Source organism: Periophthalmus magnuspinnatus, chromosome 19 (assembly GCF_009829125.3).
Source record: "Periophthalmus magnuspinnatus isolate fPerMag1 chromosome 19, fPerMag1.2.pri, whole genome shotgun sequence".
Classification (NCBI taxonomy): Eukaryota; Metazoa; Chordata; class Actinopteri; order Gobiiformes; family Gobiidae; genus Periophthalmus; species Periophthalmus magnuspinnatus.
This window is the reverse complement of record NC_047144.1, coordinates 23155382-23227167: the sequence shown is the minus strand read 5'-3', so window position 1 is coordinate 23227167 and position 71786 is coordinate 23155382. Positions and strand designations below refer to the sequence as shown.

At 43.6% G+C, this 71786-nt stretch overlaps 1 protein-coding gene across 7 annotated transcripts; it reads right to left on the bottom strand.

The window, feature by feature from the left end:
* Window positions 1-31788: 31788 nt before the first annotated feature.
* LOC117386929 (serine-rich coiled-coil domain-containing protein 2-like) lies at window positions 31789-70180 on the bottom strand. Of its 7 annotated transcripts, XM_055229573.1 has the most exons (16): window positions 69699-70170; window positions 52888-53918; window positions 51934-52101; window positions 50373-50555; window positions 49771-49838; window positions 47762-48022; window positions 46203-46293; window positions 43990-44050; window positions 43708-43791; window positions 41922-42027; window positions 41415-41495; window positions 40907-40993; window positions 40599-40718; window positions 40039-40144; window positions 39671-39710; window positions 33120-33248 (listed from the first exon to the last, which is right to left on the bottom strand). In XM_055229573.1, the coding sequence occupies exons 2-16, from the start codon at window positions 53873-53875 to the stop codon at window positions 33206-33208; spliced, it is 2487 nt and encodes an 828-aa protein (XP_055085548.1). In that variant the 5' UTR covers window positions 53876-53918; window positions 69699-70170; the 3' UTR covers window positions 33120-33205. The 7 variants fall into 7 exon arrangements, with proteins under 7 accessions (XP_055085550.1, XP_033840194.1, XP_055085546.1 ...); XM_055229575.1 differs by lacking the exon at window positions 39671-39710 and having other exon boundaries at window positions 31789-33248; window positions 41415-41498; window positions 41928-42027; window positions 69699-70180; XM_055229574.1 differs by lacking the exon at window positions 39671-39710 and having other exon boundaries at window positions 33098-33248.
* Window positions 70181-71786: the final 1606 nt, after the last annotated feature.

Genomic DNA, 71786 nt, shown 5'->3' with positions numbered 1-71786 from the left:
TCTAGAACGCCTCACGCAGTCGTCTGTGCGACAATAACAAAGATGTGAAATTATATATTTTAATAATTTTACATATAAGTTGTATTTGAGTATAAGTCGCACCCTCGGACAAACTATGAAAACATTGTGACGTATTGTCCAGAAAATACAGTAATTTTCTGCCTATATGAGATACATATAAAATATAAGATATAAGGATGCACTCTGAAGGGGACGTGACTTAGCATGGAGAGCAAAGGGAGAGATGGTGCAAATTTAGCATTTCCAAAACAATAAAAGGTAACACGGGGATCTAAATATGTTATGTGTTAGCAGGTAATACCCCATAGAAGTAAAATACCTCCTCTTTAAACACACGGGCTCGTTCAGGGCTGACGTCTCCTCTTCACACAAGGCCAGTCTGTAATGAGTTTTTTTGTCATGAAATGTACTTTTTAATTTTATTTATTTTCAATAGACAACGACAAAAATAGAAAGAGGATTTAACAACAGTGAAAATACAACTGTTCAACCTTACATTTGTCATATGGTACAACACACGGCCTCATAAGAGTGGAATAATAGAGGGAATTGTGTCCTCCGTCCTTCTGCCCATCCTTCAGTGTCTCCGGGTTAAAGCTGCATTTGACCCGTCCTTCAGTGTCTCTGCGTTAAACCTGTCAGGAGCAGTGGGACCTATCTTTTGCTCAGCTGGAGGATTTGAGCTCTTGTGCATGTTTTGGGTTGATAGGGAGACTGGAGTACCCGAAAGAAAACCACCCATACACAGGGAGAACATGCAAACTCCACAAAGAAAAGCCTGGGATTCAAACTAAAGACCTTCTTGCTGTGAGGCGAGAGTGCTGACCAACCTTGATTATTTAACCCAGACTATCATTTCACGATCCACCTAAAATATGCGTCCTCCAGCGAGATACTAGATACATCAAAAGTATTGAAAATCAGATAGTAATCGATACTAAAACTAGTGTTGAAACTAGATACTCATTTGAGCAGGTATCGATACTAAAAAGTCACATTTACAGGACAGAAATGAACCTTTCCTGAAGCTTTAGAATGATCTAGAGCTGAATCAGAACAAGTATAAGAGACATAGACGAGTATAGACCCATGAACGTGCATTGTGTTCTGCGTCCTGATTGGCTGTTGGACTGTAGACCATTGTGTTGTGTGTCCTGATTGGCTGTTGGACTGTAGACCATTGTGTTGTGCGTCCTGATTGGCTGTTGTAGACCACTGTCCATCAGTCTCCTCCGTGCCGTGTCTCCTGTACAGTACAGAATGTGTTCAGACAAATTTACCTAAACGTTTGATCGCAGTGTGACTCTGAAGTGCTGTACGTTTGCAATTTGTTTTCTCCCCGACAAAACCCACAATATCGATGAAACGTTCTGCACCAATAAAGGCGCCTACGAATGTTTGAACTTTGAGAGAGTTTAAACGAGAGAGAAATGTGAGAAAATGTTAATGCCTGTGTGAGAAAAGTGTATAAAGTGTGTATTTCGGGTTATTTTTAGAACGTAACCGCAGCGATAAACGAGGGACCATTGAACGACCATTTAAGGTTGAAAATCACACTCTTTTGTCTAAAGAAAGAGGGGTTTTAATATCAGCTTTGTATCAGAATCAGTATCGAGTCTATTCGTTAGCACTATTTGGTTTTCCTGGTCCTGGCTCAGACGTGGCCCACTGCTCGGTTTAACTGGGTCAAATGCAGAGGGTAATATGTTTATGTTGACATATTTATTTCATGTTGAGTGGAGATTGTCGACCTGCAGAACTGCTGTAAATTTCTTTTGTATCTGAAATGTTCAAATGTGGCTCTGAGCTGTAATTTTCTTCTGTAAAATCTGTAAAAACAACAAGTGTATTTTGAATATTTGCAATTTTGGAAGTTATCAAAAAAATACACCAAAATCCAATCTAAAAAATATATAATTATAATATTAATAATACGTCTCTATATAAGACTGTTTGTAAATTTTGTTCGATAAATATAAAATAATGGTGTTTTTGTTTTTTGTTTTTTTTGTTTGTTTGTTTGTTTGTTTTTTTTTATAAAGTGCCGAATTAAAACGATGTCTCACCAAATCAAGACATGCCACAAATTCTTCTGTCACCGCACATTTCAGTTTAATCTAAAATTATTTTGACGATTTATTTATTTATTTATGTTTGTATTTTATTTTTCTTAAAGAGGGGGTATTGCGCAAAGTCGTTTTTTGGACCTTTTTACCGCGTTATAAAGTTGTTCTCATCAAAAACATGCCAGAAGAGGTTTCAGACGTCATCCATGCATGTTTGAGTAATCTAGCGAGCTTCTTATTTCAACCCTCCTTATAGTTAGCAGCTTTAATTCTCCATAAATATACAAACATGACACAAAACTGCACGCTACAACTTCACAAACCTGATGCGACATGCAGTAGTTTCATTAGCACTCTGAAGGGGGAGTGACTTAGCGTGAAGAGCAAAGGCAGGGGAGAATGTGAAAGTGAAGCTCATAAACAGGGGACAAATGCGTGCGTTTTCCCGGGCCGCAGTGTCGCACGGGCCCATTTTGTGTCCTCTTTCTATTAATTTACATTAGAGGAGGCCCCTTGTGAGGCTTTTTGCCCCGGGCCCCCAAATTTATGGCGACGGGCCTGCGCAGAAAACATGTTAATACGTGTTTTTGGGTAAATGCAGCATAAAAGCTAACACGGTGATCTTATGTTATGTGTTAGCCGTTAATACCCCACAAAAGTGAAATACCCCCTCTTTAAACACGCTTTTCTTTATTACTTTGTGTTTCTCTCGACGACGTGAGCCGTGGGTTTTACAGGCTGTTAATATTCTATGATAAAAAAAAAGAAAGTAGTTTTATACGAGATTTAATGTGACATATTCAAATGATTATTACTGTTAATACAAGATAATATATATATATATAAAGAGAAGAGGTGATTTAGGAATCTTCAAAACCAGACCAGAGATAAACTATTTTTGCCAAATTTTCTGTTTTTAGATTTGTTTTTACATAAGGATGTTTAGTTGATTGGGGGAAGTCATTGCTTATGGTGGCAGAGTGGTTAGCCTGTCTCCTCCTGTCAGTATAACGAGGTCATGGGTTAGATCTTTAGAACCAAAGCAATGATTTCTTCACTATGTTTTTATTTCATTTCTTTCAGGATTTAAAGTCTCTGTTGCTGATTTTGACTCAAACCAGTCCAAAACCAGAACCAAACCAGTCCAAAACCAGAGCCAAACCAGTCCAAAACCAGGCTCAGACCAGTCCAACACTAGAGCCAAACCAATCCAACACTAGAGCCGAACCAATCCAACACTAGAGCCAAACCAGTCCAAAACCAGAGCCAAACCAGTCCAAAACCAGTCCAACACTAGACCCAAACCAGTCCAAAACCAGAGCCAAACTAGTCCAAAACCAGTCCAACACTGGACCCAAACCAGTCCAAAACCAGACTCAGACCAGTCCAACACTAGGGCCAAACCAGTCCAATATTAGGGCCAAGCCGCTCCAACACTAGAGTCAAACCAGACCCAAACCTGTCCAAAACCAGACCCAAAACAGTCAATTACTAGAGCGAAACCAGTCTAAAACCAGAGCTAATCCAGTCTAAAACCAGAGCTAATCCAGTCTAAAACCAGAGCTAAACCAGTCCAACACTAGATCTAAACCAGTCCAAACATTTTACTCAAATACATGGGGAAAATCAGGTACAGAGACTTATAAATATGAAGTTGTAACATTTCTTTCCTGTGATTCTTTTAAAATGTTTTGGACCAGATTCATTTCCATCGGTGACTTCGTGAAACGCTTTCCACACTGTGCTCAGTCAAGACACAAACCAGGCCAGAAACCAGGACTAAACCAGGTCTAAACCCGGACTATAGCAGGTCTGGACTGAACCAGGCCTGAACTCGGTCTGGACCAGGACTAAACCAGGACTAAACTGGATCTAAACCAGGTCTGGGACAGGTCTGGGCCGAGGAGTTCAAATGTTATTTATAAATCTGCTGCTTGGACTTTCGTATCTTTATTAAAAAGACGGTTTACACAAAACATCTACGGAGTTGTGATTTTTTATTTTTTATATTTAAAGTTGTTTTTTTTATAATGAAAAGGTGAAAGGTGAACAAGGCCACCTCCTGGAGAAGACACAGCACCTCCCAGTGGTCATATGAGTCACTGCATCACAGATTTGACCAAACAGGAGCAGGTAACGAGACGTATTCAGGTTCTGATTCGCTCTGTTCCACCTTGTGATGTCATGAAGTGATAGTTTTCAAGTTAACAGCTCCTTTTACCTTTTGTTTAGTAGAGATTGACAATTCCAGTCTTCAAATGATCCAAATGATTCGAGCGGAGTGTGTGGAGTTTAAAAACACAGTGGAGCACTTCCTGTATCACCACATGATGACATCACAAGGTGGAACGGAGTGTTTTCTGCAGGGGTTGTGTGTTAAATATGTGTGAATGAAACAAAACACAACTCTACGTGTATTTTTGGTGAGGAAACAACATTATAACATAAGAAAATAGTGTAATATGGGCCATTTAAAGCTTAAACACACTACAGGATTTTTAAACTTGAGACAAAAAGAGCAGACAGAGGGAAATCAGTCCAATCAGATTTGTTTATTTCAGTGACACATGTGAAACGAAGGAGCTCACTGGTCACTCATCATTCACAAACAAAACGACATTTCTCTCACCTCAGATTAACAGTTTAGTGATTCTCTCAATGATTCTGCAGAAATCCTCCATGTTTTTCAGTCTCCTGTGACATTTTTGTCCTTTTTTTCCCCTCGTGAGCAGCCATGTTTGTTTTGATACCGAAAGACCATGCATGTCCCTGATTGGCTGATCCACCTGTCAATCACAGGCCATCTGAATTTAAGGAGATTCACCGGTGACGAGACCATAGACTGTGTAAAGAAGTGGACTGAGTGAGTGTGGATTCCGACCACCAGTATCATAGCAACTGAAGAGCCAATCAGGAGCGAGGCTGTTGAAGGTAACGCCCCTTCCCGCCATAGCAACGCTGTCAATCAAACCTGTTGCTTCTCGGGGAAAGAAAGCAGCTGATTTGTGTTTTATAAATGTTCATGTATTGATTTACAGCAGCAGTTACAGAGAGAGGGGTCGGAGTGGCGCCCATGACCACTTCCTGTTTGGAACACGGCGGCGGCAGGTCAGCCATGTCCATTTATGTCCATTTTTTTAAACAGTCTATGGACCAGACTCACATCTCACAATTATTGGCTAAATGTGTGTTCTGGATCACAGGTAAAGGGGATTTTTTTCAGGTGAAACAAAAAAAAGAAAGATTTAATTTTAATTTGGTGTTTAACAGAACTGAGGCAAAAGTTCACTGACCCCCCGCCCCCTCTTTCTTATCTCTCTCATTTTCTCGTTTCTTGTTGTTTCCCTCTGCCTTCTCTCTTTCACCTCTCTCACCTCTCTCTCATCTGTCACTTGTTGTTCTCCTTCACCCCGTTCTCCTCCTCTTCTCTCTCCTCTTTCTCTCTCCCCCTCTGTGCTCTCTCTTTGTTCCCCGTCGCTCCTTCTCTTTCTCTCTTATTATTTCATCTCGCTCTCTCTTCCTCCCTCACCTCTCTCTGTCCTCTCTCTCTCCCCTCGCTCTCCCTCTGTCCTCTTTCTCTCATTTTGTTCTCCTTCACCCCGTTCTCCTCCTCTTCTCTCTCCTCTTTCTCTCTCCCCCTCTGTCCTCTCTCTTTGTTCCCCGTCGCTCCCTCTCTTTCTCTCTTATTATTTCCACTCTCTCCCTTGCTCTCTCTTTGTCCCTCGCCTCTCTCTGTCCTCTCTCTCCCCTCGCTCTCCCTTTGTCCTCTTTCTCTCATTTTGTTCTCCTTCGCTTCCTTTTCTTACTCTCCCTGTCTCCTCTTCTTTCCCCATGCTGTCTCTCCTTCTCTCTTATTTCCACTCTCTCCCTCACCCTCCCTCTCTCCCCCCCTCTCTCTCTCTTTGTTATCTTTCTCACTTGTTGTTTCCCCCCCTCTAACCCTCTCTTTCCACTCTTTCTCTCTCTACCTCCCTCTCTCTCTTGTTGTTCCCCTTCGCTCCCTCTCTCTCTCTCTTCTTCCTTCTCTCTCACTCTCTTCCTTGCTCCCTCTCTCTCTTCTTGTTCCCCTTTGCTCCCTCTCTTTCTCTCTTGTTGGTTCCTCTCTGTCCTTCTCTCTCTTTTTCTCTCTGTCACTCCTTTCTCCCTCTCTCTCTTCTTTGTCTCTTCTAATTCATAAACTCTAATCAATCTATTGTTAAAAGTCAAAAGTCTCTCTCTTTCTCTCTCCTCTCCCTGTCTCCTTGTTCTCCTCCGCTCCTATTTTCTCCCTCTGTCCTCTTTCTCTTCTCCTCTCTCTCCTTCTCTTCTTGTCCCCTCTTTTACCTCTTTTGCTCTCTCCTCTACTCACCCTCTCCCTCCGCTTTCCCTCTTTCCTTCTCTCTCATCTGTCACTTCCTGTTCTCCTCCATCCCTCCTCCTGTCTCTCTTTTCTCCTCTTTCTTTCTCTCCCCTCTCTCTTCTTGTTCTCCTTTGCTCCCACTCTTTTGCTCTTGTTGTTTCCCCTCTCTCTCTTTCACTCCTCTCCCTCTCCATCTTCCTCCCTCTCTCTTTTCCCTGATCTTTATCTCGTGGATGGGACACAGATTTGCGGAGACAGTTTGGTATTTGAGTCGACAGGGGCGAGTGGGCGGGTGTCACCTGTCGTATTCAGAGACACGGCTCCCTGCGATAAAACATCCGAAAGAGAGAGGGAGGTGGAGGGAAAGAGAGAGGGAGGGAGGAAGAGAAAGGTCCTGAAAAGGAGACAAGAGAAAGAGAGGAAAAGAGAAGAGAAGGGAGAGGGGAAGGGGACAAGTAGGAGAGATAGAGAGAGGGAGGGGGAGAGAGAGACAAGAGGAAAAGGGGAGGAGGATGAGTAGTGAAGGATAAAAATAGAGAAAGGAGATTCTGCAGAGCACAGACTAATACAAAAGAACTAGAGTAAAATATGTGCCAACTTCAGACGCCATCCTCTGCTCCTCTGACCCTCTCCTCTTCATCCTCTGCTCCTCTGACCCTCTCCTCTTCATCCTCTGCTCCTCTGACCCTATACTCTTCATCCTCTGCTCCTCTGACCCTATACTCTTCATCCTCTGCTCCTCTGACCCTCTACTCTTCATCCTCTGCTCCTCTGACCCTCTCCTCTTCATCCTCTGCTCCTCTGACCCTCTCCTCTGACCCTCCTCCTCTGCTCCTCGGACCCTCTCCTCATCCTCTGCTCCTCTGACCCTCTCCTCTTCAATCTTTACTTTTCTGACCCTCTCCTCGTCATCCTCATCATCCTCTGACCCTCTGCTCCTCTGACCCCGCTCTACATGATCCTGTCTTTAGTAAACGCTGTGATGTCATCTGCATAAACACTATTTAATCTTAAGCTCCGCCCCTGGACGTGATGCCGAGTGTTTAGTGGTGTCTCATGAGTCCGTCTTGTTTGTTTGTGTTCGTGCTCCAGGCCACATGACACACGGGCCACGGCAGGTCGCTGCGGAAACTCCAGATGAGGCGTTACCATGGAGACGCAGGTCAAGGGTCACCATGGAGACACAGGTGAGGTCAGAGGTCGAATTGAGGGAGTGTGAGGACCATAGAGAAATAACGACTTCCGACCTGGGTTTGTTTACCTCTGTGAGCTCTGAGACAAGAGGCTTCGTCTAAGGACTGGACAAAAATACTGTGTACTTGAGTAAAAGTACAGTTACACGGCTCAAAATGTACTTACAAGTACAAGTACTACAGTAAAAGTATAAAGTATCAAGGAAAAATACTACACATTTTAGATCCTCCTCGTTTCCTTCTATCCTCTCCTCTCTCTCTTATCTCGTCTCCTCTCTCATCTCCTCCTCTCACGCCTTGTCGCACTGTCCTCTCTCCTTGTCTCCTTCCCTTGTCTCCTCTCCTCCCTCATCTCCCATCCTCTCTCCTTCTCTGTGTCTCTCCTTCTTCTTTATCTTCTTCTCCACTCTCCGTCTTTCCTCATTTTGCTTTTGTCGTAACCAGCGTGACGTAGGGACCAAAGTTGCAGACTCGTAAAGGTTTAACAATGTCTTTATTCACAATAATCATGATCACAAAGGTAATAGTCCGTAGTATAGTTCGTGATCTTAAAACAAGGCAAGAGTCCAAAAACCATAGAAGCTGGGGAGCGTGGGTGCGAAGTCGTGGACGTGGAGGGACCGAGGTGTACGGGGAGCAGAGCGAGACAGGATCCTACCAGGGTTGAGGTGCACGAGCAGGGGAGGTCTGGAGCTGGTTCCCGGCGGATTCGTGGAGGAAAAGGGATAAGGTTCCGATAAGCCAGAGCAGACAATAATCCAAAGAGAGAGTACGCGGACGTTCCAGCGCCGAGTGACTCGTCCAGACCCCTCTTATCCGTGGCAGGTGGCGTTGATTGCGCTGATGGGGAGCAGGTGCACGCGGGAGGAGTCCGGATTCCGCCCAGCTCCGGAGACAGACAGGTGAGGGAGGGGGGAGACGAGGGCGCAGGGAGAGCAGAACAGGAATCATGACAGCTTTCTTTCCTCTGGCCTTGTCTCCTCATATCCTCCCCTCCCTCCTTGTCCCATCTCCTCTTTCCTGTCCTCCCTCTTTGTCTCCTCTCCTTCCTCCTTCCCTTGCTCCTCGTCTCCTTGTCTTGTCTCTTCTCTCCTCCTCTTCTCACTCATCTTCTCCTCGTCTCCTCCACTCTCTCCTTGTCACCTCTTTCTTCGTTTCCTCTCCTTCCGTCTCTCCTCGTCTCCTTGTCTTGTCTTTTCTCTCTTCTCCTTTCTTCACTCCTCATCTCCTCCTCTCACTCCTTGTCTCACTGTCCTCTCTCCTTTTTTCCTTCCCTTGTTTCCTTGTCTCCTCTCCTCCCTCATCTCCTTTCCTCTATCTTTTTCTCCACTCTCTCCTTCTTTCCTCTCCTCATTTTGCTTTCTTCCCTCTGTCCATGTCTCCTCCCCTCCCTCCTTGTCACCTCTCCTCTCCTCTCTACCCTCTCCTCCTTTTTCCTGTCCTCTCTCCTTGTCTCCTCTGCTTCCAACGCTCCTCGTGTCCTTGTCTTGTCTCTTCTCTCCTCCTCTCCTCACTCGTCTTCTCCCTCATCTCCTCATCTCCTCCGCTCTCTCCTTGTCTCCTCTCTCCTCGTCTCGTCTCCTCTGTCCTTGTCGTCCATCTTGTCTTAAACAGCTCTCTTTGATAAATGCTCTGTCACTTCAGATGGATGGACTGCATTTCCCAGCATGCACCTCTCCCACGCACCTCCATTTAGTGTCATTCACCCCAAAACCTTAGTCCTGATTTAGTCCTGGTTCAGTCCTGATTTAGTCCTGGTTTAGTCCTGGTTTAGTCCTGGTTTAGTTTCTTTCACTATAAAAGGACTACCGTAAATTTCGGACTACAGAGCGCACCTGATTAAAAGCCGCACCAGCTAAATTTGAAGAGAAAATCAATTTTGTACATATATAAGCCGCACCTGAATAAAAGCCGCAGGTTTTCATATTGTAACATGAGATATTTACACAGAAAGACGGTGCACCGACACGCTTTTTTTTAAACTGTGCCTGAAAATTGGAACCAACACGACAACAACACGGGATGAACACATCTGCAGGTTTAGAAAATAAAACTGCACCAACACGGAAAATCTGCTTTTATTTCCTCTGAAAACTTTTGTCGTCTTTTACATTGACCAAGTTGGATTCATTGATGTCGAGCTTACGTGCAGTGGCTCTATTTCAGGAGTCTGCAACCCGCGGCTCCGGAGCCGTATGCGCCTCTTTCAGCCTCATACTGCGGCTCTGCGTGGCTGAAGTGTATTTTATTTGTGTTAGCTCTTTTTTGTTGTAGTTTAAATTGGAAGATTATTATGATCTTAAAATAAAATTATATTTTCTTATTTTTCGTTGCTCAAAATAAGCGTCACACTCGCGGAACAATGTTCAAAACAAACACCGCTCACGTCTCACAGACACAGACACAGACACAGATACAGACACAGCTCACTGTCCTGCGTAAAGAGCCCTGATTTTCAGACGCTGTGCGCACAGGGGTCAGGAGCAACTTTCGCCCGTCCCTAATGACGCACTAATAAGCTCGTCCGTAAATGTATCATGAAAATCCTGCTGGAAATCGCCACAGAAATCTATTTGATGTAGTAGCAAGTTTATTATCTGCTCTTGTCTCCGCGGTGACGTATCACGTATAACACATCAGACACGACGCACAAAAGTAGAGCCACAAGCGAGTGAAAATGAGCCAAAACAAAAGTCTTTGGAGAGCTTTTAACAAAGGGGAAAAGGACAACTGAGGAGCCAGAAGAGGAGACTACACCTCCAAGAAAAAGAAAGATAAATTTAACAGACAATGCCTACTTAAAACCTGGGTTTGTCGCTGCAGGTGACTCACGCGCACAGTCCGCTCTACGTAACATACGGGAAAAGCAAATAAGGCAATGAAACCTTCAAAACTGCTTTGGCACATGGAGAATAAGCACCTGGGATTAAACGATACGCCTTTAGAGTTTTTGAAAGAAACTGCGGAGCAGAGTAGACATAATCACATAATCAGCGCAGGGCTCCCTCTGATGCAGCGGTTTGGTGAGTTGTATTTTTTTAATGCACTTAAGTTGTTTTTGCCATATTTATCTGCCACGTGTAGAAGGCTTGTCCGTGAAAATAAAACCCAGGGGCCGTTATCCAGTAAAAAATCCATAAATAAGCCGCACTGCTGTACAAGCCGCAGGGTTCAAAGCGTGGAAAAAAAGTAGCGGCTTATAATCCGAAATTTACGGTAATATAATTTCATTCGCTTGAACAGTTTGGTTCTTTATTTTCACAGGTCACAATTGCTCCAGTCGTTCAGTTTCACGTTTTACATTTTAAAGTTTCAGATTCACATTATTAAGTTCAATTCAGTTTTATTTATACAGCACATTTAAAATACATCAGGGTAAGAACGAGCAAAAAGGTGAAGACAAAACAGGAGGAAGCACTGCAGGGTGGAGCGGATTCAAACCTCATCACCTCAGAAAGAAGTGACATTAGTCCAGAGCTGGTTCAAGTATTTTGTTCTTATCTTTTTTTATTCTTATATTAGTTCATCTAAATGTTAGAGTTGAACTTATTTAATCAACTGTGTCACCTCACATCATGAGGACAGGGTGGACAACAGCAGAAGGAAGTGAGATGGTCTGGTGTCTGGTCTGGTCTCTGGTCTGGTCTTTGGTCTCTGGTCCCTGGTCTCTGGTCTCTGGACACTAGTCTGGTCTCTAGTCTTGTCTCTGGTCTGGTCTTTGGTCTCTAGACTCTTGTCTGGTCTCTGGTCTCTGCAGAGGAGAGGGGGATGTCATGAAGTTGAGGTGGGACAAGTCCAAACATTCAAAAGTCTTCATAAGGTTAAGCTATGTGTTTTTGGCGCAGATTGGCAGCCTCGCTTCCATCAGTCTGCCCCAGGGCAGCTGTGGCTACAGTAGTATCTTACCATCACCAAGTGTGGAAATGAATGAATAATGACTATAGTGTAGAGCTTTGAGAGGCTTTGAAAAAACGCATTACAAGTGTAAGCCATTATTATTTTGTCCTTGTAATTTTGTCTTCTGCCTTTGACCATCATTCAGTGCGACTGTGGCACCCTTCAGGACCCGTGAGCAGCACAGCGCAGGACTCAGGGACCCATCTCCGTGGTCTTGGTCAGGGCCTTAGCTGGTGCATTTTTTGGGTTGATGGGGAAACCAGAGACCAGCGTACTCGGAGGAAACCCACCCAGACACAGAATGAAACCACACTGTAGACAACTTGCCTGGTAAATCCAGATGGACACACTGCCTGGGGAAAAAAAAGTCGCCACACTCTAAGATTTCGTTGGACCGTCTTTAGCTGTTGTTTTGAAGCTTTTGCAACGTCACAGATTTATTTCCATCCAGTGTTGCATTAATTTTTCACCTGTTGCATTAATGATGGTCGAGTCTGATGCTGCACAAAGCTTCTCCAGCTTCCCCATGTGTGAAAATGATGTCTCATGCTCCTGATCCTCTCTTTCACAATTTGATCCCGATGAATCCTGGCATTGTCATCTTGGAATATGCCCGTGTCATCAGGGAAGAAAAAATCCATTGATGGAATAACCTGGTCATTCAGTTTATTCAGGTGTCAGCTGACCTCATTCTGCTGAACCTTGACCGGACCAACTGCACCAACCACAACATATTTGTTTGGCTAAATCCAGGTGGCGACTTTTTTCTGGATTATTTTTTTGTGTGTTTCAAATCTGGGTTCAAATAGGTTAAGGTAAGGGTTATGTAAGGGTCAAGGCTCAGGGCTTAGGTCAGGGGTCAAGAACCTTTTTAGCCGAGAGTAAAAAAAAGTCACATATTTTAAAATGTATTTCCGTGAGAGCCATACAATATTTTTTAACTCTGAATAGAACTAAATGTGTGAATTTTTAAACAAGACCAACAATTTTAGAGTATAAGACGTCACTGGGTGTATTGTTAATATTTTTTCTGTGGGAGCCAAGTTTTGGTTTACATTTGGTAATGCGCTGTCATGATGCCTGTTTGTTGCTGCCCTCCTGTACTCTCTCTCCCCCTCCCTCACCTGTCTGTCTGGAGCTGGGCGGAGTCTCTGACTCCTTCTGCACGCACCTGGAGTGTATTAGCGCAATCACCCTCACCTGTGGTGGCGTATAAGAAGACTCGGCAGACTACACTCGGAGCCAGACCGTTCGCGTGTAAAACGTGAATGTTCCAGCTCTGTTTTTGCATTCCTGTTACCCGCTTGCTTGTTCTCATTTTGGATTTTGCCACCTTTCCAGACTCCTGCCCTCGCCCGCTCCTGCTCCTGCCTCTACGCTCCGGTACAGTCATCTCACTCCGCATTGCCTGTCTTGGTCTCCGGCGTCCCACCTGCTCCTTATCCTGGGTCCCACTCCTTGGACTACGCCGGCCCTGTCTGTCCTGGTCTCGTCCCCGCTCCCGTCTTCACTCCAGCCCCGGCTTCCCGTTCCCGACCCGCTCTCCGTCCGTCCTGCCTGCCTCCTGCTTCCTGGTTCCTTGTGTGTGTCATTTGAACTATTTAAGACTTTGATTCACAGACTTGTAAATAAACACTGTCAACCTGCTCTGAGTCTGCATACTTTGGTCCTGACCCGCACCGTTACGACAGAACGGTCTGGCCACTATGGACCAAGCGTACTCGGGCTCGGACCAGGCGCGCCGGCAAGCGCGCGCTCTCCCGGAGGCGGTCTTGGTACAACACGAACAATCTATACGGACTCTGATGGAGCTAAACCAGTCGTTGTCCCAACAAGCGACGCAGCTCACTCATCAGGTGGCCGCGCTCCTTGTTACCCCGCCCGCCGCAGCTGGGGGGCCACCGCGCCCTCCGGAGCCGAGAGGCACGGATCCGGAGCCGTATTCTGGTCAGCCTCACCTTTGTCGGGGGTTCCTGTTCCAATGTGAGTTTGTTTTCCAACAGTGCCCCACTTGTTTTAACTCTGGGGGCGCCAAGATTCGATATATATGCGGATTACTTCGGGGAAGAGCTCTCCAGTGGGCTGAGGCTCGTCTAATGAACACACCTGTTTGTTTCCACTTTTAAACTGGTGTTCGACCACCCGCACTACCAGGACAACGCGGCTTTCCGCCTACTGACTCTCACCCAGGACGGTAGCGGATTATACGATCGAGTTCTGGACGCATGCTGCCGAGCTGGACTGGACGGACAGCGCGTTGTGGGCCGTTTTTGTGCGGGGTCTGAACGAGCAGCTTAAAGATGAACTGGTGTCCCGTGACGAGCCCTCCGACCTACGGGCCCTTATCACCCTCACGAATTGGATAGACAACCGACTACGGATGCGTCGGAGAGAGAGACGCAGATCACCAGCCCCGCCGGCGCCACGTGCTGCCCCGTCACCTCCGGAGGAGCCCATGCAGGTCGACAGGACCCTCGTTTCGGCCGAGGAGCGTCAACGGAGGCGCCGCCTGGCCGGAGCCTGCCTCTACTGCGGCGAGCGCGGGCATTTCGTGGCCACCTGTCCGGCTCGGCCAAAAGGGGGCGCCCACCAGTAGCGCTAGGAGTACTGGTGGGTGAGTCTCACATCCCAGATGCAAACAATAGACTGCGGCTCAGTGCCAACCTGTGTGTACGTTCTGGGACTTTACCTGTTTTAGCCCTTGTCGATTCCGGGGCAGAGAAGGATTTTATTGATGCCCTAGTCGCGGAGCAGCTCGGCGTCTGCCTGGAACCCCTGGAATGCCCCCTCAACGCCCAGGGGCTCAACAGACGTTTTTTGGGCCGTGTAATTCACATCACGGAACCGGTCACTGTGGTCCTGTCCGGCAACCATCGTGAGACCCGGCGGTTTCATGTCCTGTCCTCCTCCGCCTCTCCGCTGGTTTTGGGCTACCCCTGGTTACGAACTCATAACCCCGTCTTTGATTGGGCCAGGGGTGGTGTCTCGGGGTGGAGTCCCGAGTGCCACGCCAACTGCCTCCAGTCCGCCCTGCCTCCCGCCGGGGGCCCCGGTCCCATCGTCAGCCCATCCCCGGACACCCCCAATCTGTCTTCGGTTCCGGCGGAGTACCACGACCTCGGGGAGGTGTTCAGCAAAAGTAAGGCACTCTCCCTACCTCCCCACCGGCCGTATGACTGTGCCATAGACCTCCTGCCGAGTGCTCCGTTGCCATCTAGCCGACTATACAACCTGTCGAGACCTGAACGAGAATCCATGGAGGAATATATCCGTGGGTCCCTGGCTGCTGGAATCATCCGTCCGTCTACTTCTCCGGTAGGGGCGGGGTTTTTCTTCGTGGCCAAAAAGGACAAGTCCCTGCGGCCCTGCATCGACTATCAGGGGTTGAACAATATTACTGTTAAAAATAAATACCTGCTCCCCCTACTGGACTCAGCCTTTACGCCCCTCCACGGTGCCACCATCTTCTCTAAGTTGGACCTACGAAACGTGTACCACCTGGTGCGCATAAGGGAGGGCGACGAGTGGAAGACGGCTTTTAAGACCCCCTTGGGCCATTTTGAATATCTGGTCATGCCCTTTGGCCTTACCAACGCCCCTGCTGTGTTCCAAGCCCTGATTAATGATGTGCTTAGGGATTTTTTGAATCATTTTGTTTTTGTTTACCTGGACGATATTTTGATTTTCTCCAAGTCCCCGCAGGAGCATCGGCATCATGTCCGCCAGGTTCTTCAGCGCCTCCTTGAAAATAAACTATTCGTTAAAGCCGAGAAATGCGAGTTTCATGCTGAGGAGGTCAGTTTTTTAGGATTCATAGTGGGGCGGGGACAAGTAAAAGCCGATCCGGAGAAGATCCAGGCCGTCACGAATTGGCCCGTCCCGACCTGTCGCAAACAACTCCAGAGATTCATCGGCTTCGCAAATTTTTATAGACGGTTTATACGGGATTTTAGTAGGGTTATCTCACCCCTTACTAAACTAACCTCTCCTTCTTTGCAGTTTGCCTGGTCCCCCGAGGCGCAAGCCGCCTTCGAAAAACTCAAGCGGCTGTTTACTTCTGCTCCCATCCTGCACCAGCCCGATCCTATGCGCCAATTTATTGTGGAGGTGGACGCCTCCGATTCGGGAGTGGGGGCCGTGCTGTCCCAGAGGTTCGAGCCCAATAATCGCCTCTGCCCCTGCGCCTTCTTCTCCTGTCGGTTGTCCTCGGCCGAGGCTAATTATGACGTGGGGGACCGGGAACTCTTGGCCGTCAAACTCGCCCTGGAGGAGTGGCGCCACTGGCTAGAAGGGGCCGAGCAGCCGTTCGTAGTCTGGACCGACCATAAAAACTTGGAATACATCCAGTCCGCCAAGCGACTCAACTCCCGTCAGGCTCGTTGGTCCCTGTTCTTCAACCGCTTCAACTTCATCATCACCTACCGTCCTGGCTCCCGGAACATTAAACCAGATGCCCTCTCCCGTCAGTTCACCCTGGAGGACAGCCCGGGCCCTGCAGAGACGATCATTCCCCCCTCTTGCGTGGTTGCCGCAGTCCATTGGGAGATCGAGGACACCATCCGGGAGGCCCAGATCCGCGATCCTGACCCAGGTAATGGCCCACCTGGTAAATTGTTTGTTCCTGACTCTGTCCGATCCCAGGTGCCCCAGTGGGTCCACGTCTCCAGATTCGCCTGCCATCCCAGGGCTAGCCGCACTCTGTCCCTGCTCAAAAGACACTTCTGGTGGCCCACAATGGATACGGACACTCGGACCTTTGTCTCAGCCTGCCAGGTATGTGCCCGGGCCAAGGCCTCCCACTCACCTCCTTCTGGCCTCTTGTATCCCCTCGCAGTTCCTCATCGGCCTTGGTCGCACATTGCTGTGGATTTCGTGATGGGCCTTCCCCCCTCCCAGGGGAACACGGTAATCCTCACGGTGGTGGACCGCTTCCCCAAGGCCGCCCACTTTGTCGCCCTGCCCAAGCTCCCTACAGCCAAGGAGACCACCGACCAGCTCACCATCCATGTCTTCCGCCTTCACGGCATCCCGGTGGACATCGTCTCCGACAGAGGGACTCAGTTCGCGTCCCAGGTATGGCGGGCCTTCTGCGACAGTTTGGGAGCCACGGTCAGTCTCACGTCCGGCTTTCACCCGCAGTCTAATGGGCAGACGGAGTGGGCCAACCAGGACCTAGAGTCAGCCCTGAGATGCACAGTCTCTGCCAACCCCGCAACCTGGAGCTCACACCTGCCTTGGATCGAGTACGCACATAACTCCCTTGTGTGCTCAGCCACCGGGTTGTCTCCCTTCCAGGCATCCCTGGGGTACCAGCCTCCGCTCTTTCCCACGGAGGAGAAGGACCTCGCCGTCCCGTCCGTCCAGCATCACCTCCAGCGCTGCCGCCGGGTCTGGAACAAGACCAGGGCGGCCCTCCTTCGGACCAGGGCGCGTACCAAGACAGCGGCTGATCGCCACCGCGTCCCGGCGCCAGCATACCAACCAGGCCAAATGGTTTGGCTTTCCACCAAAACGATCCCGCTAAAGACTGATTCCCGCAAATTGTCCCCCCATTTCCTGGGGCCATTTGAAATCTTGAGAATCATCAACCCGTCTGCTATGCGTCTCCGGCTGCCCCCATCTCTTCAGATCCACCCAACCTTCCACGTCTCCCAGATCAAACCTGTCCGGACCAGCGAACTATACTCTACGCTCCGGTACAGTCATCTCACTCCGCATTGCCTGTCTTTGTCTCCGGCGTACCGCCTGCTTCTTACCCTGGGTCCCACTCCTTGGACTACGCCGGCCCTGTCTGTCCTGTCTCGTCCCCGCTCCCGTCTTCACTCCAGCCCCGGCTTCCCGTTCCCGACCCGCTCTCCATCCGTCCTGCCTGCCTCCTGCTTCCTGGTTCCTCGTGTGTGTCATTTGAACTATTTAAGACTTTGATTCACAGACTTGTAAATAAACACTGTCAACCTGCTCTGAGTCTGCATACTTTGGTCCTGACCTGCACCGTTACGACATGCGCAAATTCAGAGTGTTAATATTTTAATGTTAATAAATGATGCTTTATGTTAATATTTATATGTATAAGCTACACTTGTTTTATTGCATTAATAATAATGTCTTAATATTGTGATTATTGAAGTTTTATGTAAATATGTTACCATCACTTTAAGAGCGACAGCGTGCACGAGGGAAAACAGCGCGCGCTGTGAGAACGTGTGAGGCAGCACATAAAGACGGAGCCAAACGGTTTTCTTACCATAGTATTGTTTATTTTTGAGAATTACTTGATGTGATTTGAATTACTTGGTTTGATTACTGTATTTATGTATAATTTATTCATTACTTATTGTGTTAACAAATGTCAGCTAAGATTTATCTGAGAGCCAGATGCAGTCATTAAAAGAGCCATATCTGGCTCGCGAGCCATAGGTTCCCGACCCCTGGTTTAGGTTAAATTTCGTCCTGATTTAGTTTGTTATAACCTGATGCTTGTTTTCTAACATTTGGTTTTCACTAATTTAACGTTTTACCTTTTGTTCTCTGTATAAAATATGTCAGTCCATTTAAACCAGTTTCACAAAAAGTTACGATGTGCCTATGCTGCCCTCACAACACGTGACTCTGTGAAGCTAGACAGCTAGCGAACTTAATAAAGTGCTTCGTACACAAGGCGTACTTTTCTTGTTTAATGAAGACTTTAACAGCGTAACTGAAACAAACACAAAAATGTACATTACAAAATTGCACATACTATTTGTTTAAAATACACGAACACGCGATAAATAGCTATACATAAGGCCGCTACAGGTAATGAAAACGAAACTTAAATTCTCATAAAAATAACTAATACATTCAAAACATTCACAGGTGCTTATGAACACAAAATACTTACAAAGATGAAAATTTCCCCAGGCACGAACATATAAAGAGCACATTTAGCCAGAAACATTGCTTTCTTTTCACGGAGGAAAATTACGTCAAAGATCAATTGTGTAACAAACGCTCACTCTGTGTAAACATCACAATGATCACTTAAGCTGCAGAGGTCTCACTATGACAAGCTTTCTTAACTTTTTTAATATAACTTATTAACTTATTATCTTTTTAACCAAAAGACATGACACTCCCCGCTCGATATAATCACATTATATCAGCATAATAAGCAAAAAAAACACATGAACACATATAAACGTTATATGTTAAGTCACTCTGAAACTAAAACAACAATCTCTGAGATGGGTCTTAAAAACACCTTCGCAGTTCCATCTTTTACAGTCCGCACTTCAACTTTACAGATTTTCTTGTCAGGATCAGTAGATATTGGGACTAAAGGCCTTGCATTCATGATAGCCATTACTTCGGCCATAAACATGCTCAAAACCTCGTGTGTCAGACGTGTTTGAGAATTCTGAAGCAACATCGCATCTAGGATACGCCTAGCTACTCCAATGAGGCGTTCCCAGGACCCTCCCATATGGGACGCGTGTAGGGGGTTAAATGACCATGAGCAACCTTTTTCTTGAAGGTACTTTTCCACTAGGCAAGGCAAGGCAAGTTTATTTGTATAGCACAATTCGTACACAAGGTAATTCAAAGTGCTTTACAGAATAAGAAAGACATTAAAATCACACAAATCAAACATAAATAATCACAAATAATCATCATAAAATCAACATTAAAAGAGAAGAGTGCAGAATAAAAACCTGTCAGTCATATGCACAGCTAAACAGAACTGTTTTGAGTCTGGATTTAAACATTGTCAAAGTAGAGGCCTGTCTCACATCTTCAGGAAGACTGTTCCAAGTTTTAGCTGCATAAAATTTAAACGCTGATTCCCCATGTTTAGTCCTGACTCTGGGCACCAGCAGGAGGCCGATCCCTGAAGTCCTCAAATTGCGAGATGGTTCATATGGCACTAACATGTCGGAGATATACTTTGGACTTAGGCCATGGAGAGACTTATACACAAGCAGAGCTGCTTTAAAGTCTATTCTTTGAGCTACAGGAAGCCAGTGCAGAGACCTGAGCACAGGACTTATGTGCTCATACTTCCTGGTTCTAGTCAGGACCCGAGCAGCAGCGTTCTGGATGTACTGCAGCTGTGTTAAGGCTCGTTTGGAGAGGCCAGTGAGCAGGCCGTTACAGTAGTCTAACCTACTGGAGACAAATGCATGGATAAGTCTCTCTAAGTCTGGCTTTGACAGTATACCTTTGATTTTTGCAATGTTTTTTAGGTGGTAAAAAGCTGCAGATGTTATTGATTTGATGTGGCTGTTAAAGTTCAAGTCTGAGTCCATTATTACCCCTAGATTTCTAGCCTGATTTGAAGGTTTTAGAGAGAGAGACTGGAGGTGACTGCTGACACTTTCTCTATGTTTCTGTGGGCCAAAGATGATAACTTCAGTCTTGTCTGAGTTTAGCAGAAGAAAGTTGTTTTGCATCCACACACTGATCTGCTGGATGCAGTGGCAGAGTGAATCCACTGGTCCATATTCACCTGCTGCTAGTGAGACATAGATCTGAGTGTCATCTGCATAGTTGTGGTAAGACACATTATTGCTGCGTATTAACTGGCCTAACGGCAGCATGTAGAGATTGAACAGCAGGGGTCCCAGGATTGAACCCTGGGGCACCCCACAGGTCAGGGACATTTTATCTGATATACATTTTCCAATTTCAACAAAGTACTCCCTGTTTTCTAAATAGGACTTGAACCAGTTTAGTGCCGTACCAGAGATGCCCACCCAGTCCTCCAGTCTCTGTAAGAGGATCCCATGATCAACAGTGTCAAAAGCAGCACTCAGATCTAACAGGATCAAGACTGAGACTTTGCCTGCATCAGTGTTCAAGCGGATGTCATTTGTCACCTTGATAAGAGCAGTCTCAGTGCTGTGGTGGGGTCTAAAACCTGATTGGAAAACATCAAAGGAGTTGTTCATTTCGAGGAAGTTAATAAGCTGTTGGTAAACAACTTTTTCAAGGACTTTGCCTAAAAATGGCAGATTTGAGATTGGTCGATAATTGTTCAATATTGTGGCATCAAGACTGCTCTTCTTTAGGAGAGGCTTGATAACCGCAGTTTTCAAAGCACTTGGGAATGTTCCAGATTGAAGTGACATATTAACTATGTGAGTGAGTGGTGACAGCAAACTGTTGAGCACAGACTTTAAAAATTTAGTGGGTAGCACATCGAGGCAGCATGTAGATGAACTCAGACTGGTGACAATCTCTTGGACAGTTTTATCAGTTACAGGTGTAAAGTGAGTCAGCTCTAAGTGTCTAGGTGGGTGCTGGGTTGTTATTTGTGTTGTGGAATTTATGGCATTTTTAATACCCTGAACCTTGTCATTAAAGAATACTGCAAACTCATTGCACTTAGATGTGGAAATTAGTTCTAACGGCAGTGGAGCTGGGGGGTTTGTTAATCTGTTTACTGTTGCAAACAGGACACGAGAGTTGTTACTACAACTTCCAATAATGTCAGAAAAATACCTTTGCCTTGTTCTACATAAACTGTGGTTGTACATGTGCATCTTTTCTCTGTAAATTTCATAATGAACCTGGAGCTTTGACTTGCGCCATTCCCACTCGGCCCTCCGGTACTCCCTTTTCTGTGCCCTGACCGAGTCATCATTCCTCCATGGCGCTTTCTGCTTATCTTTAACCATTTTAACCTTCATCGGGGCAATGGTGTTCAGAACATTCAAAACACTCGAAGTTACAGAGTTCAACAAATCATCAACATCAGAACATGAGGCATTTTCAAAGTGTATCATTTCCATGAACAGTGCACCTGTGTTATCATTTATGTGTCTCCTTCGAACAACTGCAGGACCAGCCGCTGGTTTGGGAATAACAGACAGTTCAAAGAAGACACAGAAATGATCAGACAGAGCAACATCCACCACATTGACATTTGAAATATTTACTCCTTTTGTAATGAGCAAGTCCAGAGTGTGTCCTCTGTTGTGGGTGGGCTCGTTGACATGCTGAGTCAGGCCAAAGGTTTCAAGGATAGAACTGAGCTCTTTAGTGTCTCTGTCTAACACATTATCCACATGTACATTAAAATCACCTGTAATGACTAAACCATCAAAGTCTGTGCATATGACTGAAAGCATCTCAGTAAAATCATCAATAAAACTCAGACAGTGCTGTGGAGGTTTGTATATGACTAAGTAGAGTATGGAGGGGGATTGTTTTAGCTCCATTTTGAATGAAACATACTCAAAAGATGAAAACACTCCAAATGACAATCTGTGAGTAACTAAACTATCTCTAAAAAATGCGCACACACCTCCACCTTTTTTGTTTACTCGTGTTTCAGATTCAAATTTGAAGTTGGGTGGAGTTGATTCCACTAGAATTGCATTACCTGTGTTTTTGTCGAGCCATGTTTCAGTTAAAAACATAAAGTCAAGACTAAAAGAAGAAATAAAATCATTAATTAAAAAGGACTTGTTACATAAAGATCTGACATTGAGCACAGCAAGTTTCAGATTAGTTTCAGTAGGACTGGATGTTATCTTCTTACAGGGAATGTGAACTAAATGTCTCTGATTGGACAGTCTAACTGTCCTTCTGTTAATCAGTCTACGCGGTGTAACTGTAGATATAGCTCCATCACAGGGCCTCAGCATGATATTATCTTTATCATGACTGTATGTCCTGAGACAGCAGAGGCCCTGTGTGTCCTAGCTCTTGTTGATAACAGCTCTGGGGGAAGGCAGGGAAGGGCGAGGAGGGGGGAGTTTGGGTGAGGGACCAGGTGAATGAGCAGGGGGGAGTTTGGGTGAGGGACCAGGTGAGGGCCGAGGTGGCGGAGCAGGGGGGAGTTTGCGTGAAAGACGAGGGGGGATAGGTAGGTACGGGGAAGAGTTCAGTATAGTTGATGCCAGAACTCTTGATCGCTCTATATTAGGTGTGAGAGGAGCCATCTTAATTCCTGATCTGATGACTCACTACTGATTTGTCTGTGTCTAAACCTAGCTCTTTACAAGCTCCCTCAAAATTTGTCCCTCGATCGGAGCGCAAGAGCTTGGCTGGGTCTCGAATAGAGAAAAATCGTCTCAACGCATTTATAAAGCTGTCAGTGGACATAGTCTCAATAAGCTCAATGTGCACGGCTCTTGTTGTCATGCATGAAAAGATAACAGCCCAACGTTTGTGTAAGGCGCTTCCTCCTCTTGTGCGGCGTGTGACTATAGTCCATGGCCCGAACACATCTAAACCTACTGAAGTGAAAGGAGGTTCAGAAGTCACTCGATCTGTTGGCAAGTCGGCCATTTTCTGGGTCTGCATTTTGCCCCTCAATTTACGGCAAACGACACAGTTATGGATAACAGAGGACACAAGTCGCTTACCTCCGATCACCCAGAAACCAGCACCACGGAGAGCACCTTCTGTGATATGTCATCCTTGATGAGCTGACTGCTCGTGGAAGTGTCTCACAAGAAGCACAGCAATGTGACTGGATGCAGGGATGATCAAAGGGTGTTTCTCATCTTCTGTAAGATCAGCAGAAGAAAGACGTCCACCAACACGCAATAGTCCATTTTTGTCCACAACTGGATTGAGTTTTTTGAGTGTGTCATTTTTTGAGGAAATCTGTTTTCCTTCTTTTAGCTTTTTCAGTGTCTCTTTGTATGCATCATGTTGTACTGAACGAATTATGACATTTTTGGCTCGTGTGATTTCGTTCACATTAACATTTTCTTTAAGACTTTTCCATCCGGTTTGTATGCTTGTGTTTTGCTTGAAAGAAGCAACAACATGAATAAGTCTAGCTATTGCTCGACATACTATTGACCAACTTGAAAATCTTTTGAAATGTTTTGTACCTATCTGACCATCTGTGACAGCAGTTGAAAGTGATTTGACATCTGAACGTATTTCTTTGTCATTTTCTGGCTCAACAAGTGAATATTTATCTTCCTGCAGATCATTAAGTTTTTCTGAATACAGAAAGTTTGGGCCTGTGAACCAATTACTGTTTTTAAGTTCAGCGGCTGGGATAAACCAAGTTGCAAGATCAGCTGGGTTCAACTCTGTATGGTGTTCAACACCATTGTTCAGGTTGTGTGGATAACCTAATGCGTGTGACACGGTTAGCTACATACATGTAGAATCTTTTTGAGGAGTTGTGTATGTAGCCTAGTACAATACGACTGTCAGTGAAAAACTTAACACTGTCGATTTTGATGTCCAACTCATCTTTGATAAAGTCATACATTTCTACTGCAAGTACAGCAGCGCAAAGTTCTAGCCGTGGTACAGTGTGAGCCGGTCGGGGTGCAAGTTTTGACTTCCCCATTAAAAAACCAATGTGGTATTGTCCTTGGCTGTCTAAAGAGCACAGGTAAGCTACTGCACCGATAGCTACAGTAGACGCATCAGAAAAAATACACAATTCATTGGTTTTCATTGCACTTAATGAACCTGGACTGTAACACCTTTTAATTTGCAGATCCTCAAGGGCTCTTAATGAGTCTTTCCATGAGATCCACGTCTCCTCTTTTTCTGGTGGAAGAGGTAAGTCCCAGTCTCTCTAAGCAGTGCCTTGCCCTGCATGATTATGGGAGCTGCAAAACCCAGCGAATCATACAGGCTATTGACAGTTGACAGTACACCCCTGCATGTGAAAGGTTTTGTCTCATTAGATACAATGAAAGTGAAACTGTCAGTTTGTAAGTTCCAACAAAGTCCTAAGCTCCTCTGAACTGGAAGAGGATCTACTCCAAGATCTAAGTTTTTCAAGTCTTTGGCACGGTCCTCGACGGGAAACGCTTCCATGACAAAACTACAGTTAGAAGCCACTTTGTGGAGTCGCAGGTTAGATTCTGCTAACATGTTTTGTGTTCTTGTTAACAGGTCCACAGCTTGTTCTGGTGCGGCAACAGATGTGAGACCGTCGTCAACATAAAATTGTCTTTCCACAAACTGTCTGGCGTCAGTGCCATGTTCCTGCTCATCTTGTTTTGCTGCCCGCCGCATGCAATAAATGGCAACAGCGGGAGATGGGCTGTTCCCAAATACATGTACTTTAATTCTATATTCAACAACCTTCTTTGTGATGTCATTGTCTTCAAACCAGAGATAGCGAAGATAGTCTCTATGGTCTTCACACACCTCAAAGCAATAACACATTTGCTGTACATCCGCTGTCAGGGCTATTGGCTCTTTCCTAAACTACAACAGCACCCCTAACAGAGAATTGTTGAGATCGGGTCCACTAAGTAGCGTTTGATTTAGGGATGTTCCTTTGCACTCAGCGCTAGAATCAAAAACAACTCGTATTTGATCTGGCTTTTGTGGGTGGTATACTCCAAATGTTGGTAGATACCAGTGTTCTTTACCTTCCAGCAACGGTGGAGCGGGTTCAGCTTGATCATTATCTAGCATTTTCTGTTATCTTGTGTTGTGTTATTTTGCTCTGCTTTGTTATCGTTTCTGGGCTGAAAATCTTGAGCTAGAGGGTTAAAAGAGTATGTGTTGTTAGAAGCCGCTTTAACACTTGGGTCATGTTTAAAGTCATTCTTAGTTTGAGACTGTACATGAGCTGAAGTTGAAATAACTGGTTGGCTGGTGACTTGTAAGTCAATGGCATTGTCTGTCACTGTAGGTGGCTCTAGTAACTTGCGTTGTTGTTCCACATACTCACTTGTGCGTTGTACTGCACTAAACGGTTCAATTCCGTTAGGAGGTTCTATATCTGACTCCCCGCTCTGACTTTCTGCTTCTTCATAGGCTGCAACTTCTGCCTCTGCTGCAGCTATGTCCTTTTTACATTGCAGAACGTGGAGGTTTGCATCTAAGTCTGCTTTTTGTCTCATTATGCTAGCTTCTTTTTCAGCAAAGGCAAGCTGGGCCTTGGCTGCTTGTGCTTTGGCGTAGGCTTTTGTGGCTGAAATACTGGAAGCTAATGAAGAGCTTCTGCTAGTAGCCCTGGACTTGGTGCTTCGTGGAGGTGACGGGTGCGACCTCTCTGATGGCTGCCTCTCCAGCGGCGGTTGTCGCTCTGACGATGGCTGGAATGTGGCTGCGCGGTCGGCTGCGTGCTGCTCTGACATGGAGTGTGGCTCGAGCTGTTCATCTGCTGCCTTCTCTGGTTTAAAGTCTTTCAGATAATTCTTTCCAGACCGTAGACTCATGTTGACTTTATGTAACTCTGTGCTGTTTGTGCCCGATGTGTAGTCGTCTTTTTACTATGCTGCCCTCACAACACGTGACTCTGTGAAGCTAGACAGCTAGCGAACTTAATAAAGTGCTTCGTACACAAGGCGTACTTTTCTTGTTTAATGAAGACTTTAACAGCGTAACTGAAACAAACACAAAAATGTACATTACAAAATTGCACGTACTATTTGTTTAAAATACACAAACACGCGATAAATAGCTATACATAAGGCCGCTACAGGTAATGAAAACGAAACTTAAATTCTCATAAAAATAACTAATACATTCAAAACATTCACAGGTGCTTATGAACACAAAATACTTACAAAGACGAAAATTTCCCCAGGCACGAACATATAAAGAGCACATTTAGCCAGAAACATTGCTTTCTTTTCACGGAGGAAAATTACGTCAAAGATCAATTGTGTAACAAACGCTCACTCTGTGTAAACATCACAATGATCACTTAAGCTGCAGAGGTCTATATAAAAATACTGATTTAAAGACCTGCTCTGGTCTGCAGAGGGGAGCACAGATACTGGGGCTGTGGTCTTATTACAGCTGCACTAGGGGGCGCTGTGGTCTATAACTGCAGGTCTATAACTGTAAGTATAACAGTATAATAGTTCTAAATCAAATATCTTAAATGGTCGGTCGTGTCAGTCTAACTGAGCCTGGGCTGTGTTAAGACGTGTATCACACTGTGGAGATAAACTATGTCCCATCAGAACATCAGGCCCACCATTTAAAAGTCCCTGTTTTTATTCTCTCAGAAAGTGGAGAAATGTTTGAGGGAGATTCACTGTGGAGCTCCTTTGTACAAATGAATCAAACGAGTTCAATAAATGTGTGTTTTTAATAATCAACAGTGCACAAATTAATAAATCATGAACTCAATTATTATTATAAAACAGGTTTTATTACACTTTTCAGTGAACAGTATGCTTATGCAGAACACAGCAACACTGACACTTCAGCAAACTATTTAAACAAAGAGAAAAACATTCATCCTGATTGAACTCATTTACATTAAAATTTTATTTTACAGAAGAAAAGCGTTTCTTTGAGACTGGAGCGTGTTTATAAATCTGCTATAGTCCTAACATTCCACTGGTCACTCAGGCTGGGACAAACGCCAACGCGTCAATGTTAGCTAGGTTAGCTACATTAGGTACATCAGAGGTTTCATTATTTACCCATCATTATTTTAATCTGGGCAGTAAAATAAACATGTTTAAACACAGGTCTGTGACGTACGTGTCAGTTTGTACCACTGTCACTCGTCTTTTACCGTATGCTAGCTCAGGCTGCTAAAGCTAATGCTATGAGACCAGGCCCCGAGCGTCGTCCAGTTTTTAAGATAAAATCAAACTTAACCCGAGCTCTAACGGCTCCGGTGCCAGTGTGAACTTTGACCTTATGCCAAACGTCTTTATGTAAATACTTTTACTGTTATTCTGATGTTACGTTTATGGATACACTAACAGTTTAGCACTCGCCACGCGACCGAACTCTAATGACACAATAAATACACAAACCAAAGACGCTGATGGCCAATAATAGACTAACAGAAAAACTTCAATATGACAAAACCATAAGAGATAAAGAGCCTTGGATGAACAAAACCATGAGATTACAGTCGATTATTTAAGAGCGTCAGAGAAACACGCCTTACCTTACTGCGATGTATGTAAAAAGACGAAATGGAAGATCACCTTTACACTGCACCAATGACACAAGTGTGCCAACTAGTGGTGACACAAACGCGACTAAAAGACACTGAAACCATAACAGAAGACAAACATACAGATGTAAAAATATGGAAGCGGTGGATTTCTTTGTTTCTTTTTATTTCCTTTTTGTAAAATTTTGTATTTATTTTGTGTGTTTTTTGCCTCATCACTGCAGTGAGTTTAATGACAAACATGTCCTAAGAAAAGTCCAGCTGGTACCAAAAAACCCTCCTCAATTGTAATTAGAAAGAAGAAACCGAATTCTTCCACACATTCCCAAAATCTTAAAGAGCTCTCTTAAAAACAAAATGAAGGCCTAATCAAAGCTAATAGTGATCACAAATCCAAACTGACTTGACTGACTTGACCATCCTTGACGACTAAGCGCCTGCGATTTCGTTAATAATTGGCCCTCGCCACTCATGAAGTGATGGCGAGGGGCATTGTTCTTGCTGGGTTTCTTTTTCTTATTTCTTATTTTTTTTTTTTCCCTCTGGGATTGCAATTTTCACCCCTTGAACGTCGATGAAAAGTCTCACATGGGGGTATGAAATCGACCAGCTTGGCAAAAAATTCGATAAAATATGCATCACGAAAATGACCCACGCACACCGGCTCAACAGCGGCACCTAGAAAATTCTAAATTTTCAAATGAATTGGAAGCCAACACGCATTTTTGGCCCTAGCTTGACGAAATTCACACCAGTGATAGAGCTCATGGAGACAAGCAAAAAAGCCAATCATAGTGCTTCCCTAAGGTGGACAGGAAGTCGGCCATATTGAATTGAAAATTCACCAATAATGCGATGTCCACACATATGTAGAAACTGTGTGAAGGGGGGTGGATAGCGGCAGGGGGGTGGCCGGGTGAGGACAATGGTGCGTGGGGGCGGTGGCTGACCCCGGGCGGTTGCATGGGGGGGCGGTCGAGCTGGGGGGGCGAGGGCCATCATCGCCGCTTGCGGCTAATTTTTTTTTGTTACTGCATAATTTCTCTTCTTTTTTCTTTACATGTTCCTATGAAATAATCACACACTAACAACACTAACACTAACAACTAACCAATAACAGTTTTGGACTTCACAAAATGTTTCTTTCAAAACAGCAATTGAACTGTTCTCTTGCAGCAGAACATAACTAAGCCACAACTGACACGTTTATATAAATATATAAATGTGTCAAAGAGGGATATTACAAATTTAATTTTAGTTTTCAAAACTGGATTGTGTGAAAACAGGTGTTTATTTCAAGACGGTTTTCCATTAACTACAAGATCTGTAACCTGACAACACCCTTCAAGACAAAGAACCACAGTGAAACCACCACAGCTGAATGGTCTGAAGCAGGAGAGAACTTTACATCTAGACATGAACCAAAAGCACGTCCTGAGCAGGAGGACACATGGTCTTATCTTGAGCTGGAGGACACATGGTCTTCTCTTGAGCTGGAGGACACATGGTCTTCTCCTGAGCTGGAGGACACATGGTCTTCTCCTGAGCTGGAGGACACATGGTCTTCTCTTGAGCTGGAGGACACATGGTCTTTTCTTGAGCTGGTGGACACATGGTCTTCTCTTGAGCAGGAGGACACATGGTCTTTTCTTGAGCTGGTGGACACATGGTCTTCTCTTGAGCAGGAGGACCCATGGTCTTCTCCTGGAAAAGAATCAGATCTACATCATTAAATTTCATTCTTCTGTTTCAATGTCAATGGAGGAAAATTTCAGAAAAGTTCAGGCATTCACTTCTTTTCATGTGACTCAGAAGAACTCGACTTGTTCCTCGTGTCCCCAACCACAGCCCTGAAATCGACACATGGGCTGAAGGACAACTCCAGAGACGAGCTGCGGCCAGAGAGACGCCAAGCTGCATGTGGACGGAGATGTCATGTGTGGTCAGAGGGAGGACAAAGGGACAGAGGACAGGTGATGGGAAAGATTTAAGTGAACACCGCCACCATCATGTTAAAACAGCATTCACTGTCTGACTACAAATCATATTGAATAAGGACAAACTGAACTGAACACAACAATGAACTGTTGAATTTCCATCTCAGTCAACAATAATGGAACTGACTTCATCTCCAACAATGAATGTTTCTGTGCATGTTCTGTTTGTGATGATTGTTTATGAAGTATGATTAATGAATAATCAAAAGGGAGAAAGTGTGATAGAAATTTAAGTATATTCATGTTGTGTCTTTAAAAGCATTTGATCTGAGTCTGTCAGGCCCAGACCAGACATTAACACGTGTGACGCTCTGTCTCCATCCGACAGGAAACTCGCTGTTGTTCTACCTGTCTAAGTTCATTATCTCATGAGTGTGAAACAAAAGTCACTCTGCTTTGAAATGTATGTAGCTTTGTCATTCTGGTATAAAATAGTCAGAGCTCAGATGCTCAGGGGGTTTAGACTTGGACTTATACTGAGAGAGGAGCTGGGGGAGAGGCCGGGAGGCTGCCAGTCTGTGTCCAGGACAGGCCTGGGCCCTGTCCTGTCTGTATCTGCTGTCTGTAACTTTTTTTTTCTGTATTTCAAAACTCACCGAGCTTCGCAAATTGATTACTACCATGCTTCACAGTAGGTGTGATGTTCTTTGGATGAAAATCAGCATTCTTTCTACTTGTGGGAGGTTATCCAAAATGTTTGACCAACGTCATACAATTTAAAGGCAGTGGTACCAAATACTAATTAAATGTATATAAACTTCTGACTTTGAAGATAGTAATGAATAATTATCTAAAAAAAAATCTTTTCTCATTACTCTTTACATTACATTACGCATTTTTGCAAATAGAAATAATTTTGGGATCTAAAATTGACCTAAAATATGAAGTTTAGTCTGATTTCATGTCACACAGCGATAAGGAAGGAAATGTGTCTTTTTATACAGTGTCTGTTAACGTCTGGTTTCAACTGTAACTCTATGGGAGATTCAGTTTTTGAAAACAAAAATCTCCAAACTTCTGATCTACAAATGTTGAACCTTCTCATCATCAGTTTGGGATTGGCTCCACAAACGTGTCATATTAATCTTATTTTTAAATCCCTTCAGCTGAAAACACTCATGTCTTGGTGTTGAATAATGGCTTCACTTTCTGAACATATTGTGAAAAAAAAAAATTTCACTTTTGTTCATTTATACTGAGAGAGAAGATGTTGAACTTTGGATCAGACATTGTTTCATGTGGATAGGCCATAGTCTGTATAAAGAGGTGGACAAAGTGAGTGTGACGTCAACCACAGCGTTCTGCTCCAGTCAAATGAAGCTCATCGAGGCCAGAGCAGGTATAGGGCGAAGGAGATGAGTTAGATGTTAGGAATTCAGACCACGAGTATCATAACAACCAAAGAGCCGAGAGCGAGGTTGAAGCCAACGTCCCTTCCTACCTGCTCCACTGGTTTAGAGGCGAACAATCACTTAGCAACGCTGTCAATCAAACCTGTTGCAAATACATCCATGATCAGATAGCACGTTAGCTATGTCCATTCATACATACATTACAAAATCTAAAGAACATAATATACATATATCACAGTAAATATAAAAACTCAGGACACACGTCAGCTGTTTCATAATTAGCCTTTATTTCCTCTTTGTCAGTCACAGTGCTTCAATTATCACAATAAATATAGAGGTCCAGTTTAAATACATCTGAATAACTTAAACTTTGTGTCTCTGTTTCTCTCAGCTTATTCTCTGCTTAAGTTACAATTCATAAACTTTGTTAATGTTAAATCGAAGCGTTTCTTGTTTAAAGTCAGTTCAGAGACTTGAATCTGCTACGGCGGCTATGATTGGTTAGTGTCGGTCACATGACTTCAAACGCAGACAGGAAGTGAAGGACGTTTGGATTCAAGATGGCGGATGGAGAAAAAAAAAGGGTGATGACAATAATTCAGTCACAAATTTTAGTGTTGGTTTAACCTTGGTTCAGTATGACTTTGGTCTTGGTTTAGTTCTAGGTTAGTCCTGGTCTAGCCCTGATTTAGTTCTGGTTGGGTTCTGACTTGGTCCTGAGTTTTTAGTCCCTGGTTTTGTCCCAGTTCTATTCTTGTTAAATCCTAGTATTTAATTTAGTAACTATCTGGCTTAGTCCTGGTTTAGTCCAGGTTATTTAGTCCCTGGTCCAACCCTAGACTAGTCCTGGTTCAGGTCTGGTCTGGTCTAGTCCTGGTTTAGCCCTGGTTTAGTCCTGGTTTGTCCTGGTTATTCAGTCCCGGTCCACTCCCAGTTTAGTCGCGGTCTAATCCTAGTTTAGTCGTGGTCTAGTCGTGGTCTAGTTGTGGTCTAGTCATAGTTTAGTATAATCAATGCTGTTCTATTTTTCATAATAGTGTATTGTGTAATTCATAATGGTGTATTGTAATAGTGTATTGTGTAATTCATAATAGTGTTTTGTAGTGTGTTGTATTCATATTATTTTTGAAATAATTATGAACATTTTCTAAAGTTTTTCATGTCACACCTAAACATTTCCCATTATCCAAACCTGTTAAAATGTGATTCTTACGTTTAATCTTCTGCTCCTTTGTCTTAATTAAAATTATTTCAGCTCAAAGTTTTAACAAATTAGACAGAATCAGCTTTAAATTTCATATATTTTGTTTTTCATTCAAACTTTTTAAAACAAATTTGTAAGAAAAACTTTATAGATTTAAAATGGCACGCTTTTTTTCAGAAATTGTTTGTAGTGACTTTGTAGTGCAGTAGTACAGACCAGGACAAGGTGCTGGTCCTGGTTTGGACCTGGTTAAGTCTTGGTTTGGACCTGGTTAAGTCCTGGTTTGGACCTAGTTAAGTCCTGGTTTGGACCTAGTTAAGTTCTGGTTTAGACCTAGTTAAGTTCTGGTTTAGACCTACCTAAGTCCGGGTTTAGACCTGGTGAAGTCCTGGTTTGGACCTGGGTAAGTCCTGGTTTAGTTGGTTGACGGGCCTTAACCCCCATTTGGGGGTTAAGTTTTAAACTTGGGTTATACTTGGCTTAGACCTAGTTAAGTCCTGGTTTAGTTCTAGTTAAGGCCTAGTTTAGTCTGGGTTCAGTCCTGGTTTAGTCCTGATTTAGTTATAGATCAGGCTTAGTTTAGTCTGTTTTTAGACCTAGTTGAGTCCTGGTTTAGTTCTGGTTGAGGGGTTATTGGTCTGGGTTTAGACCAAGTGAATTCCTGTGTAGTCCTGATTGATTTTTGATCTTGGTCAACTCCTGACTTAGTTCTGGTTAAGTCTAGTTCATCTAGACCTTATTTAGCCCAGAGTTAGTCCTGATTCAGTCCTGGTTTCGATTTTTGTTTAGTCTTGGTTCAGTCCTGGTTTAGTCCTAGTTTGCTTCTGGTACAGTTTTAAAACCAAACCATAAAACAGACTCCACTTCCTGTCAGTGTTTGCCTACATTTCCCAGAAGTCATTGCACATAGTTTTAGCTGAAATAAACTGCATTAGCTTTAGCGTCGTTAGCTCCGCAGTCCGTTTACCATTGGATTGCATTGGGTTCGCGCTCTCAGTGAGTCTTTGGTTTGGGAAGACGGGAAAACGACGGCGACGGACAGGAAGGGGCGGGGCTCGACTTGACTCTACTTCCTGGAGATTGGGCGGGTTTGCGCTTGGAGGCGGGGCTTAAGGAGGAAGCGGGTTTGAAGTGGGAGGAACCAGAGAACATGAAGAGGCGAAGCTTGGAGGGAAGCGGACTGCGTTTCCCATGTTCCTCTGCTGCGGCGGTGGCGGTGTGAGAGGGGCTGGGCAGTGGAGAGGGCGGGGCATCAGAGGGGCTTCCTGATTGGACGGAGCTGTTGTTGATCAGTGGGTCCTGGCGGCTCTGATCGGGCTGAAGTATCGCAGGCTGAAACAAGAGGAAAAAAACTGTTAAAATACATCTAATTTAGTTATTTATCCTCACAAATGTGTATCTAAAGCTGCAATATGTAACTTTTCTGTTTTGCCTGAAGTCAGATGAGAGCTTTTCCACAGATCTTTAAAAAGGGGGTATTTTACTTCTATGGGGTATTACCTGCCTACTACTACTACTACTACTAACATGACATCCCACTAATGAAACTACTGCACGTCACATCAGGTTTGTCAAGTTGCTTTGAACAATTATAAATCTTTATTTTTTATATATTTATATAGAATTGTGGGAACATGGGTCCCACATGATATTTATTTCATTTATACTTGGTTTAAGTCCTGGTTTAGTTCTGGTTTAGGCCCAGTTTAGGCTTAGTTTAGTTTGTCTTTAGACCTAGCTGAGGCTTAGTTTAGTCTAGGTTTAGACTTAGTTGAGTCCTGGTTTAGTTCTGGCTGAGGGGTAGTTAAGTCTGGGTTTGGTCTGAGTTTAGTCTGGATTTAGTTTAGGTTTAGACCAGGGGTGTCCAAACTACGGCCCGGGGGCCAAATGCAGCCCCCAGACCAGTTTTTATTGGCCCTCAGGCCTCCTGCTGGACCGGCCTAATTGATCATAAGCAGCCGTTTTAACAGCAAATTAAACGATTTCTACGACTATAACCTCAAACATCACACTGTGTTGTGATACAGACATAAATAAATGCGTTTAAAGTCTTATTAATCCACAGCGTCTCTGTCAAAGCTGTGGATAAAACACCGCACTGCATTGATCCTCTGCTTCAAATGTGTTTTGAGATGTGGCCCTCAATAAAAAAAACTCTGGGCACCTCTGGTTTAGACCTAGTCAAGTCCTGTGTAGTCCTGGTTGAGATCTAGTTTAGATCTTGGTCAGCTCCTGGTTTAAGGTTAAGTCCAGCTCATCGTGACGTAGGCTTGTGGGCTACAGGATCGTACTGCTAACAATAAGGAGGGTTTGAATAGGGCCCGGGAGAGATCACTAGATTATTCAAACACGTACAGTTAATGTATAAACCTGTTCAGTCGTGTTTTTGATGAAGGAAAAACGTTATAACAGGAGAGAAAGCTCCATGTTGCATAATACCCCCAATTTAACATTTAACACGACAGAAAATGAACAAAACATTTACAGGAATACAGCAGAATGTCCCACAGTACGGCATTAAACTTGTCAATTGCCATGGAGACAAGCAGGTAAAGCCACCAGGCCGTGATACAGGTCAAATCTGCGGAGAGGCGAGCCCCCCACTCACAGAAACAATGCAGTTTTGTTTTTTGTTTTTTTTCCCAAGATATTTGTAAACAATAAAAACTCACAAAAATGAAATAAGTGAATGACAGAAGCTTAATGCCATACTGTGGAACATACCTACGAAGCAATGACCAATCTCCATGGAGACAAGGAGCTAGCAGGGCTTCAGCAGAAAAGTTACATAGTGTGGCTTTAAGAAAAATAAACCGTGATAGTGAAAATAACGAAATGATGACGTTTAAAGTAGAGATTTTTGGAATTACATTTGAATTAATGCGATGTATTTTATAAAAGCAGGTTTGCTATGACACAGGGAGGGCATCTGACACACAGGGAGGGCATCTGACACACAGGGAGGGCATCTGACACACAGGGAGGGCATCTGACACACAGGGAGGGCATCTGACACACAGGGAGGGGCATCTGACACACAGGGAGGGGCATCTGACACACAGGGAGGGCATCTGACACACACAGGGAGGGCATCTGACACACGGGGAGGGCATCTGACACACGGGGATGGCATCTGGAAAGGTTCATTTCTCGGAGTGTGAGTATCCAGTTTTGATAATAGTTTTAGTATCTGATTTTTGATTCTTTGGTTTAAATAATCGTCCGTTTTGTCAGATTTACAAACTGTAGAACATTGTTGTGGCATAAATGTAAAACGAGGAGAGAGGCTACAGAGATGAGTGCGAGAGGAGATTTATAACGAGAAAAATCTGCTTCAAACGTGATCAGAATCAGAAATGAAACAAATGAGAGAGACACGCACAGGGGCACAGAGACACCCTCTGGACAATGGAGGTACTGCAGGGAGGGGTGACATGATTGACAGGCGCAAAAACACAGCAAAAAGTGAAAAAACAAGCAAAAAAACACCAAAATAATATCTGATAGAGGAGCAGGGGGCTGATTCTCACATCATGACATAATTAAATTTTAGAACGATACACACGATCAGTTAAAAGTTTGCACCCACCCTGTCATACACTTTTTTGTTTTTTTTGTTTTACTACTTTCTACATTTTATTTACGAAGGGAAGACATTAAATATATGAAACAAATATGTGGAATTCTGCAGCAAAGACAAAAAAGTGAAATAACTCCCAATAACTACCAACCAATTTTTCTTATACTTTATTTCCAAATCCTCAGTTTCCTCCTTCGCTTTGTCGACAGCTGCAAACCCTTGTCCTCGTTTCAGAGAGTTTCAACATGAAGTTTCCTGAAATAGTTTTTACTTCAAAGCCGAGTCAGGGTCAAGAAACGACAAAAGAGCAAAGCCGTGACCAGAGTCTGAGGCTCCGGCACAGATACGAGCGTCAGATCAGAACAGAGTGGTCAAAAGTACAGAAAATCAGACACTAAAACTAAAACAGCATCCAAAAATACTGTCACTACTACTACAAATACTACTGCACTAGTTCAACATTCAAAACTACTGCTGCTGCTACAAGTACAACTACTACTACTACTATTACGATTACTACCAACAATGCAACTACAACAATGATGGTACCAACGACATTACTTGCTTATCCACTACTTGTACTTCTACTGCGACTACTGCTACTTCTTCTTCTACTGTTACTACTGCTGCTTCTTCTTCTACTGTTACTACTGCTACTTCTTCTACTGTTACTACTGCTTCTTCTTCTACTGTTACTACTGCTGCTACTTCTACTGTTACTACTGCTTCTTCTTCTTCTACTGTTACTACTGCTTCTTCTTCTGTTACTACTGCTTCTTCTACTGTTACTACTGCTACTTCTTCTACTGTTACTACTGCTACTTCTTCTACTGTTACTACTGCTACTTCTTCTACTGTTACTACTGCTACTTCTTCTACTGTTACTACTGCTACTTCTTCTACTGTTACTACTGCTTCTTCTTCTTCTACTGTTACTACTGCTTCTTCTTCTTCTACTGTTACTACTGCTTCTTCTTCTTCTACTGTTACTACTGCTGCTTCTTCTACTGTTACTACTGCTTCTTCTTCTACTGTTACTACTGCTGCTACTTCTTCTACTGTTACTTCTTCTTCTACTGTTACTACTGCTGCTTCTTCTACTGTTACTACTGCTTCTTCTACTGTTACTACTGCTTCTTCTACTGTTACTACTGCTTCTTCTACTGTTACTACTGCTTCTTCTACTGTTACTACTGCTACTTCTTCTGTTACTACTGCTACTTCTTCTGTTACTACTGCTTCTTCTTCTTCTACTGTTACTACTGCTACTTCTTCTATTGTTACTACTGCTGCTACTTCTACTGTTACTACTGCTTCTTCTACTGTTACTACTGCTTCTTCTACTGTTACTACTGCTTCTTCTACTGTTACTACTGCTACTTCTTCTGTTACTACTGCTACTTCTTCTGTTACTACTGCTACTTCTTCTGTTACTACTGCTACTTCTTCTGTTACTACTGCTACTTCTTCTTCTACTGTTACTACTGCTTCTTCTACTGTTACTACTGCTGCTTCTTCTTCTTCTACTGTTACTACTGCTACTTCTTCTATTGTTACTACTGCTGCTACTTCTACTGTTACTACTGCTGCTACTTCTACTGTTACTACTGCTGCTACTTCTACTGTTACTACTGCTACTTCTTCTACTGTTACTACTGCTACTTCTTCTACTGTTACTACTGCTTCTTCTTCTTCTACTGTTACTACTGCTACTTCTACTGTTACTACTGCTACTACTACTGATACTACTGCTACTTCCACTGTTACTACTGCTACTTCTTCTACTGTTACTACTGCTTCTTCTACTGTTACTACTGCTGCTTCTTATTCTTCTACTGTTACTACTGCTACTTCTTCTATTGTTACTACTGCTGCTACTTCTACTGTTACTACTGCTGCTACTTCTACTGTTACTACTGCTGCTACTTCTACTGTTACTACTGCTACTTCTTCTACTGTTACTACTGCTACTTCTTCTACTGTTACTACTGCTACTTCTACTGTTACTACTGCTGCTACTGTTACTACTGCTACTTCTTCTTCTACTGTTACTACTGCTACTTCTTCTTCTACTGTTACTACTGCTACTTCTTCTACTGTTACTACTGCTACTTCTTCTTCTACTGTTACTACTGCTACTTCTTCTTCTACTGTTACTACTGCTACTTCTTCTTCTACTGTTACTACTGCTACTTCTTCTTATACTGTTACTACTGCTGCTACTGTTACTACTGCTTCTTCTTCTACTGTTACTATTGCTGCTACTGTTACTACTGCTTCTTCTTCTTCTACTGTTACTACTGCTACTTCTTCTACTGTTACTACTGCTACTTCTTCTACTGTTACTACTGCTACTTCTACTGTTACTACTGCTGCTACTGTTACTACTGCTACTTCTTCTTCTACTGTTACTACTGCTACTTCTTCTTCTACTGTTACTACTGCTACTTCTTCTTCTACTGTTACTACTGCTACTTCTTCTTCTACTGTTACTACTGCTACTTCTTCTTCTACTGTTACTACTGCTACTTCTTCTTATACTGTTACTACTGCTGCTACTGTTACTACTGCTTCTTCTTCTACTGTTACTATTGCTGCTACTGTTACTACTGCTTCTTCTTCTTCTACTGTTACTACTGCTACTTCTTCTATTGTTACTACTGCTACTTCTTCTACTGTTACTACTGCTGCTTCTTCTACTGTTACTACTGCTACTTCTTCTTCTACTGTTACTACTGCTACTTCTTCTTCTACTGTTACTACTGCTACTTCTTCTACTGTTACTACTGCTACTTCTTCTTCTACTGTTACTACTGCTACTTCTTCTTCTACTGTTACTACTGCTACTTCTTCTTCTACTGTTACTACTGCTACTTCTTCTTATACTGTTACTACTGCTGCTACTGTTACTACTGCTTCTTCTTCTACTGTTACTATTGCTGCTACTGTTACTACTGCTTCTTCTTCTTCTACTGTTACTACTGCTACTTCTTCTACTGTTACTACTGCTACTTCTTCTACTGTTACTACTGCTACTTCTACTGTTACTACTGCTGCTACTGTTACTACTGCTACTTCTTCTTCTACTGTTACTACTGCTACTTCTTCTTCTACTGTTACTACTGCTACTTCTTCTTCTACTGTTACTACTGCTACTTCTTCTACTGTTACTACTGCTACTTCTTCTTCTACTGTTACTACTGCTACTTCTTCTTATACTGTTACTACTGCTGCTACTGTTACTACTGCTTCTTCTTCTACTGTTACTATTGCTGCTACTGTTACTACTGCTTCTTCTTCTTCTACTGTTACTACTGCTACTTCTTCTATTGTTACTACTGCTACTTCTTCTACTGTTACTACTGCTGCTTCTTCTACTGTTACTACTGCTACTTCTTCTTCTACTGTTACTACTGCTACTTCTTCTTCTACTGTTACTACTGCTACTTCTTCTACTGTTACTACTGCTGCTACTGTTACTACTGCTTCTTCTACTGTTACTACTGCTTCTTCTTCTTCTACTGTTACTACTGCTTCTTCTTCTTCTACTGTTACTACTGCTTCTTCTTCTTCTTCTTCTACTGTTACTACTGCTACTTCTTCTACTACTGCTACTGCTGCTACTATCTAACTACTCCAAAATATCTACCTATGATGTTACTGTATTTATAAAGTTTAGTTTAGTTTTTTTGGCTGAAGTGAAACATTTTTGATCCTCGAGTTCGGCTCAAAGACGTCGAGGACAAACCCAAAACTTTACTGTTTATCATCACGAAATTATAAAAATCCCTCTGAGAATTCTGTCATTAAAATAGAAGATTAAAAAAACGCTGAAGCTGCAGAATTTCAACTTTAGTTTTTAGTTTACGCAGCGAAAAAATCTGTTATAATCCTTTTGTTATCTGACCGAGAGATACGGCAACTGTGGAGGGTTTTGTGCTCTACAATAACGACAAAACAGTGTCTTTGTGAGAAACTCAAACTAAACTAACTACTACATGCGGGGAGGGCATCTGACACACACAGGGAGGGCATCTGACACACGCAGGGAGGGCATCTGACACACGCAGGGAGGGCATCTGACACACGCAGGGAGGGCATCTGACACACACAGGAAAGGAAATGAAATGTGAAATGAAATGTAAGCGACAGAAGCCTAAGTTAAGTTCAGTACCAGGCTTTGTCAGTGAAGTAGTGCACTAGCTTCTCGACTCCTGCAGGGGGCGCACAGAGACACACAGGGACAGCAGTGAAAGAGTTAAAGGTCAGACAGAGTTTAATTTGACACGAAAGATTTTTTAAAAAAGTAAAATAAAATAAAAAAATGTTACACTGTTATTAGATTTGTTAAGAAGCAGGAAAAAAGCAAAGGGAAGAATGTAGGAAAAACTAGTCCTGGTTTAGTCCTGGTTCGGTCCTGGTTCGGTCCTGGTTCGGTCCTGGTTCGGTCCTGGTTCGGTCCTGGTTCGGTCCTGGTTCGGTCCTGGTTCGGTCCTGGTTCAGTGCTGGTTCAGTGCTGGTTCAGTCCCGGTGTAGACTCACGTTTGTGGGCGTACTCCTGGTTTAGTCCTGGTTTAGTTCTTGGTCTAAAGGGGCTGGATCTCTGGTACTGCCAGGGAGGAGAGAGGAAGAGGAGAGGAGGAGGAGCCTGCAGTTTAGACGAAAAGGAGAAACTCAGAGACGAGGAAAGTTTAAATGAAGAATTTATAGAAAAGGTGAGCGAGGAAACATGAGAGGAAAGAGTTCTGAGAGCGTGTTTTTAGCGAGGTCTGAGCGTCCTGGTTTAGTCCTGGTCTGAGAGAGTTCTGAGTGTGTTCATATATTTATTCTGATATTTTACTGACACTTGTGTCCAGTGTGAGGTTTTCAGCTCGTGAGGCTCAAATGTGTTGAGGGACATTTATTGCACTAAGCAGCTTAAATATTCTTTACAAATAGATACAAGAGGAAAGAAGGAAAATAAAAAGTATACATTGGTCGTTGAACCTGGGTCTCCGGCGCTGTAGACGGACGTCTTAACGATCTGTTCAGCTAAACGTCCTGTTCTGTCGTGACCTCAGACCATCTGTTAAAAGTGTGTTTTAAGTGTTTTTAAATCGTACCGTGTTCCACGGCGTCTGTGACCCGGTGCTCTCTGTCTCTTTCTCTCTGGTCTGAGTCTGAACCTCTGCCGTGTCCACGTTCTGACAGCGACATCTGCTGGACACTTCTGCTACTGCGCTCTGTGAAGGAAAGGACAAAAAATGTGAAGAAATAAACAAACTTAAAACTGTAAAAGTATTTGCCAGTGTTCCCTAAAATAAGTTTTAAAATTGACAGATCATAATGTAACTACAACTACAGTATTACATGTTGTATCTGCTGTTGAAAATACTTGTTGCCTTCATATCACAAAGTTTGTATAAAATACCAGTTGTTGTGAGAGTTGAGCGATGGTTTGGTCTCGACTTCTCACTTCCTCTCGGAGCTGAAGCACTTCCTGTAGCAGCACCTCCACCTGAACAGCAAAGGATCATGGGAAATGGAGTTTAAACACATTACTGCACTACACAGAGCCCAGACACCTCCAAAGCAGCACAACAGACTGAATCATGGGAGATATGCCCAAGCCCAGTGTAAATGTATAGTGCTGAATGACTTGTCTCCTATGGAATACTCCCAGTCCAGTCCTGGTCTCAGTTTAATCATGACCCAGTCCTGGTCCAGTCCTGGTCTCAGTTTAATCATGACCCAGTCCTGGTCCAGTCCTGGTCTCAGTTTAATCGTAACCCAGTCCTGGTCCAGTCCCGGTCCAGTCCCGGTCCAGTCCCGGTCCAGTCCCGGTCCCAGTTTAATCGTGACCCAGTCCCGGTCCAGTCCCGGTCCAGTCCCGGTCCAGTCCCGGTCCAGTCCCGGTCCAGTCCCGGTCTTAGTCTGACCTGGGTCTCTGTCCCATCTGAGGAGGAGTCTGTCTCTGGACTCAGAGTGTCTGTGGTCAGAGTGTCTTCATCTGCATCGTCCTCCTGAAAAACACAAAACAGTTAAACCAGAATGATTTTAAATAAATTTATCGTTCTCCTACAACATTCACAGGGAAATGTTTTTGTCTGATTTTTGCTTAATGTAAAACTCAAAACTATTCCGTATCTCTGTTTATCTGACCTAAACTGCACTCGCAAGTCTACACCTGTAGGAGGAGTTCATGCAAAAACTACTATTTATACAGAAAAGAGAACTAGGAAACAATATATTTATCCAAAGACAGTTTCAACTTGTGAATCATGAGTTTAATCTGCCTTTTTACACATAAATAACTCACTCACTGCTTCTTTCTGCTGTTGTCTCATATAAATCCTAATAATCCAAATAAAAAGATGAATCGACACACACTAACACACGTTTTGGTCGACTAAGGTTAATGACTAAAGCTCTGCTGCAGTTCACACTCTGACCTGTAGGAGTAGTTTCTGTAGATATTCCAGTTGAGATCTGACAGCAGAGCAGTCCTCCACCAGCTCTTCCACATCCACACCCAAACTGGGTTTCTTCAGACTGAAAAACAGGGAAAACTGGGGTTAAATGACCATTTGTTGTGTTGTAAATGCATAAACGATTACCTGAAGTTGTGTTTTGTTTCATTCACACAAGTTAAACACACAAACTCTGCAGATTTACACAGAGTTCTTCTTTCAAACTGAAAAAATTGTATTAACCTAAAGGAGCTGTACCTGATTTTTACCATCTTAAAAACATGAAACAGATGACGCCATTAACCTGGGCCTTCACTTCATTCTCCAGCATCTGGATCCTGTTTGTGGACAGAGCTCTGACTTCAACACCATCCTCCATGCTGACTGACTCCACCTGCAGGTGAATCACTGACTTCCTGACGGACCGGAGGCAGCGCGTGCGGCTGGGGAAGAATGTCTCGGACACTCGGACTATCAGCACAGGATCTCCACAGGGCTGTGTACTTTCTCCCCTGCTCTTCTCCCTGTACACCAACTGCTGCACCTCCAGCCATGACTCCGTCAAACTGGTTAAGTTTGCGGATGACACCACCCTCCTGGTGCAGCAGCAACAACCTGGATCTTAACGCCCAGAAGACAGGGAAGATGATCGTGGACTTCAGGAAAGTCACAGCCCCCCTGCCTCCCCTCGCCCGACGGACTCCCCCATCACCACTGTGGACTTTTTCCGCTTCCTGGGCACCTGCATCACCCAGGATCTCAAGTGGGAGCCGACCATCAGCTCCCTCATCAAGAAAGCCCAGTTCTACCTGCTGCAGCTGAGGAAAGGCAAGCAGCCGGTCCAGATGATGGTGCAGTTTTACACGTCCATCATTGAGTCCATCTTCACCTCCTCCATCACTGTGTGGTTCACTGGGGCCAGGGACAGACAGAGACTGCAGCGCATTGTGCCTCTGCTGAGAAGATGATTGGCTGCAGCCTTCCATCTCTACAGGACCTGTACGTCTCGAGGACTCGGGGGCGAGCAGGCCGTATAGCAGCTGACACACCCTGGACATGGACTATTTGAGCCACTTCCCTCTGGCAGGAGGCTACGGTCCATTGGGACCAGAACCTCTCATCATAAGAACAGTTTCTTCCCCTCTGCCGTTTGTCTCATCATCTCTCAACACTTTATAATATTTGCATAAAACTGGACACTTTATAACACCGATCACCTTAAGTCATGTTTGCACTGTTGTTCTGATGTCGTTATTGTTGCTGTATATATCTACCTCTAAGTATTTTATTTTATATTTTTTTAAGCACATCTTTTTTAACTTCATGCATGCCCTTATTTGTACTTGTTCGTGTTTTTATGTTGCACTTTATCACCAAAGAAAGTTCCTAGTTTGTGAGCTGTGTTCACTGACGATGGCAATAAAAATCTTCTGATTCTGATTATTCACAGCAATGAGTTTATAAGCACTTTTCAAAACTTTCAGAGCTAAGTTTTGTCGCCATGGTGAGGCTAACAACAACTAGCATGCAAACAGCACACCAGCCTTATTTCCTGATTCTTGACCAATAAAAAGCTTAAGCACTGCAGCCTCCTTTTGATCCTGAGAGGTGCTTTTACAATATATCTGTGCTGGAACATAACCAATTCAACTTTATTACGTGTCAAATAACAGGCACAGCCCCTTTAACTGGGTAATTAAAGTTACTTTACAATGAATTTATGATAACAGTAATAAGTTAAATTGTATAAAACTGTTCTGACCTGGTGAGGCACAGGTCCAAGCTCAGCTCAGAGTCTTTCCTCTTGCTCTGCTGCTCCACACTCACTTTGTCTGTGTGAAACTCGCTGAGGGCAAAAACACATAAATAATTAGCCAAAGGTTCATATTTTAAGGAGCATTCACATCAGAGAGACTGAAATCTGCACATTAAACTAGTCCAGGAATCCCAGCAGGCTCGTAGACGTCTAAACTACAGGGTTAGCAGCTTTTACACACTGGAGATGTAATGGCACTGGTGAGTCTGCAGGTGGCACTGTCCTCACCTGTCTGTCGTTCCCCAACACAGCTGCCTCCTCCTCCACTCGGCCATGTGAGACCCACCATCTGAACCAAGAAGGTACGGATGAGAAATGAAACTTGAATATCTATGTTTTAAATCAAATCTATTCTGCAAAATGGACTTTTCAGAGTTTTTATCCATGTTCTAGTTGTTTCCTCCTCATTGACCCTTTAAAGTTGAGTGATTCATGCATGTTTGAGCAGTGTTTAATCGCTTATTTTCAAGACATCATTGCTCCTTTTGTAAATATGAATTATAGCTTTACACCAATCAAGAAGCAGCTTGTAAAAAGTTGAAAAATATGTTGAGAATTACAAAAAGTAGAGTTAACACTGACGACATCGCACTGGAAGAGTTCTGTCCAAAAGTTCTGAACAATTTACACAAGAAACAAATTTTTCTGACACTTTTAAACATGATTTCAACAAAATAAAGGTGTTTCTTACATTTCTATTTGTAATACAGTTGTCATTAGCTGTTTGTTTATTACTTTGTACTTATTTTATCAACAATGAATATTATTTATTATATTATGTTGGATACATTATTTAGTTTCTTCATAATATCGGTCCCTTCTTATTGTTGCGGTACCGCGTATTTGAGGAGCGCACTGATTAAAAATGTAACAGGGCACACATGAGATGAGATGAGTGAAGTTGTTGAACAAAGATGAGTAACTGTCCTGCTGAGTGGGTTTATTTAACCAAAGAAGAAGCAAGAAAATACATCATATTAAATCTAACTGACTCGCCAAACCACAGCCTCGAGAGACTGAACAGAACAATATATTAGGGTCAAATTTACATAAACGTTTGATCGCAGTGTGACTCTGAAGTGCTGTATGTTTGCAATTTGCTTTCTCCCCGACAAAACCCACAACGTCGATGAAACGTTCCGCACCGACAAAGGCGCCTACGAAGGTTTGAACTTTGAGAGAGTTTAAACGAGAGAGAAATGTGAGAAAATGTTAATGCCTGTGTGAGGAGGAGGAGGAGGAGGAGGAGGAGGAGAGAGAGAGGAGAGAGGAGGAGGAGCTTGCAAATGTTTTTATAAGGAGCCATCTGTACATCATGGCAACGGACAACAGATGAAAACTAGCCTTTTGGCTAATTCTGGCATGTTAAACAGTTACTGTTGGTCAACATGCACTGTCCGCTATAAATAAATAAATAAAAAATAAATAGAGAGGAGGAGGAGAGAGGAGGAGGTGAGAGGAGAGAGGAGGAGGAGGAGGAAAGAAGGAGAGAAGGAGGTGGAGAGAGGAGAGAGAGGAGAGGAGAGGAGAGAGAAAGACGAAGAGGAGGAGGAAGAGAGAGGAGGAGAGAGTAGAGAGGGAGTAGAGAGGAGAGAGAAAGATGAAGAGGAGGAAGAGAGAGGAGGAGAGAGTAGAGAGGTGAGAAAGAGAAAAGAAGAGGAGGAAAGGAGGAGAGAGAGGAGGAGGTGAAGAGAGGAGAGAGGAGGAGAAAGAGAGGAGAGAAAAAGGCGAAGAGGAGGAGGTAGAGAGGAGGAGAGAGTAGAGAGGAGAGAAAGAGAGAAAGAGAGAAGAAGAGGAGGAGGGAGGAGGAGCAGAGGAGGAGGAGGAGAGAGGAGAGAGAGAGGAGGAGGAGGAGAATAGAGAGAAGAGAAGAGTCTCATATCCCAATGAAACGATGAAACGTTCTGCACCGACAAAGGCGCCTACGAAGGTTTGAACTTTGAGAGAGTTTAAACGAGAGAGAAATGTGAGAAAATGTTAACGCCTGTGTGAGAAAAGTGTATAAAGTGTGTGGTGAGGGGTTTTACAGACAAAAACATAGAGAATAATGTAAAAAATAAAGCTGATACTTCACGGATTTCGTCTATTGCGGGTTATTTTTAGAACGTAACGATAAACGAGGGGCCGCTGTGATTTCTACGTACATTAGAGGAGTTTTAGCCCCAGTGAACGACACGGTTGCTACGAAACAGTTATGAAATTCCCCAGGGTGATGTAATGATTTCCAACCAGGAAGTAAAATCTGAAACCTAAAAAACTGGCTAAACTGAGAAAAATATTGTAAGATTTGTTTTGTCAAATCTAAAATACAATTATGTTAACTGTGTTATGGTAAAATGGCACTTTTATAATACAGACAGAGTGTATTAAATGTGATGTAGCTCACTCTTATTTTGATTTATCTTTGTATGAATTTGTTTAAAGTGTAAAATCATATGTACCGCTGGTGAGGGAGTGCTCCTCAGGGAAGTCCACGTCCAACATCAGGTCATCGTCATCCAGGTCACATGACTCCAGGTCGTTTAAAACATCCTGAGACAAAAACAAACAAACAATTTAATATAAAAAAAACTAAAGAATACATCAGTACTTAATATTGATTTCAATACTATGACGATAATAAAAAAAACACTCTTCCAATAGACAACAGAATGTGATTTTCAACATTAAATAATTGTACTTTCTTTTATATTCCCATTCCCTGAGTATTTGATTTTCGATACTTTTGACAGTTCTAATAATACACGGTCTGTACTTCTAATAAACCTTCATTTTATCATTACAGAATCTGGCTGTAAAACAGGGTCACTGCTGAAGGGTAAACTGGATATTTAAATTTGTGCCAAAATGATTTAATTAAATTCAAAAACAGGTCTCGACAAAGTTAATCGTTTAAAAACACATTCCAGAAATTACTGCACAACTATTTTTCCACAAGCTTTTCTACGTGGGGCCAAAATGTAACAGAAACTAAATAAATAACGAGCAGATCTGGTTTAAGTCCTGGCTTAAGCCCTGGTTTAAATCCTGGTTTAAGCCCTGGTTTAAGTCCTGGTTTAAGTCCTGGTTTAAGTCCTGGTTTAAGTCCTGGTTAGGTCCAGGTTTGTGCTACGTTCCCTCATAGGTCAGAACTTGGACCTGACACAAAAACCCAACAGCAGATAAACCACAAAAACTATTATAAATCTACAATGTTGTTAAAAATCATGAGCTGCAGTAAATAAGCTTATTAATTCAAACTTTTTTGGCTTAAATCTAATCATACAGGTAAAAAAAAATACAAAAAATTCCTAGAAGCAGCAAAGAAAATGTGCACATGATAAATACTCAAAAAATATTGTTCCATCCAACAAATATTGAACGGTAAGTCGATATAGTGATTATCATGAATGCCAAAAATAATGATCAGTTTAAGTTCATGTATAAACTTGGACGTTGTTATTAAAATTGTAAGTTATAAATCATCGATTGAGTATTTGAGCATTTATAAGTGCAGAGGCTCAGAGCGCAGGAGCAACACAACTACATCAGTGTTTTAACTGTTGAATATCAGAGTTTATCCACACCCATGTTGGATTTACAGACTCCGAGACAGTCAGGATCTGAAATGTTACCAGAGTTTAAGATTAGGAGGTTCTGAGATAGAGGAGTGTTCCAGAGTAAATGTGCAACTTGGAACTTGGAAAAAACGACCTCTGAGGACAAATGAAACAGCATTGGAACGTAGCATTAGTCCTGGTTTAGTCCTGGTTAAGTCCCAGTTTATTCCCGGTTTAGTCCTGGTTTAGTCCCGGTTTAGTCCCGGTTTAGTCCCGGTTTAGTCCCGGTTTAGTCCCGGTTTAGTCCCGGTTTACACAGACATCTAACAAGCAGAGAGAATGAGAGGGCATCTGACACACAGGAGGATGGGAGGGCATCTGACACACAGGGACACAGGAGGATGGGAGGGCATCTGACACAAAGGGACACAGGAGAATGGGAGGGCATCTGACACACTTACGATGCTACTGATGTCCGAGTGCAGACTCCCCACATGGAGCGAGTCAGTCAGGTCTTGGCCTGGTTTGGTCTCGACCTGGTTTTGATGGAACCCGTTTTGGAGTCCAGAGTTAATCCGGGCTGAGACCTGGACCGAGGCCTGGACCGGGGGCTGAGCCGGGATCGGGACAGTGCCCCCTAGTGGCTCCACCTCCTCGTCCCAGAGAAACGTGCCCCCAGAGCCACAGCTGTCGGACGGAGAGAGGTCCAGAGAAGAACCGCACTGAAGAGAGAAGAACCAGGGCAGAAAATAAGAATCCAAATGATTCAAGTGAAGGTGTGTGGAGTTTAAAAACTGAAAGGACGGACTGATGGAAGGACAAAAGAATGAAAGGAAGGACGAAAGGAAGGACGGAAGAACGAAAGAAAGGACAAAAAGGAAGGACGAAAGAAAGCACGACTTAAAGGACGAAAGGAAGGACGAAAGAAAGGATAAAAAAGGACGAAAGAAAGAACAAAAAGGAAGGACGAAAGAAAGCACGAGTTAAAGGACGAAAGGAAGGACGAAAGAAAGGATAAAAAAAGGACGAAAGAAAGAACAAAAAGGAAGGACGAAAGAAAGGACAAGGGAACTTTAACTTTACTTCAGTAGAGATGGGCAATTTCAGGACTGAAATGAATCAAATGATTCTAGTGAAGGTGAAGTTTAAAAACACAGTGGAGCACTTCCTGTATCACCACATGATGACATCACAAGGTGGAACAGAGAGAAGAACCCAGTCTAAATCTGCAGGTTTAAACATGTGTGAATGAAACAAAAAAACACAACTCCAGGTCTGTTTGTGATGAGGAAACAACGTTAGAACATAGATCAGAAATAATAATCTTTAATGTAGTTTCAGTCCATAGTTTAGTCCTGGTTCAGTCCTGGTTCAGTCCTGGTTCAGTCCTGGTTCAGTCCTGGTTCAGTCCTGGTTCAGTCCTGGTTCAGTCCTGGTTTAGTCCTGGTTTAGTCCCTGGTTTAGTCCCTGGTTTAGTCCCTGGTTCAGTTCTGTTTTATTCCTTATTCGGAGTGAACCTGTTGCTGCAGTAAACACGACTTCCTGTGTCGTTTATCTCCAGCCTTCTGTGGATTAAAAGCATTTATCTGAACAACTGCACCACATTTCTCTCATAATAACCCCACACTGATCTTTTTATTTGTTTAGACTCTTAAAGTGAATCGTTTTGTGCTCTATAGTTTTCACGGCTCACGACTTTTAGCCTGTGGTGTGCGGCCAAACCCTAACCCTAACCCGGCCAAATCTCATCCAATCCTCTCTGCGTCTGTGGTCTGTGGTTTTTGTGTTTTTAAATAATCGTCTGAAGGCTGAAGAATCCTGTTTATCTCTAATCTCCAGTCTGTATGCGTCTCTGTCCTGTGTGTGAACTATGGCCTCTCCTTTTAAACATGACTCACGACGTCTCACATTCTTAGACAATAACTCGGCAAACTGTGACGTCATGAGAAAAGTTTGGAGTTTAGGAGCAAATATCCCTGAACTAGACCTGGAGGTTAAGTAACTGATGGAAGAGGCCATGTAAAAATATATATATATGTAGTATTTAGTATTTTTGACTCTCTTTTCTGACTTCTCTTTGGAATAAATGAATTCTAAACAATTTTGAACATTTTACATCTGAGGACACAGACAGCTCATGTTTAGAAAATATTTAACAAAATTCCTCGATTTATTCTTTCCCGTATATTGTAATCTATGAGTAAAGTTGTCAAATGTATCAAAACCCTGATATTAAGTGATACAAAAACTACTATTGAAACTAGATACTCACTTGATTTAAGAGTTAGAAATGAATAAAATGTATAAACAGGACAAAAGTGGGCCTTTTCTGAATAGTTTTGGAGGGTTTTTTTATGATAATTGATAAATGTGCCCTTTCCTGTGTTATAGAACATAAATCATGTGGACATTGTAGAATCGTGACAACACAACTTTTAAAGAGTAAAATATAATTTACTGCAGTTCTGACCTGGCTGTTGTAGTCTGGTTGGCTGGACCTCCTCCTCCGAGAGAGTCTCCTCAGGGGGTGGTCTCTGTCTGCTCAAATAAACAAATATTTATCAGAAAATATGATTAAAGTATATCAGAAATGTAGAGGGTCAGAGGAGCAAAGGGTCAGAGGAGCAGAGGAGAGGGTCAGAGGAGCAGAGGAGTGGGTCAGAGGAGGAGAGGGTCAGAGGAGCAGAGGAGAGGGTCAGAGGAGCAGTGGGTCAGAGGAGCAGCGGAGTGGGTCAGAGGAGGAGACGGTCAGAGGAGCAGAGGAGAGGGTCAGAGGAGAAGACGAGAGGGTCAGATGGAACAGAGGATCAGAGGAGAGGGTCAGAGGAGGAGAGGGTCAGAGGAGCAGAGGAGAGGGTCAGAGGAGAGGGTCAGAAGAGCAGAGGAAAGGGTCAGAGGAGCAGAGCAGTGGGTCAGAGGAGCAGCGGAGTGGGTCAGAGGATCAGAGGAGAGGGTCAGAGGAGGAGAGGGTCAGAGGAGCAGAGGAGAGGGTCAGATGGAACAGAGGCTGTAGAGGAGATGTTCAGAGAAGCAGAGGAGAGGGTGAGAGGGTGAGAGGGTCAGAGGGTGCACCTCCTGCAAGTCGGATGTGATTCCAGTCCAGCCCGTCGTCGAGGAAACACAGCTCCGTCGCCGTGGAGACCCCGTTGACACCCACCCTCTCCTCGTCGTCGTGGAAACGGGATCGGTCCAGACCCGAGTCCTCGTCGTCGTTCTGAGCGCAGGAGGTCAGGAGCATCCCCACACCGCCGTTACCTACGACAACAAGAACAGTACAAGAAAAATATGGATCATCATGTTATAGTTTGGACATTTTAAATCACAAAAAAAAAGGCTGATGACTATGATTCTACGTGTATCATCGACTGAATAAATAAAACTGAAGAATGAAGGGCGTATGTCGGCGTGGGTGTGTACGGGTGGAGGTGAAAACGGGGGCTATGACGTGTTGAATATAGGAGAATAAAGAATAAAGATTACTCAGACTGATTTCTAATGACCCTCCCTTCATTAGTTGCAGTTTGTCGACCCATTGCTCATCTCTACACATTTATAATAATGTTTTTAACTTGTGCCTATGGTGGCCCTCAGGGTTCACAGCAACAATGAAATCAAAAGTTAAACTAATTAAGTGGAACAAACAAAATAATCACAGCATGAATAAATTTGTGGAAATGTAAATCAAATACTGTGAAAGAGTGATGGGATTTTAGCACGAAAAAAACTAAGAAATAAGGCCAAAGGAACTTCAAACTCAAAGAACACGTTTGGAGCGATTTAAACTAAAGGGTTAACAACTGGGGCGGAAGAGAGGAAGGATGGAATGATGAAAGGAAGAAATGACGGAAGGATGGAAGGACGGAAGGAAAAAAGGAAGGACAAATGAAAGGACAAAAGAAAGAACGAAAAGGATGAAAAGGAAGGACGAGAGAAAGGACGAAAGGGCAAAAGAATGAAAGGAAGGATGAAAGGATAAAAGGAAGGACAAAGAACGAAAGGATGAAAGAAATAACAAAAGTAAGAACGAAAGGAAGGACGGAGAATGTAAGGAAGGGTGAAAGGACAAAAGAAAGGATGGATGAAAGGAAGGAAGGATGAAGAACAAACGAACGAAAGAAAAAAAGGACAAAAGAAAAAAGGACAAAAGAAGGAAAGGAAGAAGGAAAGGAGAAAGATGAAAGGAAGGACGAAAGGATGAAAGGACAAAAGAAAGGACGAAAAGAAGGATGAAAGAAAGAAAGGATGAAAGAAAGAAAGAAGATGGATGCTTTATTTATTAATCCCCAAGTGGAAAACTAAAATAAGACCCCATGGAGACACAGGGAGGACACACAGAGAGGACATCTGACACGCGGGGAGGGCATCTGACACATGGGGACGGCATCTGACACACGGGGAGGGCATTTGACACACAGGGAGGGCATCTGACACACAGAGAGGGCATCTGACACACAGAGAGGGCATCTGACACACAGAGAGGGCATCTGACACACAGAGAGGGCATCTGACACACAGAGAGGGCATCTGACACACAGAGAGGGCATCTGACACACGGGGAGGGCATCTGACACACGGGGAGGGCATCTGACACACGGGGAGGGCATCTGACACACATTTATTTCTTGGTGCGTACCCAGGTTGTCAAAGTCGTCCATGTACTCTTGGCTGGCATCGTGATGATCCAGAGATGAGGTGGAGGACAGGGACATGTCCTCCAGAGTCTCCCCCAGCATCGACACCTCATTCTGGGATCCATGCTCCGACGAGGGGCCCCTGGAGTCCGGAGCCTCTGGAGAGCTGCCTGCAACCAGGACGGTAAAGAGTCAATGCTTATAAAATTTTAAGATAAAAGTGATTCAAACCTGCTTTGGTCCTTTTTTAGTCCAACTTTAGTCCTGGTTTAACTGGTTTAGTCCCAGGTTAGTTTTGTTTAAGTTTTCCGTTTAGGCCATAATTTGGTCCTGGTTTAGTCCTGGGTTACTTTTTAGTTTTTGGTTTAGCCTTGTTGTAGTCCTGGATCAGTTCAGTTTTACTCCTTGGTTAAGTTTTTTTTGGTCCAGGTGTAGTCCAAGCCTAGTCCTACTTTAGTCCCCATTTTAGTCCATGGTTAGTCCAGTTTTAGTACTAGTTTAGTTATGTGTTTAGCACCTGGTTTAAGCCTTTGTTCAGTCCCAGTTTAGTCATGGTTTAGTTTCAGTCTTGGTTTTAGTCTCTGGTTTCAATCCCTGGTTTAGTCTTGCTGCATTCCTTTGTTTTAGTCCCTGGTTCTAGTCCCTGGTTCTAGTCCCTGGTTTCAGTCCCTGGTTTCAGTCCCTGGTTTCAGTCCCTGGTTTCAGTCCCTGGTTTCAGTCCCTGGTTCTAGTCTCTGGTTCTAGTCCCTGGTTCTAGTCCCTGGTTCTAGTCCCTGGTTTAGTCTTGGTTTAGTCTTGGTTTAGTCTTGGTTTAGTCTTGGTTTAGTCTTGGTTTAGTCTTGGTTCAGGTTCTGGTTCAGATCCTGGTTCAGATCCTGGTTCAGATCCTGGTTCAGATCCTGGTTCAGATCCTGGTTCAGATCCTGGTTCAGGTCTCAGTTTAAATCCTGGTTTACCTGGATCCGATGGCGTCTCCACAGAATTCCTCCTCTGATTCCTTTTTGGTTCATTCTTCACTCGGATCGGTCCTGGCTCTTTGAAAATCCCCGCTCTTATTTTGAAAGTCCCTCCTCCATTTTGTCTCGGCACCAGCGGCTTCTTTACCATCGCCGTCGGCAGCATTGACGCTGTTGCACTTCCTGTTTTCCTCTCCGCCCTGTTTGTTGAATACGCTCTGCTTTTCCCCACCGGATTCGTACCGGTGGGTGATGGCTGTCTCTGCACTTGTGTTAAACTTCTCGATCTTATCTTATCTCTTGTCGTTAGCGTACCGTTTTGCGCCGCTCCAATGCTGTCACTGGAATGGGACCTTCCTGCGACCTGTTTCTTAACCTCCAGCGGCGATGCGCTTCGGGATTTGGGCAAACTACTACCATTTTGCTTTTTTGCCAAACAATTCAGCGTCGACTTCTGAGTAACTTTTGCGTTTCCTGATTTGGGAATAACTTTTGGGGTTGAAACTGCATTTGGAGTCAAAACTCGAGTCTTTCCAGTGAAATTATTCGGAGATTTCTTACAGTTAGCGTTCTTCCCTGACTTGTATTCGAAGTCGGCAGTCGCGTCTTCCACGTTTTCCTTACGCCATTTTGCGGTAAAGTTGGTCGGCGTTCGTATGAAACCATTTTGTTTGCCGTTACCGTTGACCAAACTGGTTTTAACTCCTGAAGTTATTACCGAATGGTGGTAGAATCCATTGCTAAGGCGGCTAGTCGTGGAGCTAACAGAATGTCCATTGTTTACAGAGGCAGCTTGACCCATGTCGGCGTTAGCATTAGCATTAGCATTAGCAGCAGCAGTAGGAGCAGATGTATTATTGGATGAGTTTTTGGGAGTTAGCGCCGGTTTCGTTAGCCGCGTCGAGGATGCGGTGAACTTCGGCAGCCTAGACACTGGCGCGGTCGTCATGACGGCGGTCGGCATGGCGGCGGGAGGCGGGGCAGACATCAGGCCCCGCCCTCCTCAACATGGAGGCCGCGATGGAGAGAATCTGCAGAAACACAAGAGAATAAAGGATGAGTGCTATTTCCTGATGTTATAATGTTATTTCCTCAGTACAAACAGACCTGGAGTTGTGTTTTGTTTCATTCACACATGTTTAACACACTTCTCACAAACTGAAAACACTCTGTTCCACCTTGTGATGTCATCATGTGGTGATACAGGAAGTGCTCCATTGTGTTTTTAAACTCCACACACCTTCACTAGAATCATTTGGATCATTTCAGCCCTGGACTTGCCAAACCCTACTGAACTAAATTTAAAAATGTAGCTGTTAACTTTAAAACTACCACTTCATGACATCACAAGGTGGAACATTTTGAGCTTTGGAGATGTTACAGACTAATAATAAAAGGGTTATTCAAACATGTATGAATGAAACAAAACAGCATTATAACATGACTTAAAGCTCACAATGGTCAATTTTGTGCAATATCTGACCTTTAACATAGTTTTGTGTTCATGATTATAGTTTTATTGTATTGACATTTTCATCTCAGAGAAAGACCTAAATGCTTTGAGCTGTCCGGTTAATGGTTAGAATTATAAACAAACATTAACTAGCAGTGGTTATGGTTGTTATTATTAACAGATTGTTACAAGTGTCTGTAAAGCGACAGGAGAGAGTCAGAGATGACAGGTGAGCACGACACCTGTCTGTGACACAAAACAAACACAACGTCTGAATGAAACAGCCACTCCCTCAGCAAACGTATAATCCACAGGGCTCTCATTCACTCAGACTGGACCACACAACTCCCAGTTTAGTCTCCGTTTAGTCTCCGTTTAGTCCCATGTTCAGTCCTCCTTTAGTCCTCCTTTAGTCCTCCTTTAGTCCTCCTTTAGTCCTCCTTTAGTCCTCCTTTAGTCCTCCTTTAGTCCTCCTTTAGTCCTCCTTTAGTCCTCCTTTAGTCCTCTTTTAGTCCTCTTTTAGTCCTCTTTTAGTCCTCTTTTAGTCCTCTTTTAGTCCTCTTTTAGTCCTGGATTAATTCTGGTCAAGTCCTGGTTCAGTCCTGGTTCAGTCCTGGTTCAGTCCTGGTTCAGTCCTGGTTCAGTCCTGGTTCAGTCCCGCTCCAGTCCCCATCCAGACCCGGTTTAGTACTGGTTAAGCCTGGGTTTAGTCCCGCTCCAGTCCCGCTCCAGTCCCGCTCCAGTCCCGCTCCAGTCCCGCTCCAGTCCCGCTCCAGTCCCGCTCCAGTCCCGCTCCAGTCCCGCTCCAGTCCCGCTCCAGTCCCACTCCAGTCCCCATGTACTTGTTCTATTCTCAGACTCTTAAATGAACCTCTCCCTTCACAAACGTCTGAACCTTTCACTCAAACTGCAGCAGACAAAAGTTTACGAGGGAATAAAAACACAAGCGCAGACTTTACTTTCCCTCTTCTGCTTTAAACATAATACACGTTTACATTGAACAGAGAGAGGGCAGAACCACTCCCAAACCACACCCGTCTGCACCCGTCTACACCTGTCAAACAGCAAACATCAAAGGTTTTGCCCAAGGACACAACAGCAGTAATAACAGTTGCACGGTGTTTGCTTTTCAATGTAGGATCCAGGTTCAGATGTAGAGAAGAATCCAGAAACCGCACTTCTCTAATAAGAGTTCAGGTGGGCATGATTGACAGGTGGATAAGCCAATCAGGGACATGCATGGTCCTTCCAGATCAAAACAAATACAGCTGCTTATAAGGAAAAAAAAAGTACAAAAACATCACTAGGGACTGAAAACCAGGGCGGATTTCTGTAGAATCAATGAGTAAAGCACAAAATTCTGTTAATCTGACGGGGAGAACTGTCAGTTTGTTTTAGTTTTTTGACCAATGAGCTCCTTCGTTCACATGCGTCACTGAAATAAAGAAATCTGATTGGACGATCATGTTTGGTTCAGACAGAGATCGTGTATTTCAACTATCATCTGCTTCTCTGAAAAGGCTAAAAACATCTGATAAAACCTGGTACAATTATTTTTGCTTTGCCTAATTTTCCCCCAACTTAAATTTGATTCCAAACACTGATAAGCAAGCTGTTATTAAACTTTTTCAATTTCCCTGAAGCTTCTAATAAAAGGCTCATCTCTTTCTTACATAAAATCAGATAAAGTCTGGTATAACTATTTTCACAGTATGATTCTCTTTGCCTTTGATAAACGCACTGGGCACTGGTGGTGTTGTAATGTTCAGAGTGAAATGTCCCTCAAGGGCCGCCGTACCTCGTCACACGCCGCTTTTATCAGGCAAACGAAAATAAACGGTACATTTGTTCAAACGGGAGGACAAACTTGTGATTCTGGTGTGGAAGAATCATCTGGGCGAGCCCGAGGAAAGCTTATGTAACAAGGAGAAAGGATCGTAACTGAGGAGAGAGAAATGGGACTTACTTAGACTGGTTTTGTCCTGGCTTAGTCCTGGCTTAGTCCTGGTTTAGTCCTGGTTTAGTCCTGGTTTAGTCCTGGTTTAGTCCTGGTTTAGTCCTGGTTTAGTCCTGGTTTAGTCCTGGTTTAGTCCTGGTTCAGTCCTGGTTCAGTCCTGGTTCAGTCCTGGTTCAGTCAATTAATATTAGAGTTCAGGAAACACAGCAGCTCCAAGATTTTAAAGTTTAACAAAAATATAAGGTGCCATGTTAAACAACAAGACTTGGGGTTAGATTTGATGTAGATCTGCAGGAAGTCCTGGTTTGGTCCCGGTTTGGCTCCGGTTTGGCCCCGGTTTGGCTCCAGTTTAGTCCCAGTTTAGTCCCAGTTTAGTCCCAGTTTAGTCCCAGTTTAGTCCCAGTTTAGTCCCAGTTTAGTCCCAGTTTAGTCCCAGGTTTGCATCAAATTTAGATCTGCTTTAGTTTAGTCCCGGTTTGGTCCTGGTTTAGTCCCGGTTTGTATCAAATTTAGACCTGCTCATTCTAAATTTGTTGAAATCAAACAAATGAGTAAATTAAAGTTGACTACTAAACAAACCTCTGCGGTGTAAATACCTCTGGATTCTTTTGGGTCCGAACATGAAACCGGACTGTCCTGTGTTCTTGTTAAATGTCCAGTGTCTCACGTCTCTGCCTCCGCTCAGATTCTGTTTGTGTCTCTGACCCTGATGTCTCAACTCGGCTCAAAGCTCCAAACATTAATAATTGAAAGATTCGCCTTAAAACGCTGAGCCAGTGTCTGCAGGGAAAAGTACAACTAAGGCCTGGTCTGGACTGTGTGTAGACCGTGTGTAGACCGTGTAGACCGTGTGTAGACCGTGTGTAGACCGTGTGTAGACCGTGTGTGGACCGTGTGTGGACCGTGTGTGGACCGTGTGTGGACCGTGTGTGGACCGTGTGTGGACCGCGTGGGGGACCGCGTGGGGGACCGCGTGGGGGACCGCGTGGGGGACCGCGTGGGGGACCGCGTGGGGGACCGGGTTGGGACAGGGTTTGGGCAGAGTTTGCGCACAGTTTGGACATGGTTTGGACAGTGTTTTGACAGAGTTTGGACAGGATTTGCACAGAGTTGGGACAGGGTTAGGACAGGGTTAGGACAGGGTTAGGACAGGGTTTGGGCAGAGTTGGGAAAGATTTGGGACAGAGTTGGGACAGGATTTGCACAGAGTTAGGACAGAGTTGGGGCAGGGTTGGGACAGAATTTGGACAGGGTTGGGACAGAATTTGGACAGGGTTTGCAAAAAATTTGGACAGAGTTTGGACAGAGTTTAGACAGCGTTTGCACAGAGTTTGCACAGAGTTTGGACAGGGTTTGGACAGCGTTTGGACAGCGTTTGGACAGCGTTTGGACAGCGTTTGGACAGGTTCAGCCCTGGTTCAGACTAGACCTGTCACATTTGGAAGCACAATATTTCGTAACAAAGAAATACCACGATAAATGATAAAACTGAAATGACTTTATGCCACTGATACAAAAATAATAAAGTGACATAATCCCAGTTAAAAAACTTTAAACAGACAGAATCATTAAGAGGCCTGAGCTGCAACTAATAAATGACAGAGTGAAATAATAATTAGCCATAGAAGTGACTTTTTCAACTCTCTATGGCTAAAATCATAGTGTAAAATTACAAAAACAACCAAAATCTCCCCAATTTTGCAAATAAAAAGGACTCATGATAAATATTGAGACCCACAATATATTGATTCACCTTTCATATAAGTCAATATAGTAATCATTGTGACAGACCTGTTTCAGACCTGGTTCAGACCTGGTTCAGACCTGGTTCAGACCTGGTACTAAACCAAATATCAGCCAGATTTAAGTATACAGTTGAATAGTCCTGGCTTAGATACTAATTCTAGTTCAGAGCAAATTGTCCTGGTTCAGTCCTGGTTCAGTCCTGGTTCAGTCCTGGTTCAGTCCTGGTTCAGTCCTGGTTCAGTCCAGGTTCAGTCCAGGTTCAGTCCAGGTTCAGTCCAGGTTCAGACCTGTTTTAGTCCTAGTAAAGTCCTGTTTCTGCCCTGGTTTAGTCCTGGTTCAGCCCTGGTTCAGCCCTGGTTCAGCCCTGGTTCAGCCCTGGTTCAGCCCTGGTTCAGCCCTGGTTCAGCCCTGGTTCAGCCCTGGTTCAGCCCTGGTTCAGCCCTGGTTCAGCCCTGGTTCAGCCCTGGTTCAGCCCTGGTTCAGCCCTGGTTCAGCCCTGGTTTAGTCCTGTTGGAGTGCTTGTTCAGTCCTGTTTTAGTCCTGGTTCAGTCCTGGTTCAGTCCTGTTTTAGTCCTGTTTTAGTCCTGTTTTAGTCCTGTTTTAGTCCTGTTTTAGTCCTGTTTTAGTCCTGTTTTAGTCCTGTTTTAGTCCTGTTTTAGTCCTGTTTTAGTCCTGTTTTAGTCCTGTTTTAGTCCTGTTTTAGTCCTGGTTCAGTCCTGGTTCAGTCCTGGTTCAGTCCTGGTTCAGTCCAGGTTCAGTCCAGGTTCAGTCCAGGTTCAGTCCTGTTTTAGTCCTAGTAAAGTCCTGTTTCTGCCCTGGTTTAGTCCTGGTTCAGCCCTGGTTCAGCCCTGGTTCAGCCCTGGTTCAGCCCTGGTTCAGCCCTGGTTCAGCCCTGGTTCAGCCCTGGTTCAGCCCTGGTTTAGTCCTGTTGGAGTGCTTGTTCAGTCCTGTTTTAGTCCTGGTTCAGTCCTGGTTCAGTCCTGGTTCAGTCCTGGTTCAGTCCTGGTTCAGTCCTGGTTCAGTCCTGGTTTAGTCCTGGTTTAGTCCTGTTTCAGTGATTCTAAAAAGCAGGTCAATTACATAAAGACTCTTACCATCGTGTCGTAAGATCAGAGCAGTTGAAATCTCCTTAAACTGTAGTACTAGTAGTATTTGAGAGTAGTTAAACTGAAGTATTGTAGTACAGTACAGAGTTGTCCTGTAGTCGACAGAGAGAATCCTGTGATGTGTTCACTGTTCTCTGCATTTATAATTCTCTCTCAGGCTAAACCTCAGATTTAACCCTTCAGTCCCTGCTCCGCTCCTCCTGTTTTCACTGTTAAAAGTCTCAATTATTAATTTGTAGTGGATTTTATTTAAGCAGGAAAGTCCCTTTGATATTCAAATTTTCCACGGCAGTCTCATAAAAGTCATCAACAAACAAATCCACAGATAAAATAAACCAGAGAGTTATGAAAAGAGAGGAGCACCGTGATAAACAGTGAGGAGTCAATGGCATTTTCAGGTCTTAAAGTCAAAATTTATCATAAGATTTCAAATATGTTTAACTAGAACTAGTCCTGGTTTAGTCCTAATCTAGTCCCTGGTCTTGCCCTGCTTTAGTCCTGGTCTAGTCCTGGTCTAGTCCTGGTCTAGTCCTGGTCTAGTCCTGGTCTAGTCCTGGTCTAGTCCTGGTCTAGTCCTGGTCTAGTCCTGGTTTTGCACCGATCTGATACTGGTATTGGATATCCGCTTCCAAATATCGGTTCGATTTACTGGTTGTACATATAAATCTCTGTACACAGACTGGTCATATTTGGCCCAGAAAGTCTCGTGTTTGAACTTTTATCTACACAAAGTTGCTCTGTAGTTACATAAGATAAATAACAGCTGCATAACACATGGATCAGTGTTGCTTTATTAAAGAAAACTGCTTTCATATAGCAAATCAAATCTGCTATTGGAACTGAATAAACTAGATTAGTGCATCCGTAGTTTATCCCTGGTCCATCCCTGGTCCAGCCCTGGTCCAGCCCTGGCCCAGCCCTGGCCCAGCCCTGGTCCAGCCCTGGTCCAGCCCTGGTCCAGCCCTGGTCCAGCCCTGGTCCAGCCCTGGTCCAGCCCTGGTCCAGCCCTGGTCCAGCCCTGGTCCAGCCCTGGTCCAGCCCTGGTTTAGCTTGTTGTAGGTCATGCTCTATATTTGCATCCAGTGAAGTGGAAACAGCCTGCGGCCTCAGTCCTTTGCTTCTGTCTGATGTCTCAGTATTAGTACACACTTATATTCAAATACAACAAGATATTTATTTCCAAGTTCTGTGTCATTATATATAATTGGAAATAGATTGAGTGATTTTAATCCCATCAAGGAGCATTCACATCCAAGAGAGACTGATCTGAACTTTAAACTCACCCAAGAATCGGGAGGGCATTTCATACAAAATGTTTGTTACAGAATGATAAAGAGTGATGGGTCGATGGCATTTCCAGGATCAAAATGTATCATAAATATTCAAATGCATTAACTATAACTAAATACGAACATAAAGGATTCAGAGAGTGACAGTGGAGTCCAGTCCTGGTTTTAGCTCTGGTTTTAGCCCTGGTTTTAGCCCTGGTTTTAGCCCTGGTTTTAGCCCTGGTTTTAGCCCTGGGTTTAGCCCTGGGTTTAGCCCTGGGTTTAGCCCTGGGTTTAGCCCTGGGTTTAGCCCTGGGTTTAGCCCTGGGTTTAGCCCTGGGTTTAGCCCTGGGTTTAGCCCTGGGTTTAGCCCTGGGTTTAGCCCTGGGTTTAGCCCTGGGTTTAGCCCTGGGTTTAGCCCTGGGTTTAGCTCTGGTTTAGCTCTGGTTTAGCCCTGGTTTAGCTCTGGTTTAGTCCTGAAGAAACAGTGAACTTTGTGCCAGTCTCTGTTTCATGTGGGTAGACCCTATAATTACAAAGATATTAAACACAAACCAACCAGCAATTTCCACCGGAGACAGGACGGAGAGCTCTGCCTTGTCCTTCAGCGCTGGTTAAACTCTGGACAGTTTAAAATGTGATGTCACGTGCACCGCTCTATAACCATAACAATTATAGCTAAGTTTTAATCAGAGTTATTGATAAGTTTGCTGTTTATCTGTGGGAGGTTATATAACAGGGACACGTGCGAGGAGACTAAGAACACACAGGTCAAAGTCTAAGGACAGAGTTTAGGATCGACGAAAGATTTAGAGGTACATTTACTAAAGCACAAGTACAGGGCTTCAACTAAGTTTATTTCAGTAACCCACAAGTCAAATGATTATTTCTAGTGTACAATGAGACTTTGGAAATACATTTTGATCACAGATATCAGTTGTCCCCACTCCCTCTGCCACGTTTTGACCATAGGACATGTCTCTTCCTAATGATGTCTTCTTCCTGCAGAGTGTCCATTGAGCTCAGTCCTCGTTTCATTGTGGATAATGACACACTTTCACCAGCTTCAGCAGCAGTGTCACAAGGTATTTTGATTTTGTTCTTGGGTTGATCTGCACATTTCAGACCAAAGCTTGTTCATCTCGGGGACAGAACTCGTCTCCTTCTTGAGCGGTGTGATGCTGGACAGTCTCATGGTGTTTATTGTTGCATATAATTGTTTGAACAGATGAACGTGGAACCATGAGCATCTGGAAGCTACACCAGAGGATGAATCAGACGTGTTCAAGTCCGTAATTCTCTTCCCGACATCTTGGCTCATTTCTTTTGACTTTCCCACAAAGAAGCAGCGTGTTTCAGGTGTGTCTTCAGATACATCCACGGGTGTGTCTATAATTAACCGTCAATAAACCAATAAACTAAATCAAAAGCTTCCAAAGACGTGACATCATCATCTGGGTTTTCCCAAATTGTTCAGTCATAGTAATCTTCCTGTAAGTAAACTTCTGACTTTGAAGAAAGTAATGAAAAAATGTCTTTAAAAAATCCTTCTTTCATTATTCTGGCATTTAGCAAATATAATTTATTTTGCTAACCCTAATTGACCTAAATCAGGAAAAGTTCAGTCTAATTTCATGTCAGACAGAGAGAAGAAAAAGTGAATGTGTTTTTTTATATAGTGTTTGTAAACTTCTAGCCTCAACTGTAGAACAAAAACATAAAAAGGCTGTGAAACGAGTGGATTAAGGACAAACACTTCCTCTGGATTCTTAAAATTGTTAATACTAGAAAGCGTCCTTCAGATGATATAACTTGAGATGTATCTGTGCTGTCTGTAAACTTTCTATAAATGTGATATTTGCCCTGTAGTTACACAGGTACTTCTCTGTATATTTCTCTGTCTGACTGAAAGCATTGCATTATGGGAAAAATAAAAGCTGAGGTGATTCTGTTTGGAGAGAGGAGCCCATGAAGAGCCACATCTGTGGAGAGTAAAACTAAATCTCACTTTTATATTTTTAACATCCATTAACATTATGAGGACACGGTTATTCTTTCAATTATGAATTTAAATGTCTGCTTTTAAAGTCCAAGAGTTTCCAAATAGCTCATTTTTTTATGGGTTTAGATGCATTTAACGTGATATTTCTGGATTTTTGTGTTTAATTTAACTGTCCATTCATACAAAAGTTGAACCTGCACAAAGACGTTTACAGACAGTTTAGCACAAATCTGATGGACAGTAAAGGGGTTTGGGGTCACGATCGCACACACCTACAGAAAGAGAGAGCACTCGCTCCTCTGAACACTCGCTCCTCTGAACACTCGCTCCTCTGAACACTCGCTCCTCTGAACACTCGCTCCTCTGAACACTCGCTCCTCTGAACACTCGCTCCTCTGAACACTCGCTCCGCTGAACACTCGCTCCGCTGAACACTCGCTCCGCTGAACACTCGCTCCGCTGAACACTCGCTCCGCTGAACACTCGCTCCGCTGAACACTCGCTCCGCTGAACACTCGCTCCGCTGAACACTCGCTCCGCTGAACACTCGCTCCTCTGAACACTCGCTCCTCTGAACACTCGCTCCTCTGAACACTCGCTCCTCTGAACACTCGCTCCTCTGAACACTCGCTCCTCTGAACACTCGCTCCTCTGAACACTCGCTCCGCTGAACACTCGCTCCGCTGAACACTCGCTCCGCTGAACACTCGCACCGCTGAACACTCGCACCGCTGAACACTTTCTCCTGTGTCACATGAGCAGTTTATGCAAAAAGCCTCAGGGACAGAAAATATTTAAAATGACAAAACACCACAGTGAATCCAGTTTAACCAGAATCTAACAGCCAAAGAGTTCAACAGGAGCAGACGAGTGGGTCAGAGGTTCAGAGGAGCAGAGGAGAGGGTCAGAAGATACAAAAGAGGCAGGGGAGAGGGTCAGACGAGTTGAGGAGATGGTCAGAAGATAAAGAGGCAGAGGAGAGGGTGAGAGGAGGAGAGGAGAAGGTCAGAGGAGCAGAGGAAAGGGTCAGAGGAGCAGAGGAGAGGGTCAGAGGAGCAGAAAGGGTCAGAGGAGCTGAGGAGAGGGTCAGAGGAGCAAAGGAGAGGGTCAGAGGAGCAGAAGAGAGGCTAAGAGGAGCAAAGCAGAGAGGGTCAGAAGATACATAGGAGGCAGAGGAGACAGTCAGAGGAGCAGAATAGGGGGTCAGAAAATACAGAGGAGGCAGATGAGAGGAGGAGAGGAGAAGGTCAGAGGAGCAGAGGAAAGGGTCAGAGGAGCAGAGGAGAGGGCCAGAGGAGCAGAGGAGAGGGTCAGAGGAGCAGAGGAGAGGGTCAGAGGAGCAGAAAGGGTCAGAGGAGCAGAGGAGAGGGTCAGAGGAGCAGAGGAGAGGGTCAGAGGAGCAAAGCAGAGAGGGTCAGAAGATACATAGGAGGCAGAGGAGACAGTCAGAGGAGCAGAATAGGGGGTCAGAAAATACAGAGGAGGCAGATGAGAGGGTGAGAGGAAGAGAGGAGAAGGTCAGAGGAGCAGAGGAAAGGGTGACAAGATAAAGAGGAGAGGGTCAGAAGATGCAGAGGAAAGGATCAGAGCAGTAGAGGATGGTTAAAGGAGCAGAGGAGAGGGTAAAAGAAGAGGGTAAAGGGATGCAGATAATGCAGAGCAGAGGGTCAAAGGAGCAGAGGATGAAGAGGAAAGTGGCAGATGATGCAGAGGAGAGAGCCAGAAGAAAAAAAAAATTCTTTGTCCTACCCTTTTTATACAGTTCCTTTGTCACCAGTAAATATCCCGCTCCCTGAGGCCCATAGACTTGAATGGAAAAACAGAACAATGTGAGGTGAATGGTGCGGTCTAACAGCTGAAAGTTTAATGCATTACCCAGAACAGTGAGTTTAAAATACATGATTCTCTCTGTGGGAGTTTAGACTTCACACGGACAACCTTGGGCGGTTTAACTTTATGCAAAACATAAAAAGAGCCATGTTTGTGCTGGTTTTATGAGACGATATGAAAACGATATGGAAATGTTTCTCAGTAAAGACTTTCAAAGGCCCCATTTAGAAACATGCAAAATAAAAGGCTTAACATCTGTAGTGGAGATTGGCAGCATTTGTTATCAAAATAGTTAGGTAGCAGGTAAACTTGAAAACTACCACTTCATGACATCACAAGGTGGAACACAGCATTTTGAAGTTTGGAGATGAAGACAGACTAATAATAAACTGTTACTCAAACGTGTGAATGAAACAAAAACACAATTTCAGAGATGTTTTTGAAGAGTTAACAGCATTAAAACATGACTTTAAGCTCACAAGAGTCCTGTGGGGCGTGGCAGGGGGCGTGGCAGTGGGCCTCTGCACTTCAAATGTAAATGAGTTAAACATTTGATCTGCTTCGTTTCACTCACAATAGTCCAGCTAACACAGAAGAGTCTGAGGGTTGTAAACACTGAGAAAAAAATATATAACAAGGGTGGCAGGGTGGTTAGCCCCGTCTCCCCACATCCAGAAGGTTAAGGGTTCGATTTCCAGTGTTGAGTTTACATATACAATAATTCAAGAGTGTGTATTTCACTTCTATGGGGTATTAACTGCTTAAAATGTTTACTTTTTAATGTTATATTCACCCAAACCAACGTACTAACATGTTTTATGAGTTTCACTTTCATTATTGATGCTCTGAGTTCCCCCTCCTTTTGCTCACTCCTCCTTCAGAGCGCTATCACAACACAATCAGCTGAATCCCGCTAAAGAAACGACTGCACAGCACATCAGGTTTGTGGAGTGGCTGTGTACAAGGCTCAGGAGAGATCGATAAAGTACTCAAACATGCATGGATCTCTTCAGGCATGTTTGTGATGAGGGAACAACATTATAACATGGTAGAAAGCTCAAATAAATTAATTCTGCTGGGTACTCCAGACCAGGATTCTGGCTCAGACCTGGTCCACTTCCTTCTGACGTGATTGACAAATGCAGAAGGAAAGTTTAACGCACAAAACAGGAGATTACAGAAGCAAACAGAACATCCAAGTTAAATATTTTTTGCAAAGCCATATTTTTTACAAACTCATATGTCATGTTCATTCCTTTGTCAGGGCTCACACTCTCCTCATTTGTTTAGTGTAAAATCAACAGGAAATGTCTGACCATCTCTGTTTCCTGGACTCTGATTGGTCCAGGACTCTGCTCTGTGGTCAGTGAATACAAACTGCTTCACTCAAACACATTTTTATGACAAGACTGAATCCAACTGTTCCCAAATCGTGATGAAATCTCATAATGTTTTGCCAGACGGCTCTACACGGCTCCCACAATGCTTAGTGCAATCTGGCTTTTAAACTACAGCCAAACCAAAAACGTCCAGTTTTAACACGATTAAAAAGAGTTCATCACCAGATTTAACAGTGTAGACTCTATGGCTGCAGTCTGTCTCTGCAGTGAGCTCCAAACCAGGCCTAAACAAGGGATAAACAAGGGCTAAACCAGGGCTAAATCAGGATTAAACCAGGACTAAACTAGGGCTAAGCCAGAGCTAAACCAGGGCAAAACCAGGGCAAAACCAAGGGCTAAACGAGGGCTAAATCAGGACTAAACCAGGGGTAAATCAGTGCTAAATCAGGACTAAACTAGGGCTAAGCCAAGGATAAATCAAGACTAAATCAGAACTAAACCAGGACTAAACTCGGGCTAAGCCAGGGCTAAACCAGGGTTAAGCCAGGGCTACACAAGGGCTAAACGCAATCTAAACCAGGGCTAAACCAGGAGTGAACGCAGGACTAAACACAAGTTAAACCTGGGCTAAATCAGGACTAAACCAGGACTAAACTAGGGCTAAGCCAGAGTTAAACCAGGACTGAAGCAAGACAAAACCAATACTAAACCAGGGACTAAACCAGAACTGAACCAGGTCTAAACTCGCACTAAATAAGGACTGAACAAGGCCCCACCTCAGACTAAACCAGGACTTCCCTCATTATAACAAAACCATGCATTCATAGAACAGGCATGGGTAGTTTAAGTCCAGGTTTAATTCCGGGTTTTAAGTCCGGGTTGTAGTGTCACAGTTTCTGGCATCCTGTGTTGAGCCTGAGGAGTTTGTGGAGCTCTGGAGTCTTGTGCAGTGAGGAGTGTTTCCCTGGAGACAAAGTCCTATTCAGACTCTACACAGGGCCTGCTGTTTAACGGACTCGAGCTGAGACCTGGTTTAGACCTGGTTTAGACCTGGTTTAGACCTGGTTTAGACCTGGTTTAGACCTGGTTTAGACCTGGTTTAGACCTGGTTTAGACCTGGTTTAGACCTGGTTTAGACCTGGTTTAGACCTGGTTTAGACCTGGTTTAGACCTGGTTTAGACCTGGTTTAGACCTGGTTTAGACCTGGTTTAGACCTGGTTTAGACCTGGTTTAGACCTGGTTTAGACCCATTCCCAGTGTAGTTCATTCATAAGACTTGCTGCTTTTTAGACCCCAATAGGTTCTTGTCTAGACCTGGTTTAGTCTTGGTTTGGCCTTAACTTTTAAATGTCCAGAGCTGATTGGACAAAAGACTAAAACCTTATCTTTTAAGAATGTTTAAAAATGTCAACAGCTGAAGTTAAAACATGTGTGTCACTCTGAGGAGGAAGAGAAAGACCAAAATTCAGAAACACAAATGACAAGAATGAACTTGGAATGTGGAACAACAAGTTTAGACTACTGTGTGTCAGATGCCCTCCCATCCTCTTTAGTCCTAGTTTAATCTCTGTTTAAGGCCTGTTTTTAGTCCCCGGTTCAGTCCCCGGTTCAGTCCCCGGTTCAGTCCCCGGTTCAGTCCCCGGTTCAGTCCCCGGTTCAGTCCCCGGTTCAGTCCCCGGTTCAGTCCCCGGTTCAGTCCCCGGTTCAGTCCCCGGTTCAGTCCCCGGTTCAGTCCCCGGTTCAGTCCTGTGTCCTGTTTAGTCTTCAGGATAAATAATTGTTTTTCCAACAGCTGAAACTGTCTCGTTTTCTCCTTTATCTTGAAGCATCTTAAAGACACAGCCACACCCTGATGTCCATTAGACTGACAGAGGACTGTTATGTCATTCTCCGTGACTCAGAGCGTCACACCACCATAAAAACACTTAATCATGGACGAGGCAACACGAGACGGGGCCGGGAGATACGACAAAGGAATTATGATTGATGTGATCATCCTCTTTAGTGTTTAGTCACGATACTAACATTTCAAACTTGATAATCTGCATTAAATATTACTATTTTCTTTATATCTGTGTAATCCCTCAGTGTGCAGTAGGTTCATAGTGGTCCATGTGTGTTAACTAGTCTATGTGTCTTATACTTGTGAAAGATGCAGCTCAAGATCATTAATTTCTGTCCTGTGAATGGGCCTTTTTTAGTATCGACACCTGCTCTAACATTTCACACTAAGAAAGACTGTTTTTATTATCATCGTGGTATTGGAATATGTTGAGTATCATGTCTATTCCTTAATATCAAACTCGAAATGTCAGTATCGTGTCACTACAGTGAGTTTATATTGTTAGGCGGCGGCTACCAACTATTATTTTTAACTAGTCAGCAATTATTTTTTGATTATTGTCATTTATTTATATATATTTGAACTATATACAGGTAAACGTGTCCTTTCTGGAGACTTACAGGCTTTAGAATATTTAATAAAAAGAACAAATCATCATTATTTTTTCCGTTTTGATTTAATACCACTGTTATTGTGATTAAACTTTAGAATAGTCCAAATTAAGACTAAACTATTAAGGCGACACTGTGTAACTTTTCTGCTACTTGCTTGTCTGTTTATTTCTTTGCCTACAATGTACCACAGGATGACACTAAACTTCTATATCGCCATGGAGACAGACAGGAGATGACACCAAGTTACAGGTCATATCTGTGGAGAGTCTGGCCTCGCTCACAGTGTAAATACATGTGATTAAAGGTGTTTTTGATCAACAGAGTAGAATAAATGCACTTTGGGTATGTTTAATGTTATACTACGGAACATTCCAGGCCAAGTTTGAACATCTCCATGGTGACGGACCCCCCACTCAGAAAGTTACATAATGCACATTTAAAATATTGCACAGTTTTTAGTCCTGGTTTAGTCCTCGTTCAGTCCAGGTTCAGTCCAGGTTCAGTCCAGGTTCAGTCCAGGTTCAGTCCAGGTTCAGTCCTCATTCAGTCCAGGTTCAGTCCAGGTTCAGTCCAGGTTCAGTCCAGGTTCAGTCCAGGTTCAGTCCAGGTTCAGTCCAGGTTCAGTCCTCATTCAGTCCTCATTCAGTCCAGATTCAGTCCAGGTTCAGTCCAGGTTCAGTCCAGGTTCAGTCCAGGTTCAGTCCTCATTCAGTCCAGATTCAGTCCAGATTCAGTCCAGGTTTAGTCCAGGTTTAGTCCTCGTTCGGTACTCGTTTAGTCCTCGTTCGGTACTCGTTTAGTCCTCGTTCGGTACTCGTTTAGTCCTCGTTCGGTACTCGTTTAGTCCTCGTTCGGTCCAGATTTAGTCCAGGTTTAGTCCAGGTTTAGTCCTCATTCGGTCCAGGTTTGGTCCTCATTCGGTCCAGGTTTGGTCCTCATTCGGTCCAGGTTTGGTCAAGGTTTGGTCCTCGTTTGGTCCTGGTTTAGACCTGGTTTTGTCCTGATTTAGCCCTGAACTCATTCTTCAGTATAAATAATCGTCTTTCTCACATTTCAAACTGAAATTCTGAACTTTGACCTTGAAGAATCGAATACTTTAGCCGTCAATTAATCACGATTATTCCAATTAATCATTGCACCTTTATCCTCTTGATCGCTTTTATTACCACTCTATGAAAAACAAGAATAAAACAATATAAAACCCCCTTTGAGAGAAAAATAAAACAGGTCTGATTTTCCAAAGGCTTCTGTTACAACACGGTTCAAATACAAATGAATAAAACATCAGTGAAACTCTACCACGGACAATTACACCGGTGTGCTGCTCGTTCACCTGTCAATCCTGCACCTGGGGGCTCAAAATCCACTTTAAAATTAAGATAATGCGATTTAAACACCATTTTTTGATGTAAAAACAATAATTCCGCCTGATTTATGCATCGCTCAGTCTGACCTACACAGAGCATCAACTGAAACAACGACCTGCATCTTTACTGCACATTTTACAGAAAAATACAGGCTTTTTACACTCAAAGCTTATGTAAATGAAGAAATCAGATTATGTCCTGATTATATTTGTTACAGTACACGACAGAAATGGACTTAATCGTGTCATTGTGGTGTTTTTAGCTTTAGAACATCATAAACTCACCTGCCAAGTGCTAGCAACAGCAGCAGCATCCGAAACTAACCACGGAAATACGTCGTTTTTCAAGCATTTTTATCCAGTTTTCTTTTACTATAATAAAGTTACGGCACGTATCCAGGTGTCTGCCGTGTTAAAATGTCATTCCAGAGCGTTCAAAGATGTTAAAATCCAAAGAGAAGGTCCGCAGAGGAGACGGGAGGGCGCTCGGAGGACTTCGGGTATCTTCGGCTTTCTCCGGCGCTGCTCGGCTCTCGCTGCGGTTTCTCCTTGTTTCAGTCCGGTTTACGGCTAAAAAACTCGTTATTTCACGTATTTTTGTGGCTCCCGTGAGGTGAAGCAGTGAGCAAGGCGTGCGTCTTCCCAATACACACCGTTATCACCCCGGTACTGCTCGCTTTGGCCCGCTTCAGCCCGGTTTTGAAGCCCGGTTGTGTGGCGTGTCCGCGGGCCGCAAGCTGCTGCTGAATCATCCAGTGCACGAGCCCAGCTGACTGTCACGTGACCGCAGTAAACACCACGCGGGGCCGGAGGGAAGACGTCATCGTTCATACGCAATTAAAATCAAAATTAACTTGTTTTAATTAGCTGTTTTTTTGTTTTGTTTTTTGTTTGTTTTTTTTACTAAACACAAACATCAAATCTACAAAAGATTAAATCGTAGCTGTACACAACTAAACCAGCTTCTTGAAAAATAAATAAATAAATAAAAAATAATAATAAATAAATCAAATAAAAATGAAATAAAAAAATAAAATAAAATAAAATAAAAAATAAAAATAAATAAATACATTTAAAAAATAAAAATAAAAAACAAAATAAAATTATAGTGTTAGACAGAATCAGCAAAGGCGTATATGCATGCCATGATATTCAGTCACATATCTTACTGCTCTCATACATCTCATACATCAGAGGCCATCCTGAAGCCCCTAAAGTCTCTCTTCAAAAAACTTTGAAAACAATGGACAAAAAGCCTCTAGACTCTAGAGTATCACTATTGTAATATCTAAGTAATGAAGGGTATGTCAAGTAAGAAAGCTTCTGAGTTGCATTACAAATACATATATCAAAAATATGTAATGCATATTGATTGAATAAAGCTTCTTAGGGGCATCACATATACATATATATCTTTTGATACTGAAATCATGTAGGTTTTGAATATTGTCATGTAATCACCATTTTTATACTGAATTCATATATCCTTTGAATGTTGTATCTTTTTGAAGGTCGTCTAATAAGCACCATGTTTATACTAAAGTTTGAGCACTATGTCCTAACACTTAAACTATGTTAAAGGTAACATTGTGTGATATGAATTGTGGGAAACTGTTGGGGTTGTGTAGACACTCCTTTACAGGGACGGGGCAGTCGGATGAGACTCAAGGCCGAAAAAATAGACTGGTGCGGCCCGGAGAGGTGAACGAGGCCGGAAGGAGGAACCGGGGCATCAACCTGCTCAACATAATATTTGCATATTCATGTTGCATGTTACATTTTTATGTTACGGGGCCAGGGAAAGGTGCCTGCTGCACATACGAGGGATAGATCATTTGACCCCAGGTACTGTATTAGATTATAACTGTCAGGGGAATAAACTTTTGAGATTTGAACTGATCGAATTATTTTGATAAAACACACCTAACAGTAAGTATAATTTGAATTTGAATTTGAATTTTATTTGAGTATGTTCATAAATCATGTTATAATAATCATGTTATAATATTTTGGATCTTGAAAGTTATCAGGTATTTATGGATTCTTGCCTTATTTTTAAAGTTTTAAATGGACTTGCTCCTCCCCCATTAATGGATTTTATAAGTAAAAAAAACGACTGACCAATTAACACGAGAGCATTGACCAGAGGAGACTGTGACAAACAGAGACACATGAACCAAATTTAGCCAAACGGTGACGTCTATCAGAGGATCACAGTCATGGAACACACGACCTGCCCATGTCAGGAACTGTGGCTCCTTTTCAACCACTCTGAGAAAATAATCAAACATGCACACAGGGAGATTATCTTCTTCATGGGGCATCTTAAGCTCAGAGAATGGTCCATTGTGGTTCATTGTTGTCATGTCTATG

Coding starts and splice junctions, on each gene's coding strand:
- LOC117386929 (XM_055229569.1), bottom strand. CDS start 53,875: ATGTCTGCCCCGCCTCCCGCCGCCATGCCGACCGCCGTCATGACGACC. Junction 42,028..43,707: donor TTGGACCTGTGCCTCACCAG/GTCAGAACAGTT, acceptor CCTGTTTTTCAG/TCTGAAGAAACCCAGTTTGG. Junction 41,496..41,921: donor AACTACTCCTACAGGTCAGA/GTGTGAACTGCA, acceptor GTTTTTCAGGAG/GACGATGCAGATGAAGACAC.